The following is a 72,089-nucleotide window of genomic DNA, read 5'->3' on the forward strand; positions in this document are numbered from 1 at the left end:
TGGTTTGAGTGGTTAGTAAATGTGAAAGGCATAGACAAAGAGAGCTATTTCCATTTCCATTTGAATCAGATTTGCTATCTGTCATAACTGAGTAGCATAAAGAATTGGAGGTCTCCAGGGCCCATTTGTTCCCATAGAGATCCCCTACCCTGCAGTCCCCATGGCCAACTAGGGTAATTTATCCAGAGAGCCTAGAGAGCTTGAAGTGGAAAATTCTAGTTTGGTGATTAAGAACAAGAAGGCTGGAGCCAAACTATGCTGCCACTTAAGGAAAGTGGTGGCCCTTGGGCAAGATACCCTCAGTTTCCTTATCTGTCTAATGGAGATAATAACAGTGCCTACTTTTTTTTTTTAAGATTTTACTTATTTTATTTATTCATGAGAGACACACAGAGAGAGAGAGAGAGAGAGGCAGAGACACAGGCAGAGGGAGAAGTAGGCTACATGCAGGGCCCCCGACATGGGACTCCATCCCAGGACTCCAGGATCGGGCCCTGGGCGGAAGGTGGCACTAAACCACTGAGCCACCCAGCCTGCCCAACAGTGCCTACTTTTTAAAGTGTTCATGAGGGTGAAATAGATCACTGTGTATAAAACACCAGAACATTCCCAAGCACATGGTAAGTGCCATAAGTGTAGGCTCCAACTTTTACTCTCTTTCTGTGTAGCCTTGCATATAACATTGAACTTGATCCTCAGGTTTCTAATCTATAAAGTGCATCCAAAAACATCTACCTCTAAGGATTACTTGAAATAAAGATACTATCTGTATTGGACCTATCACAGTGACAGCCACATAGCAAGCATTTAAAACACTGAAACTGAATGGTAGTGCCAACAATGGGCATTTGGGGCACGTGATCTTCCTAATTAAAACTCTACCATTTGAGGGCCACCTAGGTGGTTCAGTTAGTTAAGCATCCAACTCTTGATTTTCACTCAGGTCATGATCTCAGGGTCCTGGGTTAGAGCCCCACGGTGGGTCCTGTGCTCAGTGGGAAGTTGTCTTGGGGATTTATCTCTCTCCTCGCCCTCTGCCCCTCCCCCTGCTCACATTCTCTTTCTCTCTCTGTCTCAAATAAATAAATGAATCTTGAAAAGAAAAAAGAGTCAAGAGGCTCCTGAGTGGCTCAGTTAGTTTAGTGTCTGCCTGGGGTCTTGGGGTGGCGTTCCACATCAGTTGCCCTGCTTATCCCTCTGCCTGTTACTCCCCCTGCTTGTTGTTCTCTCTCTCTCTGTCTCTCTCTCTCTCTCTCTGTCAAATAAATAAATAAAATCTTTAGAAAGGAAAAAAATCTACCATTTGGGCTCCATAGAAACTGAGGAAACTGGGAAAACTTTTCAATGTGTTTGATCAAAAGCAAAGCAAAGACCAAAAAAAAAAAAAAAAAAAAAAGCAAAGACCATTTCTGTGAGTGCTATAGATTGAAAATGTCCCTGCCAAATTCATGTGTTGAACCTAATCCCCCAAGTGCAGTATTTGAAGGAGGGGCCTTTGAGATGTGATGAGGTTGTAAAGGTGGAGCTCCCGTGAATGGGATTTGTGCCTGTATAAAGGAGAGCCCAGAGAAACTCCCTCACCTTCTCGCCTCACTTGAGAACACGGTAAAAAGATGGCCATCTGCAAACCAGAAGCAAGTGCTCACCAAACACCCAATAGGCCAGCAATCTTACCTTGGACTTTCCAGCCTCTGGAACTGTCAGAAATAAATTTGTTGTTTATAGGCCACCCTCTCTTTGATACCTATGTTACAGCAGCCTGAATGGTCTAAGACAGTGTGTATGATCAAAAGTGAAGACTCAATAATATATAAAGCTGTCCAAAAAAGGAGTATGGAACTACCTGCCTACTGTTCATCCTCCTAATTTCCTCCACCTGGGTCCTTGACCGCCACCTGCAGGCCCGGCCCCACCCTAAGCTCTGGGGTAACCACAACCTTAGTCAGTGTTCAGGTGACTCAACATCAAGTCAGCCCCACTCAGGGACCCACTTGTACCACATGTCTTACATTCAGAAACTGGGTGCCTGCCATATGCCTCAAATATTCACTTACCAAATACTTCTTTGAATGTCTCCTATGTGCTAAGCAGAGGGTTTCCTGAAGACAATAGAGCAGTGAGCAAGATAGACATAGTTCTTAAGAACAAGACCTCCCCTTACACTCCATTGAATCTGTCCTTTCCCTGAGTACCTGCCTTGCTAAAATACCAAATACTCCACTTCCTTCAAGACTGAGTCTCAGACTTGCTCTCCCCGGTTCTTTTGGAAGTGAGATTCTCTGATACCTAGTCCTGTCAGCATCTCCTTCTGATGCTGTACCTATGTGGGTCTCCTCCACATACCTCTGTCCCAGGCTTGCCCTGTTGTACTTCATCGATGCTGACCTTCCAAATGCCTGTCTCACTCACTGGTGGTTCCCAGGTCCCTCTACACTTCATCAGAGCCTCCTCTGTGACAAAGCATCCCTTTGGGTGCTTTAATGACAATCTCTTATTCCTTACCATGATAGGCCTCACCAGCCTTTGTGGAAACAAACTCAAGCTAAATGCATCAGTGGAAACTATAAAAGGAACTCTGCCTTTGTTCATTCACCTTTTTTGATCATGGGATAGTCCTTATGTTTTGTGACTCACACTGAAATGCCTTGAGTGTTTCTTCCCTGGGCAGTTTCCCCTGATTCATTGGCCACATGCTTTTTCCTCTGGGGAGTAAGTAATTCACTGGATCACCTTCTATATTTGCTGAAATATTTCTGAGTTTGGATAAGTTACCTGAGAAAGGCTAAATGGAGGTGTGACACAAATAAGTTTTCTGTCAAATGAAGGCATTAAAAAATTAAGACAAATAACTGAATAGAGTGTTCCTCTGGTATTGCTGCTATGGCATATTCAGATCACATGAAAATGTAAATCTTGTTCTCTGAAAGCAAATGCATCTGAAAAAGATAGTTAATTTCCCCAGGATTTTTTCTGTTTGATTTTCAAGAAGGACCAGGAACTGTAGCCCTTAGTGGAGGTATGATTTCAGTAACAGAAAGAATACTTATCTAATAATACCCAGTACAACAATGCTACCATTCCAGATGAAGGAGCATGTTCTGACATGCAGTCAAATAGTATTTTATCTTGTTTACAGTTGATATTATTTAACATGTTTAACATTTGCTAATTGAAGCACTGTGGTTACTATCACAGACTTCAGAGAGGAGCCAATCTTCACTAGATTTTTTTTTTGAAGATTTTATTTATTTATTCATGAGAGACAGAGAGAGAGACAGGGGCAGAGACACAGGCAGAGGGAGAAACAGGCTCCACGCAGGGAGCCTGACATGAGACTTGATCCCAGGTCTCCAGGATCCGGCCCTGGGCTTCAGGCGGCGCTAAACCGCTGTGCCACCAGGGCTGCCCCCAATCTTCACTAGAGATTTTGTCAATTTATAGATCTGTGACCTTAACCCTCAGTTATTTTATCTATAAAATGGGATAATTATACTTATTTGTGAAGATTGCATGTGAAAAAGCAAATAAAACATTTAATTCAATACTGAGCATACAGCAAGTGTGCTATAAGGTATATAAAATATATGGATATGGGGCCATGAGTGTCAGAAGATGATAATCCAGAATCTCCATTTGATTGACCACTGAATAATCTTTTTTTTTAAGACTATTTATTTATTCATAAGACACACACACAGAGAGACAGAGACACAGGCAGAGGGAGAAGCAGGCTCCATGCAGGGAACCCCATGTGGGACTCGATCCAGGACCCCGGGATCAGCCCTGGGCCGAAGGCAGGTGTTAAACCGCTGAGCCACCCAGGGATCCCCCAACGACTGAATAATCTTTTTTTTCCTTTTAAGATTTTATTTATTTATTCATGAAAGACACAGAGGGAGAGAGAGAGAGAGAGAGGCAGAGACACAGGCAGAGGGAGAAGCAGGCTCCATGCACCGGGAGCCCGACGTGGGACTCGATCCCGGGTCTCCAGGATCACGCCCGGGATGATGGCAGCGCTAAACCGCTGCACCACCGGGGCTGCCCCTGACTGAATAATCTTAATCAAACCTCCCACTGTCCTGTAGAGGGAGATTCTCTACCTTCAAAACAGAAATAAAATAGCTTTAAAATTTATAAAGTATCTGGCAATATTTTCCTCATTTTTCCATGGTTTTCAAGAGATGTAAATAGTAAGGTCCAAAAAAAAAAAAAAAAAAAAGAGTGAGGTCCATTCAGTTAACCTCTTCCTGGGCACTGCAGACAGCCTCCTTGGTTAGACAGGGCAGCCATAATCTGTTAAACTGTCACATCCAACAAGGATGCCATAGATGCCTCTGGTGGGATATCTGGTCTCCTTGTTACACCTTCCACAAAGATGAGTAGGGCATAGGGAAATGTGGCAAATATAGGTAAATACCTCCTCTTTCAGAGTAGAGCCAAGTATGAGTCACAATCATGGAAATTTTAGATTATTGAGAGACTTATTTATCTTCTTGGATTAGTCACATATACTCCAAGATACAGCAATAAAGTGCATTTGTCACACATTATACACATTACATTAAAAAATGGCCTAAAGCATGGCTAAAGGCCAGGTCCTAAACAGTATCTTCATTTAATTCTTACCATGACTCTTTGAGATAAGTACTGTTTTTATCTCTCTTCATAGTATCACTACTTTATTTTTTTTTTCAAGATTTATTTTAAAGAGAGAGAGAAAGCCCACACAGATGCATGAGTGAGGAGAGGGGCAGAGAGAGAGAGAGAGAGAATCTTCAAGCAGACTTTACACTGAGCATAGAACCAGAGGCAGGGCTTATGTCACAACCCATGAGCCCTGACCTGAGCCAAAACTAGGAGTCAGTTACTCAACCGACTGAGCCATCCAGGTGCCCTTTATCTCCATTTTATAATATCTGTATCTGCAAACTCTACTGAGGGACACAAAGATAGTTAAATGAAAATGAAGCATATCATATTCTCTTTTTTAAAAGATTTCTTTAAGAAAGAGAGCACACATAGGGGGAGGAGCAGAGGGAAAAGGAGAGAAAGAATCTTAAGCAAGCTCCATGCAAAAAGCATGGAGCCCAACTGGAGGCTCAGTCTCCCAAAGCTGAGATCATGACCTGAGCCAAAATCAAGATTCAGACACTTAACCAACTGTGCCACTCAGGCACCCTGAGGCATACCATATACTTGAATAAAAGTGTTGAACATCATAAATATATAGTCTTCCTTTAAAAGTTATAAACTTTACGCACTCTTCCCCCAAGTTTTGTGAGGGTGAAACTAGAAACGGGAATTTTTCATATGAAAAAGTAAACAAGCAAGATTAGCCAGGAAAAGCCTTTTTTTTTTTTAAGATTTTATTTATTTATTCATGAGAGACACACAGAGAGAGACAGAGACAGAGACAGAGGCAGAGGGAGAAGCAGGCTCCATGCAGGGAGCCTCATGTGGGACTTGATCCCAGGACTCCAGGATCATGCCCTGAGCCAAAGGCAGATGCTTAACCACTAAACCACCCAGGTGTCCCATAGCCAGGAAAAGTCGTGAAAAAATTAGGCAATAGATAATCTATTAGATATGAAAGTATACTTTAACACCTAAATTATTAAAACAATGTTTTCTTTGCATAAGAATAGATTTAAAAAATCAGTAGAACAGTGCAGAAAGCCTAACAATATATTAAAATATGCACAGAAATTCAGAATATTATAAATTCAGTGGGAGATGTGTTATTCAATAAATGCCATTGGAACAACTACGTGACCATCTGGAAAAAGAAAGAAAGGAAAAGAAAAAAGAAAAGAAGGAAGGAAGAGAAAAGAGAAGAGAATAGAAAAAGGAAAGGAAAGGACAGAAAGGAAAAGAAGAAAATTGAATGATTTTAACTTTTTTTATTTTAGAGTGAGAACTTTCCAAAGATAATAAATACCCAGAAGCCATAAAACAGTTCCTAAAAATTCTGCTTGAAAAACTAAACAAAGTTAAAAGACAAAAATACATATGTGCATATGTATTTGCAATTCATACAACAAATAAAGCTAACTTTTTTTTTCATTTTAGATAACTGATTTTATTTTGTTGAAAGTGTTTCTCTTGTAAAATGAACACCTATACGAGACTAGGCGGGGAGCGGGTTTGTGCCCCCACCGGTCAGAGGATGAGGTGGGAGAGAATTTCTTGCAGGCCAGCTTCCCACCACTTCATTGGCAAGAGAGAGGACGGCACAGAGTTCACTTCACTTGTGTTTTTGTGTTGATGTGCGTGTGTATTTGCAATTCATACAACAAATAAAGCTAACTTCCATGTATGTAAACAGTTCTTATACTTCGATAAGAAAAAAGCCAACACCCCAGGAAAAACTGCACACAAGATGTGAACTGCACACGAGATGTGAACAGTTACAGAAAAGAACATAAGAATACCTCTTTACAGCATAAAAGGATGCTCATCCTTCCTCAGGACAAGAGCGGCACTCAGTAAACCACAGCAAGATGCCCTTTCCAGTGAACATTCTCTCACTGCTGGCGAGAATATGAAGAGATAACCACAGTGCAGGGCCATTTGACACTATGTACCAACTTCCAAATACCAAGATTTTCTTTTACCCAGCAATCCTACTTCCAGGGGTCTATCTCACAGAGACATCTTCTCATGTGTGCAATGACCCACGCACACGACAGCATTGCCTCTTAGAGCAAAAGGCGGGATGCAGCCTAATGTCCATCAATAGTCGAATACACTATACACCTATATAGTGGAATGCTGTGGAGTGGTTAAAAAAATAATCAGGTAGATCACATGTGCTGATAGGGGACAGCTCCAAGGTATTTTACATGAAAAAAATATGTCAGCCTAGCGGAAAGAGGCTTTGAGAAGTTGAATAACTTACCTAAAATAACCTTGCTGTTAAGTAGGGTAGTTAGTGGTAGAACTCAGTGCTTTCTGAGGATAAAGCCCAGCTTGAATGGGCATTGGACGCTGCTGTTCTGCTCCTGTGGGAGAGTCATGGTGCTGACCCCATGTCTTCTGTGACTTGATGGACCCATTGTTTCTTTAGACAGTTTTTCAAGGAGTAAGAGACAGGGTGTGGGGTGGAGGGTGAATTATAAGACTTTGATCCAGTAAATTGTTTCCTGAGCAATGTATTAGAGCTTTCCCCCTTAGTATCTGTCACACATATCTGGAACTAGCAGGAAAGATATTTATCGATTCCCCTCTGAGTGTCTGGAGCAGACACATGTATTTTTGTCTTTTAACTGAAGCTAGGAGATCTAGTTCTGGGAAGCATAAAATTTTGCCCCCTAAGCCTTCTGCTCCTTGAGAAGCTTTTTGTACCCAAAAGAAAGTCAAGTGCTTGTGGCAAAACTTTTTTTTCATTTTGAAGGGAAAAGCATTCAGCAAACTAGGGCATTAACAGTTATTGAAAGACATGTGCCAACATCACAATTCAGTTCACAAGAGGAAGTGAAGGCAGAGTTCTTATCTAATTAAAACACCTTGGGGAAAGAAAGTGGGCAAAGGGTAATTACCTAACTTGGCATTTGGCCTAGAAAAGAAAGGTTAGTATTTCTTTTCTTGCAAAAACTGTCAGGAAACTTCAAATTATAATGCTTGCCTAGCAGCTGTAGGGGCTTTTTCATCCCTGAATCCTACAGTGCTTGACATATATGAGTTGTTTGTCCTTGGGTTGCTTCATTTAAAAAAGCAATTATTCATTTCTCTATAAAAAATCAAATTTAGGTGCTGAAGACCTTACAAAACAATCTAGAGGCCCAATCTCTGGCATCTTATTCAACTTCTAAATTCTAGTTTCCTGGGTTTAGTCTTCACTGCTTTCATCAAGTAGAATAAACCCCACTTGGCAAAAATACTTTGGTGTTTCCAAGAGATGTTCTGGGTTTTTTTGGTTGTTGCTGTTTGTGAGTTTGTTTGTTTTTACTTTAATCTATTTGAAAGTTTCCACGGTAACATGGTGTAGAATGTGGTCGATTGGGCAGTTAGAAATCTGGTTTTGATTTCTGGTCTGCTATTCACCTGCCATGTGTCCCTGGGCATACACAGTAATGCACTTCACTGAGGCTCGGTTTCTTCATCAGTAAAATGAAGAAATTGTATTAAATCAGAAAATTCTTACCAGGAATTGCAACTACATAAAGTAGTTGGAAGCAAAGCCATTCTGGTAGAATTAGATGAGAGATCACGGAGGCCCACCCTTCTGCACCCATTCTGCATGTCCTTAAGGGTGACCTTCATATCATTTTCAAGGAACTTAGGGATCCTTGGGTAGAGGGAGATCTCAGTCAAGGGCATTAGCTTTCAGTTATAAGGTTAATAAGTTCTGGGGATCTAATGATTAGCATGGTGACCTACTGGGCCCGGGAGGTAAAGAAAATGAGATTATTGTCAAAAAGTTCAAAGTTGCAGTTATACGAGATGAATAAACCCAGAGATCTAATGTACAACATGATGACTATATTTTATAATACTCTATCACATACTGGAAATTTGCTAAAAGGGTGGATTTCAAAAATGAAAACATTCAAAAATTCAAATGTTTTGTGAAAAATAATACTATATTGGATACTTGAAATTTGCTAAGAATGGATCCTAAGTGTTCTCCTTGCACACATACGACAATATGGTAACTATGTAAGATGATGGATGTGTTAATTAGATTGGTATGTTAATCATTTCACAATGTGTATATATCAAATCACCACATTGTATATCTTAAATGTATATCATTTTAATTTGTCAATTACACTTCAATAAAGCTGGGGAAAATGTTTATTTAAAGAAGTAAGATATTGTCAAAAAGAAAAAAGAAGAAAAAGAAAAGGATCATAGGTCTTGACAGTTTCTAAAGCTCCAGCACACACAGTAACATTTCACAGTTCTATAATTCTATATTTATTTTAAAAAGAAGTAAATGCATAAAGGAATTCTTGAACTCCCTTACAAAATAAAGGTAATTCTCTTAGCCAATAATATGAAAAACAACCATGGAACACCTTGTATGATTAATGCCAGGCAAACCTTGGGGAAAAAAAGGATTTGTTCTATCACTAAAATGAACAAATAATAATAATTCGCATTACCATGTGTCAATCACTGCTTGAAGCACATCAATTTATTTAATCCTCCTAATAACCCTAATTCCTATTATTATCTCCATTCTTTTTTTTTTTAAGATTTTATTTATTTAACAGAGAGAGAGACAAAGAGATAGCACAAGTAGGCAGAGCAGCAGGCAGAGGAAGACGGAGAAGTAGACTCCCCACTGAGCAAGGAGCCCTGATACAGACCTCAATCGCTGGACCCTGGGATCATGACCTGAGCCGAAGGCAGACACTTAATCGACAGAGCCTCCCAGGCAACCCTATCATCACCATTTTTCAAACACAGACCTAAAAGCAGAGAACTGAAATAACTTGTCCAAGGCCAGTTAGCTAGTAAGTGGCAGAGCTGAGCTATGAACCTAGCAAGGTGATTTAGAGTCTGTACTCAGATTTCTGTATTAAATGTAGCTCACTGGAGTATTAATCCATATACAATTTTCTTGATAGAAGGACAGAAGGATAAAATGACTCTGAGGGACCAGAGTATTCCAAATCTTTCATTTGATAAATAAAACCAATTTGAAGAGGAAAATATAATATCTTGGCTCAGCTGAAAGTTCTACCAATTTCCCTAACACTTCTCAAAACAATTTCTATCAGAATTTTCAACTTAAAGACCTAACATTGATTTTAAAAAAGTAAAACAAGTATTAACTGAGAAAACATTGGAAAAATAGAAGCTTTAAAACTTATAGTAAATGACCATTAACTTAGGAGATTGTTTATATTTTGTCATGGTAAGTTTTCCATTCAAATCATCTGATTTAGCTCTTGAAAGTCACTTTGAAAACAGAGCCCTGCATGGATAGTTCAGTTATCAACCTACACCCAACACACACACACACACACACACACACACACACAAACAAAACAGAAAACCTTACCATAGTTAGGGAATAAGACATAACAGGTTGTACATTTCTGAGTGATTATTGTTAAAATGCCCAGGGCCAAGAATTTTTCCACCACCCAAGCAGTACAGTAATTTTCCTAAAGTTCAAAGCCAGGAGTGTACATATGAATTAAGTTCTTTCATTTAAAAAAATTATGTTTAATCTCTCATTTGTTCAAGTTTGGGTGTCTGACATCATTGAGACCCAACCAAAGAATGAGTGTTCGGTTCAGCCCAAGAAGCCAAGAACCCACCATGAGAGCCTGAAGAATCAAGGCATTTCTTCTAAAGCATTTATTTCATAGCTGAGATGTTAATGAGTTAAGTTTTGGGGAGTACTTCTCTAAGGTACCATGAGGTCACCTGTTTCAGTAAAGAAGATGAAACACAATGCCTAATTGTTTCCTCTAGAAAGCTGAGCACGTCTCAAGACAGGTTCAGTAGATTTATTTCAAGTGTGAAAAACCCAGGCAACCCCAGGCAATTGTTTTTCCAAGTGCTTCAGCTCAAAATAATCAATAGTACAAAGTGCGTATTTTAGGATTGACATGCCTTGAATTCCTTCAACTGTCACCAATCATGTTTGGATCTCAGGCTTCTTGGAGTTTTAGGATTCTTAGGGAGCTAAGTTGTGCCCTTGACGGTTGTGCATTAAGGTACTAAGACAGGCTGCTTCCAGTAACCTGGTTCCTCTTCTGGCCTCTTTAGAACTTTAGCAATGACCATGAAATAATATTCTTTAAAACTTCTCTTGAAGGTAAGCTAGAAACTGTTAGTCCTTTAAGACATTCTGTTCAGTGACGGGTACCTTTTCTAACTTTGGGAAGGAATTTGTCACTGTCTAAGCCTGCTGTATCTCCATTTCACATTTAAACAGCTTTATCTCTATTTGGGGACCTTTCCTGCAAGGTCCCAAAAGGCCACTGGTTTCTGCTTTACCAGAAACAACCAATGAGCAATCAATCATCTCTCTTATGATGAGCACTTGCTTGTCTTCATGTGCTTTTGTTCTGTGTTTTTCTCTTTTAGCCTCAATATGGTATCATAATATATTTTCTAAAGATATTTTATTTAAATACACAGGGGTGAGTTTTGCTGGTGTTGTTGATGATGTTCAGAATATGCACTTTGGTGTACTGAATTTTTTGAGCTAAAGGTACTTGAAAAACAGAAACTTCAGAAACAGGCTTTCCCTGAACTTCTCTTAACTACCTAAGGACAGATCCTCCAAAGTGAACTCAAGTGTCATGAATCCCCTTCCTGGGAGCTTCATCAACCAGACAGGATTGATTCCGATCACAGGAGAAGAGACTAGACATTGACACCACACCCAGGCAAACTTGGTCATAAACTGTCACATCTCTTATCTGTTCTTATAAAGTCTCATTCATCTTCCCTAAATACTATTTACTCTCTCCTAAATTGCCTACATCCATCCCTCCCTCTCCCTATATAAGCTGTCAAATCTCACCACTGTTTAAGGTATACAGTTTCCCCATGTACATATTAAAAATTAACAAACTTGTGTACATTTTCTTCTGTTAATCGGCCTGCTGTCAGATTATTTCATAGACCCAGCTATCGAATGTAGGAGAGAAGAGGAAAAAAGTCTTTTCTTCCCCACACAAAGAAGAAAGAGGAACGTGATGACATCAATGAATGTAGCCCGTTGTCAGTGAGTAAAAGAAGGGACATGTGTACTTTTAAAATTATGAGGTTGATTCCCCCACATTATTAAGTCTATGGGATGTCTTACAGCTATGGATTCTCACATGGAAATATAATAGCTTCTCCAGCCTGCTAAGATGCTCGGAATTTCCATCATCAAAGCTCTAGGAAGTTGCGGGTTCAGTAGGAATGTTTCTCAAGAAATATAGCACAATAACACATTGCAATCTTTTTTTGAAAATGAAAATGATTTACCTTACTAGATCAGCCCATTCCGGAAAACAGGCCCCTGACAAAGTGAAAGCTAAAATCCTTTTTTATGGAGATAGGGAGGTGGTGGTGGTTGTGGAGGGGTGGGATGGGAGAGGAGACTCTCCTCTGGCAAGGAGACAAAAAATTAGGGGGACCCCAAACTGAGCTGAGGGAGTTCAGGCATAAATGAAAAGAAAAGGGGAGTATCAAAGATCAATTTTCACAATGGTCGCACTCCTCCAAATAAAAACTGATTTATTTCAGTTAACAGCCTGTTTACTGCTAAACCCAACACTGCATACCGTTTGATTGCTAATTGCACTCATTTCAGATCTGTCATTGTTCATATTTGGTTGTCAATAGCAGCTTCTATAGAAACAAATGAAACCAAGAATTGAATATTTATTCATAATGTAAAATAAAATTATTTTGCCCAGTGTTTCAGCCAAGCGTTGACAGGAAATCCAACCAGAGTTTGAAGGGAAATGAATTTTCTGACAAGTTTTAAATTTCAGCATCCCATATTTTCAGGCAAAATGGAATAAGAGGAGCTGTTCTTGGCAGGAAACCAACTCCCTCCCTTCCACTGGAAGGGCTCTGTTCCTGTTACTAGTGACTCACTAGATTACCTCAGTTAAGTCCCTTTACCACGGTGGGTCTTTGTTTCTCCACAACCCCAGATAATACCTACAAAGGATCTGAGGCTCCTAGATAAGAAGTAGTATTTAGGGAGAAGTTGGCATTTGTGTGGTGATGAAGTCTATGACATCATTTATCGCAGTTCTCCTTGTAATTAGAACCCAAGGAGAGCTTCCAGTATCTTCTCAGCACCAGCCTTGGAGAGCCTGCATATTGCTAGTCTCAAAACCCAGTCAAGGGTTATTAAAATTTGAGGCAGGCTTCAAAGCTACCCTGCAATAACTAAATATGGTACCTGCCTCTCTGTAATCTGGTTTCTCCTACCCCCTGCCCCTCCCTAACCCACTGTCTTGAGACTCATATCTTTTTCATTATGCGGTATAGGGATACAGGCTACAGACACAGTCCTACGGACTAACTCGGAGAGCTCAAGTATACTCACTGTATGTGGTTTGTGTCACGGGAACGTTAGCATGTTTCACCACAGTGAAAATGGCACATAATCCAGGAATTCTCCGAAAACACTCCATATAATCAGAATTCAATTTTCCTCTAGTAAGGAAACAGGTGTTTTCCTCCTATGTGTCCACTAGATGTTAATAAGCACACGTTTCTCTTTGCAGAGCTCTGTTCATCTTGCTAGAGACTATCACAGAAATTAAAGTGCCTTGCAAGACTTCGGGGGCACTCTATATCTCTCCAAATTTGATATTTCCTTTCCTGTATGCCCATATGGAGTCTCTCTGTTCCTCTTCCACTCTTCCTTCTGATTTACCACCGAGAAAATCCTTATTGGTTTGGCCCACGTGTTGTTAGAAAGGGAAACGTGTATGGCCAGAGCTCTGACTTAAAAGACAGAGAGGACAGTAAACTCTAGGAATGGGCAGGATTGAGGATGCTTCCTCAACAGAGAGTCAGTCCAGCAGAAGAACTGGGGAAAAGGGGAGAGAGCAAAACTGAGAGTTACAGACCACTCCTGCATCTGACTGCTATGAACTCATCACAAATCCCAGCAGGCAAGACGGTATAGTGGCTACTATGGGACACCTGAAGTGGCAGATTCGGTCATGGTCTTTCAGGCTTGTTACTCCTGCTATTGCATCCCCACTCATCAAACCAAGCAGCAGATGTAAACCTAGAGGGGCAATGGAAGCTACAGGGGAGGTTGCAGGGCCGGAGCCAGACAGGAGAGAGAGCAGGCAAATTCTTTTCCCAAAGGAGCACAAGGGGACAGTGGTCTGAGGGTGTTCTTTCATGTATACCATCTTTTATCATCTCAGCTAGCCCAGAATATTTCCTGAGGATGGAACGAAGGCCCACCTGGCTCCCAAGCTCACCTTCTGCTGCTGCCCAGCACCCACCTTTGACTTAGTGACTGCTGTGTGTTTGTGAGGCTGGGGGCCAGGGTAGAAACAATGGCCTTGAGATTTTAAGTCTTGGAGGATCTTTTCTGAGAGTAATATTTAAGACCCAACAGCGTTTACCTTGGAGTAAACAGGCCCAGTTCCAATCACGGCTCTGCCACTGACCGACGGTGTAGACTTGGGGTAAATGGCTTAAGCTTCTTACACTTTAATTTCATAGCTTCAAAGTGGAGTTGTTTTGAGGCTTAAGTGGCAGAGTGCCTTTCAAACACTTAGCCTAGAGAGCGGCATATAGTAAGGACTTAATAAACATTATTATTATCATATTCCCTATGCGTTGTTTGAGAGTTGGTAGCTAAAAACATTTGTGAATGAACAGCTTATACCAGCAGGTATAAGAAGAAATGCCAGGAGGTTTGGAGTTGTCAAAAGTCCCAGCCATTGGTTTCAAATGGCCAGCACCAGCCTTGGAAGCTTGGCCACTTCTGACTCTCCGCTCTGAGTGTCTCTTTGCCAAAAATGTGCCACCTGGTCCTCATCCAGTCCTCCATCCAGTCTCTGCAGGTCCTTACTGGAGAGGAAAGCATATTTTTCTAATTCCAAAACTGGGATACGAGGCCCAACTAGTATAAGTAAGTCTAGAAGGGGACAATGCACAGAATATTTCAATCTGGTTCTAGTTTAGCTATTCTAAGAAATGCGCCAAGGGGGACTCTTAGCCAGTCAAAGTGCCTGCCTCTCCCTCTGCAATTCAGGCACCTCCACTGTCCAAGTGGCTGACACCTATTTCCACAGGACGTCCTTTGGGTAAAGACTGCGGGTTACCACACTATTTAATAAGGGGTGGGGGTCGTGGGTGGGTAAAATGTATTATCAGCCCTTGACACCTTGGCCTGAACTAATTGTCAGGTCATGAAAAAGAGCTCCTAATAGGGCCTTAGGGGGGCCACGCAAGGACAGTAATAATGGACTAGAAATGATTTCTAAACCGAAATGTTCCTGCGTGCCGAGCCCCCTGGGCACCTGGTGTGCAGGAAGGGAGAAAGGGAAATCAGTAAAGTGCAGAACAGGGCTGATAGTTGCTCTGATTCCCAACTTCACCTAAGATAGGTTTTGCTCCTGCAAATTTCAAGGCTGTGGGGCCTCAGGAGGTCACCCCCAACAGGCCGCCGTCTGGGCGGCAGAACGCTGGGATGGGGACGCACGGAGGGTTGTGAAATCCCCACCGGGGCCCAGAGTAGGGCGCTCCCCGACGAGCTCATCACGTGCACAGCCCTAGCTTTTCCAACCCAGCCCCGAAGGCTGCGGTCCCGGACGCCCGGGTGGTTTTTAGGGTTTTCTTTCTTTATTATTTCCCTTATTGTTCTCCACGGTTGGTGATTTTCTGCAGAAAAACGGCTGAGAAAAAAGAACCTATTTCATTTCCAGTTCCCATCACCGCGATTTCCACATGGATGTGACGTTGGGCCAGCTTCCGAAATGCCCAGGTGACTCACGCGGGGACACCCGGGGGCGGGGCTCAGGAGTTTCTCGCGCGGGGGGGCGGGGCGGGGCGGGGCGGGGCGGGGCGCCGCCGGCCTCCTGCGCCGCCCGCGCCCCCTGCGCCCCCTGCGCCCCCTGGCGGCCGGCGACCGCGGGGCTCGGCGCCGGCCCGGGCGTCACGTGACTGGAAAGTCCCCGGGTGGAAATCCCCGTTCTCCGCCGGCGGTAAAACAGAAAGGGAAAAAGAGAACTGGCAGTCTGCAGTCCTCGCAGCGGGCCGGTGCAGCGCGCTCGGAGCCCGCGGGGGCGGAGCGGTGACAGCAGCCGCCGGGACAAGTGCGGCGGCGGCGGCGGCGGCGGCGGCGGCGGGCGCGAGCCACACAGCCCCGCGGCGAGCGAGCGCCGAGCCCCGGCGTCCATGGGGCGCCTCCTCCGCGCGGCCCGGACCTGACCCGGACTTGGGACTCTGGAAGAGGATCGCGCGGCCGGACAGGTAACCGCCGCGTGCCCGTGCCTCTGCCAGCGGCGTCGCGGGGCCCGGGCTGCGCGGGTGCGTCACCGGCAGCTCCTCGCGGGCGGGAGCTTGTCGGCCCGGGCCCGGCCCGGAGCTCGTCGGCCGTCGGCGCTCACTGCGGGATGTGAAGTGCTGGGAGTCGAGGCGGCCGCGCACGACGCTGGGGTGACAGCTCGGGAGCCCTCCGGCCAGCTGTTCCTTGTAGATGCTGCCAGGAACGTAAGCTGCAGCAGGCGGCTGGAGAGGAGCCCCCGGACGGCCAGGTCGCGTGGTCCTCGGTGCTTTGCCCCTTTGCGTGCCTTTTTTATTTTTCGATCAAGCTCTGGATGCTCGCGGACACGGAGACCTTGCAGAGCCGACCCGCCGTGGCTTCTTCCCGGCGGGTGCAGAGCCAGGCCACCCGCCGGGCGGGGGGGGCGTGGGGGCCCGGGCCAGCCAGCCTGCCCTGGGTCGGCTTGCAGACCCCGCAGCCCAGTGCAGGGAGGCGGGTGGGCGGAGGGCCGGTGCTGAGCTGCTGCAGGCGCCGCAGTGCGCGAGGAGTGTGCATGCTCAAGCGGGACGTTGGCCGGCTTTTCGGGTGCTCCAGTGGACGGCGACCTGGAGGCCCCTGCCCCAGCCCCTACCCCACAGTCAGACGGTCGTTGTCAGCCCGGGTCGTCCCACATCCTGCCACCTGGCCTCTCAGGAAAGCAGTGGTATTAAGTAAGGAAGGAGCTCAGCGCTTTTGAGACCGCTTTGTTTTCAGTTCTCCCCGCCTCTGATCTTCTTTCCTTGGAAAGCTGGTCTGGTCAAGTGTCTCAGGGCAGCCTTTGGGGAGGACCGTGGTTCATCAGTCCCCTGGACCTTAGCACTAGTGTCTGCAGTTGTTACGCAGCCGGTTATAGCTCCATTCCCATCGTCTAAGGTGCTTCTTTGTTTTTTGTTTTTTTTTTTTCTCTTTTTAACAATTCTGTGTACAAGTTTTGGAGTTTAGGAGTGAGAGTTACCAAAAATTCGATGAGGCATTTATTGATTTAAAAAAAAAAAAAAAAAGTCAGTGAGGTGACAAATGTAAAAGAAATGGTAAGGGTGATAGCATATGTCTTTACCTGTAAGGACGTTACAGTTATAGGTCAGGAAAATTTATTCTTTCATCTTAAACGTGGAGAAGTCCGAGAACTGGGAACTTGGCTGGTGGGTTCTAATTCTTTTCAGGAGGCGATCGATTCCACAGTGTGTGCAAGGCTAAAACTATGAATGAGATGACCCAGGGCTATACAGTACTGACATTTGCATGTCTTACATATGGCAAAGAGCGCTTGTGCTATTTGAGGTCTTTGCTGAAAGATCTTTAAATTAGAAGAGATTAAGAGAAGATTCGGAAAACTCAAAAGGCAACACCTAGCTTGTTTCAAATCTTTTTGCTTCCGGCCTCTTCCCGTCTGGCAGCAGCAGGCACAGGGATGGTGTTGTGGGAACTGCAAGGGGCAGGTGTTGGAAGATCTGGCTTCCAGGCAAAGCTGTCTGCCTTGGGTGGTGTGGAACCTGAGCAGGACCCGTGCTTGTGTTGCCATGGCTGTGGACAGGGAATAAGGGCACCTGTGATTTTTAGTCCCAGCATCCAGCATGGCTCTCAGCAGGTGAGCAGGCAGTGCTTTTTAAGCAATGGACAGATGAATGAGTGATTGTGAGACTGGCCATGCCACAAAGTGGAAATGGGTGTAATGTTTTTATTGCTTCATTATGCTTGTGCCCTGCAATAATTTTGCCCAGTTCCACCTTCAGGGAACTGAAGGAAAGATTACCAACTGGCCCAGAGAATAACTTCTCCCAGGCCTCATTGACAATCAGATTTGGAATCCTGGTCCAAAACTATCACCAGAAAACTCCTCAGAAGCAACCTTGGGTCATCTACTTTAACCTCTCTATTTTGGACCACAAGTTTTAAATCACTTCATCAATGGCTTTAAGAGAGCCTAGACCCACCTAGGAATGGCTTCCCTAAAATCTAGGTTTCTTCTCACTCTTACACAGGTTTCAAGTCTTCCTCAACTAGAAGCTTGCCCTGGCAAATAGTATGGTGCAGGAGTGAGATTAGCAATCTCCATGAAACTTCCTAGGGAATGTCTTCATGCTCCAAAACCATCTTTGCCTTCATCTTGGAAACCAAGATGTATGTTGGGGCACCCTGCTAAGGCTTGTGGCTTTCCACACAGCTCCACACTGCAGAGATCCCACGTTGCATCAATTCACAACATCCTACGCTATTGGCATGGGTTGTAGATGCTGGGTTTTGCACCACCCCCCTCCCCCCGCTTCCTTCATTTATCATGAGCATCCCCCTGGCTGAAACATCTTTCCTTGCCCATTTCCAGACTTTTATTTCCTTCTACCAGCAGATTATGTTTCAGGATTCCAGGGTGAAGACAGGGTGGGAAATGCATTTGAGTGTTGGTACCTGGACAATGATAATAAATGTAGTTAAGTTGAAATAATTGAAATCTAATGCCTGCTCTCGGAAGTGTAAAATTTATTCTTGTATTATTATTATTATTATTATTATAATTCTATGTCCTATTCTGATGTTGTGAAGTTCAGTGGAGAGGTTCTGAAAGACTTTATCATTGACCGTTAAAATTGCAAAGCTTCTTACTGGAAATAGGCTTTTTCATTGGTTCTAAGATATTCAGTTTTAACTTTTATAAATATTATAATACATTTTTATAAATAAGCTCTTGATAAATATTTCTCTTCGGGGCTAAAGAGGAAACTCTAATCAGCAGCCTACGTGACAACATAAAATTGTGAGATTTTCCACAAAACATTTATTCTGCAGTGTAGGGTGGGAGGGCTTAAAAGAGATAAATTAAGGCTTTGCCTAAAAGCCAGGGCTGCTCAGCAGTGGTCTTAAGGGAGAAGCTAAGGACTTGTCAGGGCCACCTTGTGCCCGTCACTGGCATTCAGAGCTCCGAAGACCCAGTGGCTGTGTCAGAGTGGCATGCGAATGAGAGGGGAGCTTGTTGGTTATGAGGTGCAGTACCTGTTGCCGACGGATGGGCTTGGCTCCCTGACAGACGTTACTGAAAACACGGGTTATTCCCCTCCTCCTCAATACCCACTCCCCGCCTTCCTTCTCTTGTTTAGACTAATCTTTAAAAGTGATGTAACTTAAAACAGTCCAGTGTGAGTTAATCTCGGGGGCCAGCTAGTATCCTGGAGTAGAGGTGACTAAGATCTTTTGCCTACAGATGAGGCTAATGACAAGATCAAACACTGGGGTTTCCTGCAGGCAGGTATATAGGAGTGGTATCGAAGTCGGGCTAACGGAATGGGTTTTTCTTCCCTCCTCTTCAGGTGTTGCAGAGCACGATGGCTGAACAGCTCCTTCCCCAGGCTTTGTATTTGAGCAACATGCGGAAAGCTGTAAAGATACGAGAGAGAACTCCAGAAGACATATTTAAGCCAACCAATGGGATCATTCATCATTTTAAATCCATGCACCGATACACACTAGAAATGTTTAGAACTTGCCAGTTTTGTCCACAATTTCGGGAGATCATCCACAAAGCCCTCATTGACAGAAGCATCCAGGCCTCCCTGGAAAGCCAGAAGAAGCTCAACTGGTGTCGGGAAGTCAGGAAGCTGGTGGCACTGAAAACGAATGGTAAGAAGCTTTTGTCTAGGGGTTGGCTCCCACAGTACTGGATCCCCATTCATCAAAGTCTAATAGCACTGGTCCAAACTCAAGCCTTTTGAGAGCATAACCACCTTAGTATAGAATACTCAATAAAAAGCATGTGATAAAAGCAAGCTTGTATACAGGTGTTTTTATTAAGGATATTTTGTAGTTGTGCATATTAGAGAGCAGAACCACTCAGGCTTGAGGAATGCATCTCTAAACACGGTGCCTCCCATTAGGGGACTTAGGTATCTTAATTTTTGTGGCTATTTGTGTAATCATTTGTAAAATACCCTTTCCTGGCCAGTCATGGAAACCTTAAAAGACTTTAAGTTCAAAAGGAAAGCATGGTGTGAAAATTAGTATTACTATTGTCTCCCACAATCATTAGAAAATGTTCATAATGATGACCTTACATATTTTGAATTGATGACATGTTATGGCTTAACCAGTGAATGGCTGCTGTCTGCCTCTCCCTTACCTAGGTTCTGTTGGTTTTGGTCCCAAGATACAAAGTAGAAAGATACTTGAGATTTTTAGCCCAGATTTAGAGGTCTCTAGGTCTTTACTGCACTATTTTTAGGGATTCCTAGTTCTGAATTTCTTGTGTCTCTCTGTGTGTATCTACCTATTGGCCCTTTACTACTGGTAGTTGTTTCCTGTTCTAAACTTCACTGTTTTGTTTTTTGATTATTACCCTTGAGCAAGAGTATGTGTATCATGGCAACATCCGAGCCTACGAGATACAAAATCCTACGTTATAACATCACTGATTATTACAGCATCAAGTAGACTGTTCACCATCAATTAAATGCTTATAGTCTAGGTGAGGGCAGAAATCAGGTACTTATATAAGTAACAGTCCTTCTTTAAGACCACCTCGATCAAAATAATAGCCCTAAGCATAGGAAATCCTTGTCAGTGAGAGGATAATTAAGTTAGTTGATACCTTAACTTTGGACATTTTTGAGTTGGGTCATGTGGAGTGATTGGAGATACGTATTCTGGTGGGGGGGTCTTGTGTATAATTACTACAATATCTTGCATCTTGTACTTTTGAAGTACAGATTCTTAGAAACAAAAGTAGAATGAAAACTGGGGAGAGCTAGTGTTTACATTGTTCTTGGCCTTAAATCAAGTGATGCGTAGAAGTGGGTAATTATGTTAAGTCATCATCAAGGGGTTTATATTCCTGACAGCTTGTGGTTTTAACTCTCTTCCATTTTGTTACCAAAAAGACAGAGTGAACGTTGGGAAAGTTGGAAACAGATTAGAGATGTGGTAGGAAAAGGAAAACCTTCCGATCTTTAACAGAATTAACTGACATTTTAGGTTGAACTTCTGCCTTAAGAAGAAATGAATGTAAATAGTCAACACTTGTCTTGCCAAGATAAGTCATTAAAGTCAACAAGGATTCATGCTACAAATCAAGCTACAGAAGCAAGTGTTTTATAACAATTTCTGGGAAATAGGAATTTGGGGGCTCAGACCCTTTTATTTTCCCAGTTTGAAGAAAATTTCTTAAAATTCTGGAAAAGGGAGAAAAGATATTTAGAGGAGGGGGGATAGACAAAGTGACTTTTACTCTGGCTTTTATGAAGCACCTTTTTTTTTTTTTAAAAAAAAAAAAAAAAAAAAACCTTTCTCCACTAGGAGGGTTCTACAAAATCAATGGTCTGTTTGGGGAGGGGGTGATTCACAAGTTTGCATTTGAGGATATGAGACTGCGGTGAATGAGGAAGGGAGTAGGTGGCATAAAATTGAAACTTCATGTGAAAAATTCCAGCGTCTATTGGCTGTGGCGATTTCACTTGTATAATGAGTAGCCCTATTCCAGCTCACCCTGGCCACACCCACTTGGAAAGTCCAGGGCGCCCTTCGCAGTTTAAATGTCTACACACCAGAACAAAAAGTACAATAGCTGTTGCTCAATTGCTAGTCAAATCACTTAGCACTGGGGAATTCCAGATGTTACTTAGGGAATTTTGTACTGGTGCATCTCAATAAAGAACTGAAAGTAAGCACAAGAAGAAGAAAAAAAAGCCTTATCTTTGCTCTAGATTTTGCAAAGGGGAAATTTCAACAGAATGCAATCGTTGCCACACTTCTGCCAAGACAAAAGGCTGAGCGATCTTTTTTGTTCGCTTGTGTGAATCCTTACTTAGCTTAGCTTGTCTTTCTGTGTCTATGAATTGCAGGGATGCCTGCTGCGGATGTATATGCTTGAGGGGCCTTCATTGTTGTTTTGTTTTTGTTTTTTACAGTTTGGCTACAATTAAGATTTGATAAAAATTTCAAAAAGCTTTTATAGCCCTGCTTGTAGAGTAATGTAAGAAAACAGTTGAACTCTTCTTTCTGAAAACGGTGGTGCATTTGCCCACAAGATAGTAAGGAGTTAACTTGTTTGGTATTAAACATTCTCCCCAAATGTTTATTGTTTGAGGTTGGGAAAAAAAAGGCAGTCTCTTGAATTGTGGGTTTTAGCCTGTGAAAGGAACAGGTTAATGGAGTAAATTTAGACCTATCTTTTTCTCACATGCTCAAAAGGCAGGCTGAGGAGGTAACTCGGGGTTCTTGATCCCACTTCACAAACCAGGAGAGGAAACTCCCAGGCCCCAGAGGCCTCAGTGGAATGGTCAAGTCATTTACCACTGAGTCATAGCCAGACTGTCCTTGTCTAGTGAACGGAGCCAAGCCAGCTTCCTGGTTTGTGCATATCACCTTGTGTGTTCTCTGTAGAGCCAGAGAGTAACCGTGCCTTTGTCTTAGCCAAAACATCAAGGAATGCTAGAACGAAATGAACTGTAGAGATCTTAATCCAATACCCTTATTTCACAAAGAGAAGAAATACACAGAAGTTGACAAATTTCCCCCAAAGGTGACACCTAAACCAGTTAGGGCAAGCCGGGCTAGACCCAAGGTCCCCCAATAATCATTCCCTGGTTCCTTTGCTCTGTTGGTGTCAGGCATTAAAAATAAGAGCGAAAAGAATTTTTGTTTTTTCCCTTAAAGCTGTCATCACCGTGTGCAATGATCTCATTAGCCCTTGGACTAAGAAATTAAACCACTGCCATTTCTCACATGCCCTCTTGGGTCCCCTCTGATAGCAGCAGGGCTCATGCATCTTAAAAACCTTTTCAGGCCTTTGATGTGTATGGATTCTGTCCTCAGGCGATGGAAACTGCCTCATGCATGCTGCCTCTCAGTACATGTGGGGTGTTCAGGACACAGATTTGGTTCTGAGGAAGGCGCTCTTCAGCACTCTCAAGGAGACGGATACACGCAACTTTAAATTCCGCTGGCAGCTGGAGTCTCTTAAATCTCAGGAGTTTGTGGAAACGGGACTTTGCTACGACACTCGGGTATGTTCCCCCATGAAGTATCTATCGATAGAGCTCCAAGGTGAGCAAAGGGTCCCTCAGGCCAGCCCCTGCTCTCAAGGAGCATATGATTTACTAGGTCATGTGCACTTGGCGAAGCAAAGCGTAGTCAATGGAAAACACCCGAAACCTCTGATGGGATGACCCTGAGGCTTTTGTCACTGCTGGGAGGTTTCCAGGCAACAGATTCCCAGCTGTGCGTCTCTTCCTTTTAGAAGGACATCTGCTCACAGCCTTTCCTGTGGTGTTTTGGTTGCTTTCCAACCTGCCTGCCCTTTGCACACTTTGCTGAGCCCGCCAATCAAAATCAGACATGGGGCTCCCCATTCTCAGTCACAGGCTTGGAATTTTTGTGTACATTTGGATAAGGGGCTTTGGTGTTATGCCTCATCAGGGATTTTTTTGAAGGCAGGTGCTGTCCCCATCCTCCCCCGCTTGTTAGTTTGCCTTAGAGTGGAAAAAAGTAAAGGAAAAAAAACCAAAAGGGGGAAAAAGGGTGATCATTTGAACGATGATTTCCAAAAAGGGGAAAAGTAAGCTGAGTTATATAAGTGAATGATTCTATCACGAAGTCAGACTGAGTTTTTAATGCATAGTACATTCAATCATGATTTTTCCCTTTACCTGCTTCTCTTTAGAATTGGACCGATGAATGGGACAGCCTCGTCAAAATGGCATCCACGGAGACACCTGTGGCCCGAGGTGGACTTCAGTATAACTCCCTGGAAGAAATACACATATTTGTCCTTTGCAACATCCTTAGAAGGCCAATCATTGTGATTTCAGGTGAGAGGCCACGGGTCGCTTATTTGTATTCGAGTGCTGTTGAGCTTTAATGCTTTAGTTCTTGGGAAAAACCCAGACTTCCCAGGGGCAATAGTAGCTGAAGGGAATTTGATGAAAATCACCTGAGAGCCTTATTTCTTTTGCTCCTTCTCTAAACAGACAAAATGCTGAGAAGTTTGGAATCGGGTTCTAATTTCGCTCCTTTGAAGGTGGGCGGGATTTACTTGCCTCTCCACTGGCCAGCGCAGGAGTGCTACCGATACCCCATCATTCTCGGCTATGACAGCCAGCATTTTGTACCCCTGGTGACCCTGAAAGACAGCGGACCTGGTAAGAAAACCAAGCATGAGTTCACATTTGTAACTGCTGGTAGATACTGGGATGCCCTGTTCCCACTGAACATGAGGCCCCTTAGGGCTCTCTGGCAATAGCCTCATTTATGTTTATTAGCTATTTTTTATATGAATACAGTGTTGTTTCATGTGCCTGATTAGCAACAGTAATGCAGTGGCAATATTCCCAATACCCACTATCTTTGTGTATGGCTTGGAAAGCACTTTCCATAGCTTAATTGCAAGTAGGAGATACATATACACCCATGACTACTGCCATTTGATCCATTTGATCCATAACTGAATGAGGCACACAGAGCCCTGGCATGGAGCAGATAAATGTCTGTCAGGTTAGCTGCTATTATGATGGCTTCCAGTGGAAGAGTGTGTGTGCTAAGTGCTTTAGAGACAGCATTTCATTTCATTTCATCTCATCCTCATAGCGTTCCTATGGGCTATAAGCCCTGGGAGCCTTATCTTACAGATGAGACCCTTGAAACTCAGAGAGATTCAATAACTTGCCTGATGCCACAGAGCTTGATAATGGCAAAGTGAGGATTCAATCTCAGATCAGTCTGGTTCCGAAGTGTGGCAGTTTAACCAATGAGATCCACTGCCTCCAGGCTGCCTGATATTCTCTAACCTTCCAGAACAAAGCATTTTATGTTAGAGTTTAATGTAGTTTGTTTCTTCATCTGAGTGCGACTGGGACTAGGTGATACTTTTCTACTCTTTCCTTGTATCCTTTTTATGTTTTCAAAATGTGATCATTATATATGTGGCCTCACACATAATTTCATTTAGTAGAACCATGTGTCGCTTACGTGTTATTTTTTTCCCCTCAGAAATCCGAGCTGTTCCACTCGTTAACAGAGAGCGAGGAAGGTTTGAAGACTTAAAAGTTCACTTTTTGACAGATCCTGAAAACGAGATGAAGGAAAAGCTCTTGAAAGAGTACTTGATGGTGATCGAAATTCCTGTCCAAGGCTGGGACCATGGCACCACCCATTTGATCAATGCTGCAAAGTAAGAGTTTATCCTTAGCTCTACCCTTTGTCATCTTCAGTTGCTTTTACTTCCACCACATAAGGCAGTGCCACCCCAGCTCAAATAACCATAAAGTTATTTGAAGCCAATCTTCTCCAATGTGAAACAAATTCAGAGTGGTGTACATGAGTCAGAGAGGATGACCGGAGGCCATGCTAATTTGGGTTTCACATGGGAAAAAGTAATTTATTCATGGAGATTTTCCTGCATATCTGGATGCTGACGGAATTGTGGCTTTTAAGTATATTGTATTAAACCAAGGATAGTTTTGTTTTGTTTTAATTGCTCTAGGACTAAGCTAGCAAACGAAAATTCTTGGAGATGAAAGCCTTTTTTTTTTGGCTTCTTGGTAAAGACAGACACATCAGACACAGACTGGGCTGTAGATCATGTTTCTGTGGCAGCCATACGATTTTGGCCACATGAAAGTGACAGAGACCCAGAGTGCTTGTTGTACAGGTATCCATATATTAAACACTGGCTTCCTGTTAGATGCCTGTTTGTTAGGACTTGAAATACACAAGAGGGGACGATGGAGGGATAGGAGAATCCGTTTCTCAAAGCGGAGGCGGGCCCATTACAGAAGATCAGAAGTCCATGGACAGCACCTGTGAGCGTGGCGGCTACTTAGTCACTGTGCGGGGTGGTTAATGCTGATACAGACCAGGCACAAGTTTAAGATCAATAAGATCAATAACAGCAAAATAGAGGCAACGAGCTCTCAAAGTAGACTATGAAGTAGCCTCATCCCAAATGAATACCCTATGTAATATTTTCATAGAAGTTTGAGAGAAGTTAAAAGGTAAAAGTGACTTTTGAGAAGAGGAATAGAGTAATCAAGTGTGGAGGCATCCCCAGAATAGCCCTTTCTTTAGAATTATCTGTAATTTGGGTTGGACCAAGATTGATTAAGTAAGATTTTGATTCTCGAAATAACGAAATCTTCTTAGATGGACTGTGCTACATTGGAAGCGCAGACTCTTAATCATGAGCCTGCATTTCAGTGAATGCTTGTGAAGTTAATGCCATAATCCACATTCTAAAAGTTTGCCCTATGAACTAATGATATGAAATCGTGTGTGTGTAGTGTGTATCTGTGTTTGTGTGTAGCCTCATATTTTTCCTTTTGGTCTTTAGGCTGGATGAAGCCAACTTACCCAAAGAAATAAATCTGGTAGATGATTACTTTGAGCTCGTCCAGCACGAGTACAAGAAGTGGCAGGAGAACAATGAGCAGGAGCGGAGAGAGATGCATGCTCAGAATCCTTTGGAACCTTCCGTTCCCCAGCTTTCTCTCATGGACGTAAAATGTGAAACACCCAACTGTCCTTTCTTCATGTCAGTGAACACCCAGCCTTTGTGCCACGAATGCTCAGAGAGGCGGCAAAAGAACCAAAGCAAATCCTCCAGGCTGCACTCCAAGCCAGGCCCTGAGGTGCTCCCGGGCATAGTGCTTGGGCCCTCCCGGGGAGAGGCCTATGAGCCCATGGGCTGGAGCCCCGAAGAGCCAGCTGGGGGACCTCATTCGGCCCCTCCGACAGCCCCCAGCCTTTTCCTATTCAGCGAGACCACCGCGATGAAGTGCAGGAGTCCCGGCTGCCCCTTCACACTGAACGTGCAGCACAACGGATTTTGCGAGCGCTGCCACAACGCCCGGCAGCTTACTGCAGGCCACAGCCCGGACAGCATGAGGCACTTAGACCCTGGGAAGTGCCGAGCCTGCTTACAGGATGTCACCCGGACATTTAACGGCATCTGCAGTACGTGCTTCAAAAGGACTACAGCGGAGCCCTCCTCGGGCCTCAGCTCCAGCGTCCCTCCTTCCTGTCACCAGCGGTCCAAGTCAGACCCCTCGCAGCTCATCCAGAGTCTCTCCCCACATGCTTGCCGCAGAGCCGGGACCGAGGCTCCCTCCGGCTGCCTCTCTCAGGCCACACGGACTCCAGGGGACAGGACGGGGACCAGCAAATGCAGAAAAGCCGGCTGCATGTATTTTGGGACTCCAGAAAACAAAGGCTTCTGCACGCTGTGTTTCATCGAGTACAGAGAAAACAAACGTGAGTGACATGATTAGTTTCCTAACCCCGTTTCAAACCCCTGGTCTAGAAGCTGCAAGAAAGCAGCCCCTCTGGGTGGTGGGCACAGTGGGACAGTTGCCTGGAGACGTAAGCCACAGAAATCCACCTTCCAAAACCCTATAGCACCTCGTAGATAGAGTTCAGAGGATTTGTGTCATGAGGTCATGCAGCATCTGGCATTTATAAGGTAGAGTTTAAACAGGACTTCTTTGGAAACGTAGGTGTGATAGAGAACATTCAAGATCCAAAGAGCAGTAGCTGGACTGAAGGAAGCCTCTGCCAACATTGTAAGAAAACCTGGGTAGTTTTAGCAATCTCTAGCTTGAAAGAGGGATGGGAAGTTGACGTCTTTGCATGTTCTGTTACTGTACCTGGCCAGTGCAGCACATTCAAAAGTGAGACATCTGTAAAGTTATAGATGTTTTGATGATGACATTATTACCATTTTTTATTTGGCTGAATTTATAAAAGGCTGTGTTCATGGATGCATGGCATAGGCTGCCCTAAGCTGCATCCAGAACCTGTCTTTTTCTTTAACAGCAAGGTCTCTCCCTGCTTGGAGACCACATGTGACACTGATGGGCCCCAAACTCTCTTTTAGATTTTGTCACTGCCTCAACAAAAGCCAGTCCCACGGCCCCCAGGTTCCAGAACGCTGTTCCGTGTTTGGGGAGGGAATGTGGCACCGTTGGCAGCACCGTGTTTGAAGGATACTGTCAGAAGTGTTTCATTGAAGCTCAGAGTCAGAGATTTCATGAAGCGAAAAGGACCGAAGAGCAACTGGTGAGACATTTTGAGGTACTTTCCCTGCCCCGCCAGGATGCCCTCCTGGCTGGAGCCCCTGCTTCTGACCAGACCATCAGACTCTCCTCCCAGCCAAGTTCCAGGGAAGAATTGCAGGGGTGGAGAGAAGTCATGTGGCCCCCAGGGTTGGAAGTGCAGTAGCTACTCTTGATTTTCATGGCTTAAGTGTACTTTAGAACTCATTTAAAAATTAAATGGAGGGACGCCTGGGTGGCTCAGTGGTTGAGCGGCTGCCTTCAGCTCAGGGCATGATCCCAGGGTCCTGGGATCATGTCCTGTATCAGGTTCCCCGCAGGCAGCCTGCTTCTCCCTCTGCCTCTGTCTCTCATGAATAAATAAATAAAATCTTAAAAAAAAAAAAAAGATGACTTAAAAACTAAGTCGAGTTATCCATAGAATAAAACCTCTTAAAGTCCACAGAAAGCCAGACATTGAACAGAGACTGCTTGAGCTTTAGTAGCAGCAAAGGCATCTGAGTGGCCAGCAGGCTTTCTGAAGTAATCCTTTGTCACGAGACAGGAGGAGGAGACAGAGCAACCCCAGTGCCTCCACACAGTGGCACATAAGAAAAGCAAACTTTGGCTCATGGGCGCCTGTCCCTTTGTTCACAAGAAGGGCAGCATATTACTAATCCAAGCAGAGGCCGCTGGGCCAGGCTTCGCAGGCCACTGGGCCAGGCCTGGTACTCGGCCTCCCGGGGGCCAGGCCTGCTTTCATGGTCCTGGGCGGGGAGGCGTCCTTGGAGAGCTCCCATTCTCAGACTGTGTGTGCCGCTCCGGTTTCCCTGGGTCAGGCAGATGCTCTCCATCCCATCGAGTTCTCTGTAGCTCCCTTCCTGGCTAATGGGATTGCCTGGTGTTCTCCCTGAGAAAATGGGACCAACAGCTCTCTCTGCCCTTTCCACTCAGCGATCCAGCCAGCGCAGAGACGCTCCTCGAAGCACCCCGAGTGCCTCCAGGCCCAAGTGTGCCCGGGCCTCCTGCAAGAACATCCTGGCCTGCCGCAGCGAGGAGCTCTGCATGGAGTGCCAGCACCTCAGCCAGCGAGTGGGCGCCGGGGTCCACCGGGGCGAGCCGGTTCCCGAGGAACCCCCCAAGCAGCGCTGCCGGGCCCCCGCCTGTGATCACTTCGGCAACGCCAAGTGTAGTGGCTACTGCAACGAGTGCTTCCAGTTCAAGCAGCTGTACGGCTGAGGGATGCGGCGGGCTGGCCCAGCCACGGGGCGCCTCGAGCCTTAGCCAGCATGGTGCTAGCCCCCGAACACTCCTGTGCCGCAGCGGGGAGCTCCAGGGCGGCTTTGAGCCGGGGAGCAAAGAGAAGCTCCGGTCGCTGTCGTCGCCGCCAGCGTTCCCACGTGGCCTTTGAGCAAGAGCAAGGCTAGTGACTGGTGGCAGATGGGTCTGGTCCTGCCCAGCCGGGGGCTGCTGCTGCTCCTCCTCCTTCTCCTCTCCTCCTCCTCCTCCTCCTCCTCCTCCTCCTCCTTTTCCTCCTCTTCCTCCTCCTCACCTGCCACTTGGAAAGCCAGGAATTTCATGGACTTGGGTGCCAGGACGGCTTCATCATCTCGGGAAGAAAGGGAGAAGATGCTCAGGCAGGCGGGCTGGGAAACCCAGAGCCATTCCACCCGCCCAGCCGCACGTGGGCCTGGCCCAGAGCTGAAGCTCCACGGGCCGCAGCCTTTGGCCGGGAGTCCAGGAAGCTCAGGGAGACCCGACATGTCCAGAGTGCCACTCGGTGGTGAGTGGCCTTTTCCTCCCCGCCTTGTCTCTTTCCCACGGACATGGCAGACACAGCCATCCACAGACTGTGGTTCTGAGGCTGCTGAGACTGAATAAGTTCACACTGAAAAGCAAACCAGCTGCTCTTTACCGTATGCACCTTTGAAGAAACAGAATATTCTAGTGGGAAGATGTGTGACTCTTTGATTATCACTGTCTTCACTTCTAAAGAAGTTAGCTTGAACTGAGGTGTGCATAAAAATGTGTACATATATAATGTACCCTTATATTATGTATGAGGGAATTTTTTTATTACATTGAAATGCTGCCCTAGAGATTTAAGTAGGAAAACTGAATAATAACCTATTTTCTGGTTGTTGTTGGGGCGCCATCTGTATAGAGCTTGCATGAATTCAACCAGCTGTCTTGTTAAAGTGAGCTCCCTATTGTGTCTATGTAATTCACTTTATTTATTTTATTTCAAACTTCAAGGTTATTTAAATGAAGACGTTTCTTCTGCTCTGGGTAAAGCGCTTGCTGTAATGTCTTCTTGAAGTAACATATTCGTATTGTCGTCTTTTAGGCGAGTTCCTTAGTACCTTGGGGATTTGGTCTCTTTGATGTACCATGGTTGTCTTCCCTAAGAAAGAAGGAATTGCATCAAAGGTGTAGTCATTAAAAGCTCATGCTTCTTAATGAAACTTGGGTCAGAGCCACCTCCTAGCCACCTGCTTTCTGCAGTAGACAGATGCCTTTGAGTATCCTACCTCCTTAAAGATGAGATTGGGAAGGAATAGGGATGAAATTGGAGGAGGTCACGGGAAGATGTGACCTTTAATGATGGTTTTATTTGCTGTTTAACACTGTGTCCTGGGGTGCTGGCAGTAACCTCACATCCAGTGGCACTTTAGCGCCAGGACAGCAAAACCCTGTGACCATGAGCATAAGGAAATTTCTTTTTGTCCTTGGCCTGCAGTTTCTCTATTTGCTTTATGTTACCGTCATACTTGTTCTAGAAAAAGGGGGAAACAAATTGTCCCTAGAGGTAAAGGCTGCCTTTTTTTTTTTTTTTTTTTTTTGGTCCAGATCTTATGACCTAAAAATATTAGCAACCTATAACTCTACACAGCCTTTACTTGTGCTACCTGACATGTTTGCCACTTGGAGTGCCATAAGTCTATTTCCTCAACATAAATCTTAATAATTTTTTTCTAAAGATTTCAAATACTTCAGTGTTCATCCAGTTCTTCTGAAGTCAATATTTTAATATTTTGTGTGTATCGATATTTTCATTCTTAATGTGAAAAAATGGAATTATTTATACTTATTATAGAAAGCATTTGAAATTTGCACATTTAGTTGTCCCTAATAGAGAGCTATTTACTGTTGGATTCCTTCAAGTTTTCATAAATAAGTGTAACTTTTCACAAAAGTCAATATTAAAAAATAAATTATTTAAGAATAAATTTTGATGTTTTCTGTTTACAAATGATGATAAAGAGACTGTAATATTAAAGCCATATTTCCCAAACAGCTTCATTTTGAGGTACACCTGGACAGTGACACATGTCCCACCCCTGTTTAGTAAGAGAACTTTGTGAACATTATAATGACATGAGGGTAGGGCATCGTTCAACAGCAAGGACACTTGAGACCCAGACAAGAGTGGGAAAGGTTCACCTATGCCCATTCCCAGGGGCCATTAGGTCGCTGTGCCCCTCCAAAGGTTCCTGCCCCTGGTCTTAATGCAGTGCTGAAAAGGAAAAGAGGACAGAGGAGCAGAGAAAGGCTTGGAAAGACAGAAATAGGAAGGAGGAGGAAAGCCTGGTGTAAGACTTCCTGGGTCAGATTTAGAATAGGTGACATCTGGCTGTGGTGTCTGGGAGGACCAGCAGTACCAAAGACCTGGGAAATTGCAAAATGACACATTCTTCTGTCCAGTGCAAACATACCCACAGAAGATTGATTCTGGAGGACTGCAGCTCCCAGAATCTGTTTTTTTTAAAACTCCCTAGGAGATTCTGATCATCAGTGAGATTTTAGAACCATGCTTTAACAAATTATTCATGATCCTTTTTTAACTTACTGTGGGAAATGTTAACACAAGAAATGAGAGTATAACGAACCCCTATGTATCCATTATCTGGTTTTGACAGCTATCACATTTTACCAACTTTGTTTCATCTGTGACCCCCCCCCTCTTTTTTTCTGGATGATTTCAAAGCAAATCCTTACACCCACAAATATATCAGTCCACCTCTCTAACTGATCTTTGTTCTTTCTATACAACCAGCATTTTTACACCTAGCTAAATAATTTTTCGTGTCATCCAATGCTAAATATGAATTCTAACTTCTCAGGTTGTCCAGACATAGTCCTATTGCTTTGGGTTGCTAGCAGTAAAAGAACTTAAGGCTCTTTTATTCTGTAACATTCTCTTAATTTTTCATCCTATTAATTTGTTGGGGCAATTGGGTCATTTGTTCTGTAGAAGAGCCTACATTCTGAATTTGGCGAACTGCTTTCTTATGGTGCCATTTAACTTGTTCTTCTCTTCAGTACTTTGTATTCAATTCTAGTTCAATGAGGCAAGAACCATCCACAGGTGGTGCTGCGTGTCCCATAGAGTCCTGTCCTGTGTGAGCTCTATGAATGCCAACCTGGAAGAATCATAAAGCCTCAAATTCACCTTTTCTCTTTTTTTGTCCATTCTTCCTCCCATCTCTCACTCAGCATTAAAAATTATAATTCTTCAATCAGCATGATGAACATAAGCATCTGACCATAAGTCATCAGGATTTCTAAAATAGGAAGTGAGTTATAATCAGCAAATTATCTCTGACTCAGAAGAATGGCACATAGACAAGGACATAGGGCAGGTTGGAAGACAGCAAGAGAGCCACCCAGTCAGGGCAGGACCCAGTCTGGAGTCGTGGCTGGGCCTCTGCTGATTAGGGGGCCTATAAAGTATATGCACAATTTTATGTTAGGGTGTGTACATTATTTTTCTGTAGTGCAGCCAATCAGTGGCTTTCTTCAGAGACTCAAAGAAATGGAGGATTTTTCTAAAAAGGCAAAGAACCTAAGCATAAAAAGGGCTACGAAATGAGGCTTGGGAAGAACTGGCTTTGCTTCAGCTTGCCCAGATCTTTGCTTCCAGCGCTGGAAATGTCACCTTCATACCACACAAGCATGGACATTCACATTATCCAAAATTGAACTCAATATTCTATCCCTGCCTCCCTTGTTCCCATGCTCAGGGAAGGGCATTATCTTCCCAGCCACTCTAGACTTTTTCTCCCTTCTCCCACATCCAAACTTCATGAAGTGTATCTCCAATGTGTATCTCAAATCCACACCTCACCTCTGCCCTTCTGTCACTCTGGCCGGGGCCCTAGCCTCCTTCCTACTTTTTGCCTCCACTCTCCCCCTTTCTAGCCCACTCTCTCGCTAAAACTTTACTCGTCACCTATGCTTCTAAACCAGAGACCTGATAAGGCTTCTCCTCTAATTAAAACTCTGTGATGGCTTTCTACTGCTCCCAAAGCTGGGTGCATGCAGCAGGAAATGCAGGAAGAAAATAAGAAAACTCTGAGTTCATTCTGCAAATATTTGATACATGAATTACTACTGGTGATCTCCTTTTCTCAATATTAGAGGCCCTGTCACCTGCGAGTTGTCCAGCTAAGAGAGGGTAGTAGTGGCACCTCCATTCATTTGCTTCTTGCATGTTGAGACAAATTACATTTGAATTATCCCATGTTACATGATTTTTTGGTTAAAACTGATGGAGCTGTGCCACCTATAAACTTTTCTATCTGCAACCTAAACTTAGAAACCACAATTTTTAGTCTGCTTAAAAATTATCCAAATGAAGAGCTTTAGGGAATTTTGAACCCATTTATTAGAAATACCAACGTAGGGACGCCTGGGTGGCTCAGCAGTCGAGCATCTGCCTTAGGCTCAGGGTATAATCCTGGGGTCCTAGGATCAAGTCCCCCCATCGGGCTCCCTGCAGGGAGCCTGCCTCTCCCTCTGCCTGTGTCTGTGCCTTTCTCTCTGCCTATCCTCTCATGAATAAATAAATAAAATCCTTTTTAAAAAAAATAAAGAGCATGTGCTGAAAAAAATACCAACATAGTTTTACATCTTTTCAACTAATTGGCATAAAAAATTAGAATTACTGGCATAAAAATTAGAATTTCAACAAAGAACATTGCATAGTTGATAGCTAGAATGAAACAGTTAATATGAATAAGGAGGCACAGTAATTTTTTTTCTTTCCATTCTGTTTTCTATTACTCTTCTTTGTAGAAGAAGAGCTTTCCAGCTCTGAAGGTCATTAACATCAAAGATCACAACAAAGAGAACTTAGACTTTGGAATGGCTTTATCCAAAAGTGATAGATAATGATTTTTTTTTAAATAAGGAAGTGTATTTACTGATTTCATTATTTCTTATTGAGAACAAAAGGTGTTTTTACCATTAATAAAAAATAATTGTTTTTAGAATATTACTTCATATTTATCTCAGTGTTTTGAAATCCTTACATTCTGTGATTTTTAATGTTTTATATAAAATAGTAACACATTTTCATTGATTTAAAATAACACATACGGGGGTAGCCCCGGTGGCTTAGCAGTTTAGTGCCGCCTTTAGCCCAGGGCTTGATCCTGGAGATCCCAGATCGAGTCCCACGTCGGGCTCCCTGCATGGAGCCTGCTTCTCTCTGTGCCTGTGTCTCTGCCTCTCTCTCTCTCTCTTTCTCAATCTCAATCTCTCTCTCTCTCTCTGTCATGAATAAATAAATAAAATCTTAAAAAGATAAATAAATAAAATAATACATACGGAACACCTGGGTGGCTCAGCGGTTGGGTGCCTGCCTTCAGCTGAGGTCATGATCCTGGAAGTCGGGATCAAGTCCCACATTGGGCTCCCTGCAGGGAGCCTGCTTCTCCCTCTCCCTGTGTCTCTGCCTCTCTCCCTCATGAATAAATAGATAGATTTAAAAAAAAATAAAGAAAAAGAAAATATATAATACATATATTGTGAATGTACTCTCAAAAATATTTTTTAAAGATTTAAATCATTATATGAGATGAGATCAAAAGCCTTTGGAATTGAATTTCCAACATGTTATACAGTGCTGTTGACAATTTGAAAAAATTTAAGTATTTATTTTTGCCTTCTGCCACTATTATAGCTATCTCATGACCTTCTATACTCTCTTCTGTACTCTCTAGAAAAGAAAACCTTTTGGTCTCAGGACCCCTTTATTTTCTTAAAAATTATTAAAGACTCCAGAGAGCTTGTGTTTATGTGTGTTATATCTATTTATATTTAGCCCTTAGAAATTAAAACTAAAAAATGCCAAACCGCAGAATATCCAAGCAAACATTCCATTAGCTTCCAAAATGATGATATTGTTACATGTCACAGAGCAGTAAGGAGTCATAAGGATCCCTAGAGGTCTCCAGACATGACTTTAAGAACCTCTGCTCTAGAATGATGATTCTTAACCCATGCTTGCCATCGCCATACCAGGAACACTGCAGAATGTTTTGATAATGCCTTGTGTCTATGGCCTGCCTGCGGCCAGGGATTCAGTGCCTATTGCAGGACAGAGGCGCGGATGCAGCCCTCATGGCGAAGATTGTCTCTAAGCAATGGACCCTAGGCTTTTTGGACTGTGTGTCCCTACCAGTAAACATGTACTGAGCATGTACTCCCACTATGTGTGTATTTATTTCTTTATAAATTATATACATATGTTACCTTATCAGCGGATCCCACACCTTGTAAAACATGCAAAAAAAATAGGAGATAAAAACCAAATCAAAAATAATTCTACCACCTTCCTCCCATGCCCCAGTGAGTCTTGTGCACACACTTTGAAGGCAGCTGTAGACATAATTTTGCAGATTTCTCTACCTCTTTGCCTTTCCTGGGTTGTCTTCCTGGATGCTCTCGCTGCCTTCCTCCCGCATCTCCCTGCTCCCTTCACCGGAACCTGGCCCAGCTCCTTCCTTATGCTCTGCATTCTCCCAGCTATCATCGGAAGAACTTGAAATTTTGTAAAAGGAATTTTAGGCTCAAACCCTGGTTCTGTTTCCTGTTAGTTATTCAGATTTGAGCAAGTTGTCTCCTGTCTCTGAGTCTCAGCTTCCTCAACTATAAAATGCTCCCGAAATGTTTTATAAGATACGTTAAGGAACTTTTCCTCACTCATCCCACTGGAAACATCCTTCTCTATCAGTAACTGAGCGATAGGTCCTTATCCTGAGGACATATTAGAATCACCCAGAGGGCTTTTAAACCAGCCAACGTCCAGAGATTTCCACCTTTAATTGGCCTGAGATGACACTCTTGGGTATTGGATTTTTTTTTTTTTTTTAAAGTTTGGCTGAATCTACAATGTAGCCAGGATTTGGAATCAGTGGTAGCCAAAAGAGCACTATTTTCACAGAGGCAATGAAGGGGGAAAAAACCACAATTACATCATGTACCAGGGGCATTTGAAGAAGGCAAGTGTCTTCTTTCAGATGATGCCTTCTGCAAGTGACCAGCCTGTCATCTGCAACCCTACTAGGGGGAATTGATTCTCACCATGTGCCTTTTGTGCATAAAAGCTCCATCTTCCAGAAGCAATATTACATTAACCAAGATCAGAGATATACTCATGTATTGGTAATTTACATAAGAATAATTTACTACCAAAGAGGGACAAACACTTGCACCTTCTGATCAGTGCACCCCCTCCTCAGAGGCCCACACCATGAAAATCCTTATTATCAGGACACCTGCTGAGCCTGGAATCAGATCAGGGAAAGCTGGGTTCATGGGACAGATGTCCCTTCCATACACTGGAATATGCCATCTCTAGTCCCATTGGTCAAGTCTCCTTTCCTTACACTGCAGGAGTCCAGGATGCTGTCTCCTGCACATGGTCCTTAGATGGACCATGTCTGCCTTCAAGACCCTTTCTGTTCTTTGTGTCACTCCCCCACCTTCTGATTAGCCCACTTTCCTCTAATCATGTCAACACCTTCAGTGAAGCCACAGTCCATCTGTTCCGCTGACTTTGCACACTTTTGAACTGGTTTGTTATATATTTTTAAAGATTTTATATATTCATAAAAGACACAGAGAGAGAGGCAGAGACACAGAGGGAGAAGCAGGCTCCCTGTGGGGAGTCCGATGTAGGACTCGATCCTAGGATCCCGGGATCATGCTTTGAGCCGAAGGCAGATGCTCAACCGCTGAGCCACCCAGGCATCCCTGAACTGGTTTGTTGTTTAACTTGTAGAGGAAAATCCAATTTCCAAACCGCACCCCTATCCAGTTATTACCTAAGAATCTTGAGTTACAGGTAGTAACTTGGGAAACCCTTAGAGTTCGTTAGAGTAAGATTCAACATGATATTTTCAAATATTACTATAATAATACCTTATATTTAAAATGGCATCTAGCTGTCAGTCTTATGGGAATCAAAGTAAGAGAAGCCATTATTTACAGCATGAGGAATGATAGCAAACACAGCCATGAATTAGCTACTATTAAGAAAGTGAGGGGATACCTGGTGGCTAAGCGGTTGAGGTTGAGTGTCTGCCTTTAGCTCAGGTGGTGATCCCAGGATCCGGGGAACAAGTCCTGCATCGGGCTCCCTACAGGGAGCCTGCTTCTCCTGCTGCCTGTGTCTCTGCCTCTCTATCTGTGTCTCTCATGAATAAATAAATAAAATATTTAGAAAAAGAAACGTGGAGTCCTGAAATAATTAAGAGAGAAGTGGAATAAATCCTTCTCTTGCTGTCCTCACCCACTCCTGCCCCTCACCTACCTACCCCCTGCCTTTAAAACAATACCAATCTATTTATCTTCCAGTCCTATCACTCAGTGCAATTCTACTAAGGGCTTCGGGACCCAGACTTCATTCTAGTCCTTGCTTCCCAGGACCTCCAGGCTCAGGGTGTGCTGTGTCCTCTCTGGGCAGGCTTTGTGAAGGTAAAATCAACTAACATGTTGGTTGACCATTGAACATGTTTCACAAGCATATAATGCTTCTCTGTGAATTCCAGTTTTACAGTTAGATTTTCCAGTAGAAGAATGAGTCAGAAAATAGGAAGTAGCTAGCCAGCACTTCACACTTTTCGTGCTCATCTTCAGAAAATCTTAAACAGAAAATGACTTAAACTCAAGTTTTAGAAAATTTAAAATGACTAGATAGAAGCCTGGTTTTTGTTTTATATTTTCCTCAGGATTTAAACACATGGGGTTTGTAGGTTTGAAAGCGGGCACATGAAAGTAAAAGTAATTGTCATGTTACTAGCTGTTTCTCACTTTTCAAAGTATTATGTTTTCTAACTCATGTCTGAAATTATACTATGTTTCAGACACCATACTCAAAGTGGAGAATATTTCAAATATTCAACATTTAAATATTGAAAATGGCAACTGACCTTGTCTTATTTGAAGCTGAGACCTCCAGCTTTACAATAGCCAAAACAGGCTAGAAGGAAAGTGTGCTAAAATTACTGCTGGAAAAAAAGAAAAAAAAAAAAAAAGGATTTAATAAGTGGATTTTTTTTTTTTTTACAGGGAAAAAAAGTCCAGGAGTGGTTTCACAGAATGGAAAGGAAATTATTTCCACAGAAGCTTCTAGATCCACAAAAGAAACAGCCCTGTTGGCCTAGCACAAGCTACACAGGAACCTGAGGGGCAGCAGAAAAGTTTTTGGCCTGTGGAAAATGTACCACAATTATTTTTAACCACAGACTTTAAAAACATATTGCTTAAACTGACTTTATGCTTCTTTTGTTGTCCATATAGGATTTTGGATTTTTGAGAAAGAACAACCTGGTATTTTAGGTCAAAGTAAATCCATTAATGTCTCTTCTATCCCCAGCACACATTCCAGATCATACTTGATTATCAGAAAATTTGCAGGCAGATGTCATCATAATATAGTAGGCATATGTTCCAAACCATCAGGTAATTCAAGAATTAAACTATAAAATATTACTTAATACAAATGGAAATGAAATAAAAGGAGCCAGAAAATTTTTAAATGAAAAATAATTTTTTTTTTTAAAGAAGAGAGAAGAAGGGTCAAAATCTATTCATTTGGAATCCACTGATTATCTCTTTCAGGCTTCCATATCATCAACCAGATTCCATATCATCAACTATCCTCTACAGGGCAGCCCTAGCACTGGAGGATTTCAGGGGCAAGGATTTGAATGAAGCTGGAGGTCCTTGAATGCAGCAGAATTTCACTGAAACACAGGATCTATTTTTAATGGCCCTCCACGGACTTTCAGCTAAATCCACGCCCCTAAGCATGGCCCACAAGGCTCTTCTGTGATGTCGGCCTGTGTCTCCCTGCATACATGCACATCCACACAGAATCCAGGCATGCCGTGAACCCACAGCACAAAGCCTGCCTCTGCCATTCCCATTTTTACTTTGCACCACCTTTGTTCATTAGCCGACTCCTACATAGCCCTCAGGATTCAAGTGCAGAGTCCCCTAATCTAAGAAATGCCTCCTGTCTCACTCTTCAGTCTGAGTTAGCTGCTTTTCCTACATGCTCCCATTAAATTGTACAGTATCTGTTACTATTTTATAATTATTGGTTAACCTGTTTATCATTGATGTTAATTTCTTAAAATAGAAAAACTTACTTGTTCTGTGTCCCAAATGCTTAACCCAATGTCTGACACAGTTTAGACTTTGTCTGGAAGCAAATGTTGAGGCAGTATTTGAGGTATAATATGTTTATTAAGGATCAGAATTTCATGTTTTGCTCAAGGGCAACCCTCTTTACTTCCAACCATGGGCCAAAACTGGACAATAAATATGCAGTTTCTCTTATAGTGATCACCACTAATGAAATTCAGTGAGAAGGCATGTCACCACTGAATTTAACTCTAATAAGAATATCAATGCTAATTTGCACAATGTACAAATACATTATTTTTGTGATTTCTTAACAGACCCAACTTGGCTATAAAGAGACTTTATTTGCATAGAATTTCTTAATCAAGATTAGTGCTGATTGAATCAACAAGTTGACCAACTAAAACAAGTCTGGATTTAAAGATGAACACTGAAGATTTTGTTTTCCCTACTGAGGATATACATTTCTTGGCTTGCTCCAATACACCTCACTCTGTCCTTACTCAAATTTATTTGTTGTGTACTCTTTCAACAACTATTGAGTACCTTTTATTTGCAAGCACTGGAATACAAAGATGGGTAAGACACATCCATGTCTTTGAGAGACCAGAGAACAAAATATCCAGAGAAAGAAACAAATATGAATACCCAAATCACGATACCAAGGGTAAAGTGCTATAACTGGTCAAAATTAGGTCAAGAAATAAAAGACACCACTCTGGATATTCTAAGCAGGAAGGGATTTAATATAAGAAATGCAATGTGAGGGAAATCCCTGGGTGGCTCAGCGGTTCAGCGCCTGCCTTCCGCCCAGGGTGTAATCCTGGAGTCCAGAGATCGAGTCCCATATCAGGCTCCCTTCATGGAGCCTGCTTCTGCCTGTGTCTCTGCCTCTCTCTCTGTGTGTCTTTCATGAATAAATAAATAAAATCTAAAAAAAAAAAGAAAGAAAGAAAGAAAGAAATGCAATGCTAATAAAACAGAATTGTTGGTGTAGAGAAGCTCAGAAAAAAATGCTGTAGATTTTCAAAAAGTAGGGAATGGAGGAACTGTATTTCCATTCTGCCTATATCTGCTACCTATCGTGGTCACCACAGCAATGGTTTCTTTTTCTTTTCAAACTCTAGTGAGTTCCTCTCAGAGGGCCACTATAAACAAGAAACTTGCTAACAAGATAGCCTGGGAAATTCATCTCCAGCCCTTCAGCCCCAACATATAAAGGGGAGTCTGGAAGGTCTGGCAAAGAAGGTAACAACTCACATTGCCTATACACTAAATATAATAGGATAACTCCTCTATTCTGGAGATAACCAAGTCAGCTTGGATCTGTAGAAATCCTGTACAGAGCTTTCACTCTGATAGGTCTATGCCAATAAAAGCCATATTCTCACATAGGAGCTAGCCCTATATTCAAAAGACCAGGAGAAGTTTAAGGGATATTTTTCTTTCTTTCTTTCTTTTTTTTTTAAGGGATGTTTTTCAAGGGTCCTTAACATCGACTGGTTTTTATCCTACTAACTATACAGTATCTGAAATTGATACCTCTGGAGTAACTATTTGGGGATTAAAGCATCCTGGGAGGTCTGATACATTAATCTTTCATGCTGGAAAGTTGGCTGCCTTCTGAAATGAACTGTAAGGTCAATTGAAAGTGGACGTTAGTCATCTCTGGCCCCCATCAGATGGAAAAACCACTGAAATAAGAGACAAAAGGTCTGTGTTCAAGACCAACAGAGGCCAATTATTAACTATGTAAATATCAATAAGTCATTTGACTTCTTAAAGTTAATTTCCTCTTCAGTGAAACAGATATGTAGCAAGCCTTCCCTCCTACCTCTATAGTTACTTTAAGATTTAAAAGTAGGATGAGGGATCCCTGGGTGACGCAGCGGTTTAGCGCCTGCCTTTGGCCAAGGGCGCGATCCTGGACTCCCGGGATCGAGTCCCACGTCGGGTTCCTGGTGCATGGAGCCTGCTTCTCCCTCTGCCTATGTCTCTGCCTCTCTCTCTCTCTCTCTCTCTCTCTGTGTGACTATCATAAATAAATAAATAAATAAATAAATAAATAAATAAATAGTAGGATGAGAAAATGCATGTGAAAATATTTTTGTAAACTGTAAATGTTGTGAAGATCAAAATCCAGAAAGCTTACATGAAATGCCTGCCAGAACCTTGGCAAAGGGGACATGAAGATTGAAGGGGAAGCCAGAATCGATGGGAGACTAGCCTCGCTACACAACAGGATCCAAAAATGGGCAGCTAGATTTTCAAGTTATAGTGTCCAAAGGGTATAGTAAACTCCATATGGTATCAATATTTAAGAGATCCAATCTGGAGCAAAACAGGACTATCCAGTCAGCAGTGATTTTCAGAATCAGGCACTTAGCAGGTTGACTGAGGATATTAAATATAAAATATAAAATGATATTTTATCATTCATTTAGCAGCAGATTAAAGCCCAGGCAGGAGTATCTCCCACCTATTACCTTGGCATGGAGAAAGCAATCAATATATTTTTCTTGACTTGACTAACCGACTAACAAAATAAATTAATAAACATCTGGTGATAAGAAAGTACGCTATCAAGGCTCCAGAAAAGCTGAGTACGGTTTTATAATCTGGCTCCAGGCACATATGGGGAATTTTAGTGTTAATCAGGATTAGCTGCCCAGTGACATGGGCTGAGCAAGCTCAATGCAGATCAGAAAGAAGAGAAAGGATGCAGCTCAGTGGGCTAAAGATGTAAGAGACTACCCTATGCCCAGTGGCAGGGCTCCAACACAAATTAAGGATTGCATCTATAGTGAGGGTTGGGGCACTTGGTATACTTCCAGGCTTGATAAGGCCAACTAAGTCAAGACTAGATGAGAGATAAGAATGAACATAGCAGGTGCTGAAAACTTAAGAAGTGAAAATATAATTAATGAATTATTGTAATGAGTTTTTAAACAATTATTCACCAAAAAAAAATGAAAATTTTGCTTTAGGATCCAGAGAGAGTATAATTTGGATTCACTTTAATAATTAGCTTAATATGAGCAACTAAAATTCCTGTTTTTGAAGGAAAATATGAGGAAATGCTAATGAAGTAGAAAAAGAGATAGGTAAAATACTATATACTGCTATAATCATAATTCTGTGTATATGCATATGTGTGTATCTAAGAATATGCAAAAATATATGAAGAATAAATTGGACATATTCTGCACAAATTGACAAAAAGTTCCAGAAGACTATATACCAAAATATATTTAGTTGTAAATTAGCAGTACTTCCTAAATACTAACAGTATTTACTAAACTAACATACTAAATACTAATATTAAAAATTATTTTTATTTCTAATTTATAATTTTGGGTATTTTAACAATTTCTGAAAATGCACATGTATTCCTTTTATAACCATTTTTTAAAAAGTGTTCTTGGGAGCAGTTCAAGATGATAGTTCAGGAAGACTCTGAATTCACCTCCTGCCATGGACACAGAAGAATTCACTATGAAAAAGACCTGAAAACTAGCTGAATACCTCATCCACAACAAAGGATTAACAGTCTACAATAAGACACAGTCTCACCAAAAACTTCCTTCCTCATCCCCTACACAAGTAGGAGGAATCTCAAAAATATGGAGTGTAACCCTGAAGAGTAAGAGACTTGAGCCCCATGTCAAATACATCTGCACTGGAGAAAGGGCATTAATTAGTAGTAAGAAAACATATGAAAGCAAAAATCTTGCTGACAAAGGTAAATATATAGTAAAGCTAGTGGACTAATCACTTATATTGCTAGTATGAAAGTTTAATACAAAAGTAGTAAAAATAACTGTAATTACAACAATTAAGTGATACACAAAATTTAAAAATGTAAAATGTGATCTCAAAACATAAAATGTAGAGGAGGGGGAGTAAAAATGGAGTTTTAGAATGCATTCAGACTTAACTTGCTAACAATTTAGAATATACTGGTATATTCTGGTATAGAATGGTATATCTGGTATAGATACAGGCTGCTATATGTAAGTCTCATGGGAATCACAGAGCAAAAACCTATAGTAGATATACAAAAGATAATGAGAATGGAAGCTAAACATAACAGTAAAGAAAGATATCAAACTGCAAAGGAAGAGAGCAAGAAAAGAAGAAACAAAGAGAAGCTAGAAAACAATTAACAATGTGCCGATAAATGTATACTTATCTATAATTACTTTAAATGTAAATTGACTTAACTTTCCAATCAAAAGACAGATGGCTGAATGGATAAATGAACAAACAAACAAAAACAATCATCTACATGCTTTTAAAAAGACTCATCTCAGATGTAAGGACACACTAAAAGTGAAGGGACGGAAAAAGATATTTCACACAAATGGAAATCAAAAGAAAGCTGGAGTAATGACACTTGTAACAGAATAAAATAGACTTTAAAATGAATACTGTAATAAGAGACAAAGATTACAATATGTAATGATAAAGAGACCTATCCAACAAGAACATATAACATTTATAAATATTTATATACCCAAAATAGAAGTAGCTAAATATTTAGAGGAAATATTAATAGACCTAAAGAAAGAAATTGACAGCAATATAATAAATAATAGAGGATTTTAATATACCACTTACATCAATGGGTGGATCATCCAGACAGAAAATCAGTAAGAAAAGATAGGCTTTAAACAATATGTTAGACCAGATGGACTTAATAGATATATACAAAACAATCTATTCAAAAGCATTGGAATACATATTCTTCTCAAGCACACATGGAACATTCTGCAGGAACAGTCATATTTTCAGCCACAAAACAAGTCTCAATAAATTTAAGAAGACTGAAATCATATCAAGCATCTTTTCAGATCACATTGTCATAAAACTAAAAATCAATCACAAAAATAAAACTAGAAAATCACAAATGTGTGGAGATTTAAAAACATGCTGCTGAAAAACCAAAGGGTCTATGAAGAAATCAGAGCAGAAATTTTAAAAAATACCCTGAGAAAAATGGAAATGAAAATACAATATACCAAAATCTGTGGGATGCAGCAAAAGCAGTACTACAGTTCACAGCAGAAAAGGCTTACCTCACAAACAAGAAAAATCTCAAGTATATCACACTTTACACTTAGACTAGAAAAAGAGGGACAAATGAAGCCCAAAGTCAGTAGAAGGAGGGAAATAATAAAAATAAGGGTAGAAATAAATAAGAGACTAAAAAGACAATAGAAAAGATAACTGAAACTAAGAACTAACTCTTTCAAAAGATAAAGTTGATAAGCCTTTAGCTAGACTCACTAAGAGGAAGAGAGAGCCCAAACAAATAAAATCAAAAATGAAAGAGGGAAAGGTACAATTGATAACTAAGAAACACAAAGTTTCATAAGAGACTACTATGGACAATTATATGCCATCAAATTGGACAACCTAGAAAAAAATAGATAAATTCCTAGAAATACACAATCTTCCAAGACTGAATCATGAAGAAATAGAAAATCAGACTAGACCAATTACTAGAAAGGAGAGTAAATCAGTAATAAAAATCTCCAACAAACAAAAAAGTCCAGAACCAGATGGATTTGCAGGTTAATTCTACCAAAGATTCAAAGACAATTTAATATCTATCCTTCTTAAACTCTTGCAAAAAACTGAAGAGGGAATGCTTCCTAATTCATTTTACAAGGCCAGCATTACCCTGATACCAAAGCCAGATGACAAAGGCATTATGAAAGAAAGAGAGAAAGAAAGAAGAAATAGAAAGAAAGAAAGAAAGAAAGAAAGAAAGAAAGAAAGAAAGAAAGAAAGAAGAAAGTTAAGGTCAATAACCTTTATGAGCAAAAATCCTCAACAAAATATGAGCAAATCAAATTTAAAGCACTCTAAAAAATCATATACCATGATTGAGATTTATTCCAGAGATATGAAGATGATGGTTTAAAGCCTGAAAATTAATCAACAATATACACCACATTAACAATATGAAAGATTAAAATCATATGATCATCCCAATAGATGTAGAAAAAGCATCTGACAAAATTCAGTATTCATTTGTGATAAAAAGCTTCAACAAAGTAAGTATAGAGGAAATGTACCTCAACATAATAAAGGCTATATATGATAGGTCCACAGTTAACATCACATTCAACAGTGAAAAGCTGGAAGCTTTTCCTCTAAGGTCAGGAATAAGACAAAGATACTCACTCTTGTCTTTTTATTCAGTATAAGATTAGAAGTTCTAGCCGGAGTAATTAGGCAAGAAAAAGTAAGAAAAGACATCCAAACTGGAGAGGAAGGAGTAAAACTGTTACCATTTGTGGATGACATAGTTTTATAAACAGAAAACCATAAAAGCTCAATCAAAAAACTGTTAGAACTAACAAATTCAGCAAAGTTGTAGAATATAAAATCAATATACAAAAGTCTGTTACATTTTTATACTCTAACAATGAACTACCAAAAAAAGAAATTAAGAAAACAACCCCATGTACATGTGCATCCAAAAAGAAGGAGAAAGAAGAAGAAGAAGAAGAAGAAGAAGAAGAAGAAGAAGAAGAAGAAGAAGAAAGAAAGAAAGAAAGAAAGAAAGAAAGAAAGAAAGAAAGAAAGAAAGAAAGAAAGAAATTTAACCAAGGAGGTAAAAGACTCATATGTTGGAAACCATAAGATATTGATGAAAGAAACTGAAGGAAATACAAATAAGTGGAATTATATTCCCTATCAAAATTCCAGCAGTGTTTTTCACACAAATTGAACAAATAATCCTAAAAGTTGTATGGAACTACAAAGGATTCTGAGTAGCCAAGACAATTTTGAGAAAGAAAAACAAAGAAAAACATATTCCATGATTTCAACCTGTATTACAAAGCTATAGTATTTTTTTAAAGTGCGGTATTGGCATAAAAACAGATACATATACAAATGGAAAAAGAATAGAGCATCTAAAAATAAACCCACGCCTATATACTCAATTAATTTATAAAAAGGAGAAAAAATATACAATGATGAAAGGGGCAGTCTCTTCAATAAATGGTGCTAAGAAACCTGGACAGCCACATGCAAAAAGATGAAAGGAAACACTATCTTACACCGCATATCAAAATTAACTGAAAATGATTTCAAGACTTGTACATGAGACCAGAAACCATAAAACTCTAGAATAAAACATGGACAGTAAGCTCCTTGACACTGGTCTTGGCAGTGCTTTTTGGATCTAGCTCCAAAGACAATGGCAACAAAAGCAAAAGTAAACAAATGGGACATCAAACTAAAAAACTACTGCACAAAAAGTAAACAAGCAACAAAGAGAAAAGGCAATTCATTGAACAGGGAAAGATACTTGGAATCATATACCTGATAAAAGGTTAATGTCCAAAAAATATAAAGAACTCCTACAACTCAGTAACCAAAAAGCAAACAATCCAACTTAAAAACCAGCAGAGAATCTGACTAGGCATTTTTCCAAAGAAGACATACAGATGACCAACAGGTCCATGAAAAAGATGCTCAACTTCGCTAATCAGCAGGGAAAGTCAAATCTACAATGAGATATTCCATCACACCTGTTAGAATAATGATTATCAAAAAGACAAGAAATAATAAGTGTTGATGAGGATATGGAAAAAAGGAGACCCTTGTTCACTGTTGGTAGGAATGTATATGGGTGCAACCACTATGACAAATGGCATAGAGTTTCCTCAGAAAACTAAAAGTAGAACTACCATATCATCTAGCAATTCTACTTCTGACTATTTATCAGAAGAAAATGAAAGCACTAATTTGAAAAGATATGTGGACTATGTTCACCCCACCATTATTCACAAAAGCCATGATATGGAAACAGACAAAGTGTCTATAAATGGATAAATGGATAAAGAAGATGTGGTATACAATGGATGTGTATACAATGGAATACTACTCAGTCATAAAAAAAGAATGAAATCTTGCCATTTGCAACATTATTGATGGAACTTGAGAGTGCTATGTTAAGAAAATAAGTCAGACAGGGAAAACAAATACCGTAGGACATCAGCTATATGTGGAATCTAAAAGCAAAACAAATGAACAATGAAAAAAAACCCGAAAACTCATAAATACAGAGAACAGCTTGGTGGTTTCCAGAGGTAAGGGGGGACTAGAGGGTGGGTGTATTGAAGAAAGAGGGTCAAGAGAGGTACAAACTTCCAGTCATTAAATAAATAGTGGGCACATAATATAAAGCATGATGTCTATAGTCAAAAATATTGTATTGTGTTTTATGTAGCTTTACACGGTGACAGGAAGAAACTAGACTTACAGTGGTCATCATTTTGCAATGTATATAAACATCAAATCATTATGTTGGACACTTGAAATTAATATGTCACATATTAATTTTACCTCAGTTAAAAAAAAGCTTTTTAAAAACATCCCTCCTACTAGCCCTACAGAGAGAAAGAATATCCCACAGCCCATCCTATGAATGCACTATGAACTTACTACCAAAATTAGACAAGAATAGAATGAGAAAGAGAAATTATGGGCCTCTCTAGCCATCAATACAGGTAACACTAGTGTAAAACAAACTATTATTAAATCAAATCTAACCATGTACAGAAAGATAACACATCATGAAAGGTTGGATTTGTCTTAGAAGGACAATTTATAGAAAATAAGACATCCTGACTTTGACATTGGCACAGGGTCAAAAAAATTTTCAGTAGACTAGAAAAGAGATGTCACTTGAACATGTGTGAAATGACATCTTAACAGTCCTGATTTTGAAAAAAAAAAAAAAAAAACAGTCCTGATTTACATTTCCTTGATCATTAGGCAGGTTAAGCATCACTTCATAACACTCATGGATACATGGAAATTTGTTACTTAGGGATGACATGGCAGAGCAATAGGGAAAGGAAGGAATCTTTAATAAATTCAGTTGGAAAACTGGTTAAAATTATGGACCAAATTGAAGTTGGAAGTCCTAGTTCACATCACACACAAAAATCAATTCTAGATAAAGCAAGGATGTAGAAGTCAAAAAGCAAAAGTTTAAATCTCTGGGAAGAAAATACAGGTGAATATTTTTCTGATCTGAGGATAGAAAAAAATTTCTTAAACAAAGCTGAATATGCTATCCTAAAAGAAAACAGTAATAGATTTGATAAACAATTACATTCTGATAGAGCTTCTCCTTTTAAATTTTTTCACCCAGACCTCATCATGTTGTTCAACAAAATAAAAATCCTTCTGTTACCAGACTTATTCTTCATAAAAGACGTTTGAGTCATAAAAAAACAATAAATTCTCATACAGTACCTATTTTTTATTTTATTTTATTTTATTTTATTTTATTTTATTTTATTTTATTTTTCATGAGAGACAGAGAGAGAGAGAGAGAGAGAGAAGCAGAGACACAGGCAGAGGCAGAAGCAGGCTCATCTCAAGGAGCCCGATGAGGGACTCGATCCCGGCACTCCAGGATCACATCCGAAGGGAGACGCCGAACCGCTGAGCCCACCCAGGCATCCCTAGAGTGCCTATTTTAAAACGCAATTTTATTTTATTTTATTTTTTAATGCAATTTTAAATCATAAGAATTTTTTGTTCATTTACTCCAGTTCAGGAAAAGCTGTAGGAAGAGAATCTCAGTTTTCTTCTTTAAGCAAATGTTAACATTGTTAAGAAAAGTTGAGACCAATTTTCTAACAGTGGGAACATACTTATAACTGGAAAATAGAGTCTTTATTAAGGTATTTTACATGTAGCTTTTGTGAAATGCATTTAATGGATAGGATCATATTGATTTTTTGAGGCCAAAATCCAATGCAGAATTTTCCCATAGGAGGGGGAGAGGAGATGAGATTCAAGGGACCCTACTGCTCTGGGCCCCAAGGCCTGGCTGGGGTCTCCTTCTCAGAGGATGGTAATTGTTCAAACTACCTATCAGCCTCAAGTTGTATCTGGGGTTCTTTATTCCTTTGTGAGTGTGAGCAGGCTTTGGGCTCTCTCTAGAATGTTCAATCATGTGCTGGAGAAAAAGAATAGTGAATTTTGAATGTTCCCAAAGAGTTGCCTTTTGAGGATTATCTCAGGCTCTCTTGGACTGACAATCATCTCACACAATTATGGGTATAGCTATATTCTGAATATAATAATCCACCCTCCCCAGGTGAGGGAGTCCTGTGAAGCTTTAGCATAAAACGTTGATTTTCAACGTTTGGAGAAGCATATCTCCAACAGAGGTCATTCCAAGATTGTCAATGGAAGATTGAAAAACCGAAGCAGTGGGGGCATCTCTGAGTCCTCAAGCCAGAGGAGCCTTGGTGGCTCAGTGGTTAAGCATCTGCCTTCAGCTCGGATCATGATCCCAGGGTCCTGGGATCCAGCCAGATGGGGCTCCCTGCTCAGCGAGGAGTCTGCTTCTCCTTTTGCCCCTACCCTTGCTTGTGTCCTCTCTCTCTCTCTTTCTGTCTCTGTCTCTCTCTCTCTGACTTTCTCTCTCTCAAATAAATAAAATGAAATTTTGAAAAAAAAAAAAGTTTAAAAAAGAGAAAAAAAAAATGGGTCCTCAATCCCACTACAGGTGAATAGGATCTCCTCTGGACCAATATATTATTGTAGGTAAGTCTTTGCAGTTTTGAAAACCCAGAAAGGAGAGAAAAGAACTGGAAATTAAATGTATTATTAGATCTTTATCTTAGAAACATGCCTGGCAACAAAGTCAGCAGAGTGCCCTGGAGTTCCCATGTGGTCTGTGGATTGTGGGGGGAGGGAGGGGACATGTCCCAGGGGGTTCAGGTGCCACAGATACCCCTGTAGGGCCACAGTGGAAAAACTCTTGTTGCTATTCTTATGCCCAAGGGGCAGTGCTGTCAGTGTGAGGGCACCTTGATCACACAGGGTTGCTCATTCCAGACCTAGATAAGGCAGTTACATTGAAACTACTGCATCACCTTGCTGCAGTCATGCATGATTAAGTAGATATGCTGGAAAGAGAGAGGAAGGAGGCTGATTACAGAATTGAAGGAGTGTCATTTATGGTAAAACAGATTTTTCCTTTAGCATGTAGTAAAATCAATCATGGGTGGTGATGATGGCCACAACGCGCTCTTAGTACTGGTTTGATTTCTACGTTTCTAGATAGTGTTTCCCATTTGTTTGGGGGGTTTTGTTTGTTTTGTTTTCAAATGGCCCCAAAGCAGCAGAAAATTAAGTTTGGACCGAGGGCGGGTGAAAGGGACATGAAGTGTGATAGTCACTTTTGTTCCAGTGTTAATTTTCAAAAACTCCGGATGTCTAATACTGAAAGCCAGTCCAGAGCGTGCAGAGTTAAAGAACTCGCTAGCTACCCCTCCTCCGGGCCGCAGGGCTGAATCACACCGGGGAAGGAAAGTCTGTCTCACAGAATTATTAATTCACTACTGTGATTTCTTTCTCTGTTGCTAAAGGGGAGCCGGGGGAGGGGGTGTGGTAAGTCGAGTGGGCAGCCAGGAAATGTGATGTTTGTCTTGGTTCCTTGTGATTGGAGGAAATTCTGTCTTCTTTTGGTTCAGAAACTTTAGCAATGTAACTTTTTTTTTTTTAAGTAGTTTGACTTTTGTCAATGGAAGCTACCCCAAACCCACCTCTCTGGGGGCTGTAAAACCAATTGGCTTTGATGTAAATTAATCAAATGATGTCATGTCCATGGAGTGCACACATAAGACCAAACTCCTGAGGGGGCTCCCTACCTGCCTCTCAATCCTGGTGTAATCTAAAGACACACTTCTGGGATCCCTGGGTGGCGCAGCCGTTTGGCGCCTGCCTTTGGCCCAGGGCGCGATCCTGGAGACCCGGGATCGAATCCCACGTCGGGCTCCCGGTGCATGGAGCCTGCTTCTCCCTCTGCCTGTGTCTCTGCCTCCCTCTCTCTCTCTCTGTGTGACTATCATAAATAAATAAAAATTAAAAAAAAATAAATAAAGACACACTTCTCAGCCAATACTGCTGGGACCTGTCGCCTTCAGCTTCCTCTTTGAAATTCATGTCACTTTTTTCCTTTATCTTCTTTGGAAGAGAATTGAACTTTAGTATGAATAATCTTCAGTGCTGGCTGTCTGAGGACCCATAGTAGCTAAGAAGTCATCAAGCCTAATGTTATGGACAAAATGCAAGTGACCTGTAAGTGTCCTGTGTGAAATGGGGTATGACAAAGTGTAAATGGTGTGCAGCAATTATTTTGAGTTCCTCTGATAAAACATATTCCTCAGATTTGGGAGCAATATTATAAATAACGCAGCACTGTTTAATATGACCTCAGTATATTTCATTTCAAAAGACTCTAATTCCTATTTCTGTTTGTTTTGAAAGAACTCTTCACTATTGTAGTATAACATTTTAATAATAGTTTTAAAATTACATATATTGCTTATTAATTATAGCGGTCAGTGAGCTAGGTTTAATAAAAAATCTTATTCAATCATAATATACATTATGAGTTAAGTATTATGCCCATTTGATAGATGAGGATACTGAGGCTCAGAAATAGACAGCCAAGATTAAAAACGCTGCTTGTCTAAAAAGGCCCATGCAACTCTAAAGAGGAATGTTTAAACTATTCAAACTGGCTCTAATAAAGTTTTCTCTTATTTTCAATGTTTTTATTCTTTAACAACAAAAAAACTGTAAGTAAATAATACAAAAAAGCATATTTTTAGCATATGTGTTAGGTGTAAAGAATGATTATGGGCTGGATACTTATAGACTAACCACTGAGCTTAAGAATGTAGACAACACTTTTGAAGACCTGTGTATCTTTTTCCAATCCTATTCATCATTCCAGAAACTTGTGATTTAGTTCATGGGGAAAGTGATCTCTCCAATGAGATAGTAGCCTTCTTGATAAAATGACTGTTTTTTGTTAGAGATTTATGATTGTTTTGTTTTTCTCCCTAGTTTTATCACATGGGCATTTATCCCTAAACAGTTTATTGCTTTATTTTGCTCAGGTTTGAACTTAGGATGATTTTTTTGTGTGACTTGTTCTTTTCATTCAAAATGATCTACACTGATGAGAAAAGTGTGTGGCTCTTCATTTGCACCCCTATATAGTATTCAGCAGTATGAATATATCATACTTATTTATCCATTCTCTTATATATCTGCATCCATGTCATTTCTGAGTTTTGCTGTTGCAAAGAAATGAACATTCTCCTCCAGGTCTCCTGGTACACATATGCTAAAATTTACCTTGGGTATATCTCCATGAGTAAAATTGGCAGATCAAAGGGCATGTGAATGTTCAACCTTCCAGAATGCTACTAATTACTTTATAAAAATATAGTGGAAAAAAAAGTTTTACATTTCTACTTAGAGTGTTTTAGATGTTTCATTGTTTCACATTCTCACCGACACTTGATGTTGTTCAAATAACTTTTGATTTTCACCAATCTGGTAGATATGAAACAGAATCTCATTCTGAGTTTGGTATAAACTTCCCTGATTACTAATGAGCTTGAAATTCTTTTTCATATGTCTATTGATCATTTGGGCTTGTTCTTCTATGCCAAGTCTGCTCTTATTTTTTGTTCATTTTCCATTGTTTTCTATTGTCGTTGGCCATCTTTAAAATTAATTTGTAGGCTGCCTTTCTATATTCTTATTACATTTTTTTCATTAGACATGAATGTTGCAAATATCTTCTCCAAATTTTTGCCTGAATTTTCAGAGAAAGTCTTAGTTTTAATGTTGTCAAACTTAACTTTTTTCCCTTATAAGGAAAAATCTTATTTAAGAAAACTTTTCTTCTCAGAGATCATAAAAATGCTATCCTATATGCTCATTTAAACCTTTTTAAAAGGGATTCCTGGGTGGCTCCGCAGTTAAGTATCTTCCTTCAGCTTAGGGAGTGGTCCTGGAGTCCCAGGATTGAGTCTCACTTTGGGCTCCCTGCAGGGAGCCTGCTTCTCCTTCTGCCTGTGTCTCTGTCTCTCTGTGTCTCTCATAAATAAATAAATAAAATCTTTTAAAAAAGTTTTAAAAACAAACCTTTTTTAAGTTTTGTTCTTTATATTTAAATCTTCAATATCTCTGAAATTGATTTGGGGATCTGATATGGTAGAGAATATTGAGGCATTTGGCTTCATTCTTTTCTGTGAATACAGGAGAGGCACATAATCTGAAGCCAAATAACCTGTGTTCAATAATTAAAATGTTACCAGATTCTATAACACTCTTGTTCCCCTATTGAAAGGAGTATTTCTATATACCTCATTTTTTTACTGCTTTTGTGACTACTCTCTTTTTAAAAAAAAACTTTGGTTATTTTTTCTTTTTTTAAGATTTTATTTACTTATTCATGAGAGACACAGAGAGGCAGAGACATAGGCAGAGGGAGAAGCAGGCTCCCCGCAAGGACCCTGATGTGGGACTGGATCCCCAGACCCAGGGATCACGCCCTGAACCAAAAGCAGACATTCAATCACTGAGCCACCAGGTGTCCCAAAATTTTGGTTATTTTTTCTAACTCATTTGCTGTTATATAAAAATACAATTGACTTTTGTGTATAGAATTTGTTTTAATAAACTATAGATTTTTCATGTTCTCTGTGAACACAGTTGTATCATGGGAAGTGTGATTTTCAAGTTTTGTGTCTGTGAATGTACACGTATATAAAGATACATTAAAGACTAAAAAGGTATCCATTTCATTATTTTATCACTTAACAAAAATTAATTTCATTTTTGTGTATTTATTTCATTCTTTGTCCGTATACATAAATTCTCTATACTGTAAATTTGATGTGTTTTCTCATTTTTAAGTAATATTTATTAGTTGTGGAAAACTTACAAAAAGGTATAACGAGAAAATCAAAGTCACACATAATTTAATCACACAATTTAATAAAATTTACCAACATTTTTAAATAATTTACTGTGTACCTGAATTCAGCTCTTTATTCCGTTTTCAAGGATTTTGTTTTCTAGTGAATAACTACTTTTTGATGTCATACTCATTTGGTCTTTTATTTGAATAAACACATTGTTAGCACAAATGAGGCAATAATGTGTATTCAATTATGTAACCTGATATTTTTCATAAACAAATATGTGCAACCATTTTTTCCTCTACTGGAAATTCTTCTGCAACGTTATTTTTGATGAATGCATAGTATATTCCACTGTATGCCTAATTATATATGAATGTATATTATAATCATTATTTTATTTTGTTACATGCACACAGTATTCAATTTTTTGTTACTATTGATAGTTATAACTTTCTACCATTCCATAATGATTTACTCAGGAAAAAATTTCTAGAGTACAAATTTTAAGTTAAAAAAATAGTATGCCAAACTGGCTTCCAGTGATTTTGTTTCTAATATGAAATTCCACCAACTATGTGTCTGATCTAACCTGTAATCCTCTCCTCTCTGTCTCTGTCTCTGTCTCTCTCTCTCTCTCTCACACACACACACACACACACACATACCCCAGGACTCTAAACTTGAATCATTAAATGGAACAAAAAAAACTTCCTAAAAGTTTCACTAAAACTACCTGGGAAAACTTTCTGCAAAATTACCCACCCTAGAAATTGGTGTACTTGCTCCCATGGACTTTAAAAAAAAAAAAAAAATGCTTTCTCTGGGTACTTTTCAACAAGATGGCTAGAGTATAAAAATTTATGTTTCTTTCTAAGGTGGAAAGAAGGTTTTTATTTTAATTTGATTGTGTCTGATGGAATCCCTTCATGCATTTATTGCTTTGTTTCTAAATATAAGTATGACAAGCTCAGTGGTGTCTGTGGTCACACAGGGGTTTTTGGAAACAATTTTAACTTCGGGCATACCCCTGAACGTGGGCAGCGCCTACACATTGTCATCTCAGCCTCCTCTTACCCTTTTGGGAAGTCCTGATACCTTCCAGAGGAGATTTTCTTTTTTCTGCTTTATTTTACCCTTCTCAACTCAATGGGGGGTTTCCTTATATCCCCTGCCCAACTTAAACTTACACAATTTTAATAGGCAGTACTAAATTGAGAATGCAAATTCTAGAATATTGTTTCTCACCTTTGGCTACATGTTAAAGTCACTTAGGGAAATTTTTTTTTCAATGCTCATATCTGAGCCCCATCCTGAGATTCAGGTCTAATTTGTCTGAGGTGCTAACCCAGTCACTGGTGCTCTGATTTGTGTTCTGTCTTCCACCTTTTCTGAATGAAGTTAGAAAAAGTTAAAACTGAGCAGGAGAAAAGATACTCATGAAACAGGAGTGGAAGTCTTTCTGTTTTTCTAGTAAAACAAGATTTTAAAGTAGAAGAAGGTTAAATCCCATTGTTTAGGAAAATTAGATAATATAAGAATTTTATCCTTACATGTTGTGTTTGGAACATCCATTTCAATCCAGCAATCTGCTTCATAAATCATGAGTATCTTCAAAAGGCATAATTTCATGGTTAATTACTTCTCATTTCCCTTCAAGAAAGGAAGCCAGGAGGGAAGAATAGAAATGGGTGAGGGGAGGGGCAAGGGAAGGAGAGAGGACACAGAGATAGGTGAAGGGCAAAAGTAAGAAAAAGGAGAGAGAGCATGAAAAAGTTAGGGAAGAGGGCAGGTGAGCACACACGAAGGAATAGCGGATCAATTGCGAGAGGGGATGCCCTGGAGAAGCAGGTGGGGCACTCAGTAAACTCTTATCCAGTAAAAAAAAAAAAAAAAAAAAAGATAGAAAATAAAGAAGTCATAGTAGAGGAAGATTGATAGAAAAGGAGGAAAAAGCACATAGAACAGCAATGCCTGGGATTCACCTCCACCAGAAAGCTGAGGCAAAATGTAGACTATAGTCTCCTATAGTCGTCCTACGGTCGTCCCATTTGTTCATATGCTCCAACTCTTGTAGTGTAAGTGGCTCTCAAAGAGTAGGCCATTCAACTCCCAACTCAACTCCCAACTCTCCAACAAGATTGCAATTACTTACAATATCATACATGGAAATGTTGTAAATATCTTCAGCGATCTGTATATCCTGTAACTGAATTTTCCTCAATCTTCTCTTCTTGAATAATATCTATGCATTCACAAGTCAGAAACAAATATATATATATATATATATATATATATATATATATGATAAAAGGGATTCCATCAGACACAATAAAATAAAAATTATATATATATATATATATCATATAACTTTCTTCTATCTTAATTCAAGTGGTAAAAGAAAAGGCAGCTGTGTTAGAGACAGGGTTAAGGTGAGAAAATCTTGCTTCTACCTGCTTCTAATCTGGCATCATCTTTAATCATTCTACAAGAATTAAGAATGCTGGTAGTGGCATATACTCAGGTTTTTTACAAGAGGCGTGAAAGTAGGCACTTCCAAGGATCAGTAGGTGGTTCAACAGCTGTTATGTTTCCAAACCATGTGTCTTTCTGCCCAGTCAACCTCAATGTGTATTTGTCCTTGTGGTTTGCTTCATGGTTGTATAAGGTTTTGTCCTTAGTTCAGCATCTCAAGTAGGAATCGGGGGCAAGGGAAAGTTTCTGTCCTTTTAATCAGAAAGTAAAATATTTTTCTCAAAAGTCCCCTTGCAAATCTACTTAATGCCTTCTTCACCAGAAATCAGTCAAATGGTCCAAGGAAGATAGAGACTCTGTGGCTGTTCAGGTTTCATAACGGGAAGAGAAACAGGAGAATGGGGCTGAGATTGGCCTTGGGAAAGCCAAATCACAGAGACTTCCTTACCTTCATCCCTCTCTCCACTGGGATCCCTTTCTGTGCTCTTCTTCATACTTTCAAACACAATTTCCAAAGTATATTCTTTTCATGGAAACAGAAGCCTAGGGAATTTCCACCAATTAAAATTAAGCCCAGCACCTCTGTATGTATTTTTGAAGTATTGGTTTTTATAATAACCATATTTTTCCCCTGGGGGCATTACTTAGCTAATAGATTTTCTAGGTGCCTTGACTCTTCCTTGGCATCTGCCATCTTTGTAAGTTCTGACTTCAAGTATAACATAGCTCTTCTAGCAGCTATGATTAAGTTGAAGGATTATTTATTGCTTTCACCAGTTCAGCTACATATCCACTGTTGAAAAAGAAAAAAGAAAGAAACAGGTCCAAAATAGAGTTACTTGCCCCCACAACAGCAAACCAAGACTTAACTGAAGACATGTGACCTTTCACTGCTGATCTGGAATTTCCTGATTAACACTAGTGAGGTCATCTGCAAGATAAACCCTTGCCCTTCACCCAAAGGAAGGTGACCTTGACTAAAACAATCCTTTCTTTTCTTTTGCTAATAATTTGTAAAGCTTCATTTCTGCCTTAAAAAGTTTTCAATTGTATATAGCTCCATGAAGCTCCTATCTGTTTGCTAAAGAGATACTGTCCAGTTCACTTTGAACAAAGCCAATTACATCTTCAAAACTACTCAGTTAATTTTTTTTTTTTTTTTTAAGATTTGGTGGCAGTAGTGGGATTGATGCAAACTTCTGATGGTACTTGGGGACAATAAATATGCATGTTCCCTAAGAACTCTTTTGAGTTTACTTGTCTTTATCGTTGTTTCCAAGGATAAATTCCTCTCAGTTCTTAGCTCCCCTCTGCCTTGAGCTCCCAATCTAACCGGTTTTCCACTTTTCACTATTTGGTTGGAAACTTCAGCCCTTTTTTCCCCAGATCCCCAGAGTCCATGCTGGGAGCTGCAATTCCCTATTTGTTTGTAATCAGTCCATGGTCACCATTCTTTGAGGTGTACTGTTTCACTGTTTCATTCTTTTCCCTAGTCCCCAGATTTCATGTTGGGAATAGTTGGTAGTTATTAGCTGGAGTTGGACTGGGTCTAACTTAAGCTGGACTGGATGCAATAAGTAAGTAAAAGCTAATGCTAACGGTAATCTCAAAAGCAAAAAAAAAAAAAAAAAAAAGCCACAAAATTGATGGGCATGGGTTGAGCATTTAAAAGATGTTAGAGTGTTACCAGTCCATCTATCATAGCCACTAATGCAGGAAACAAACAGGTAAGCCCTGGTGTACTGTTGTGGCCAACTGTTCCATTCTGGGGAATCCTAAAGGGGCTGGACAAATCAAAAGCATAGCTCCTGGCTGGGTTTGCCAAAACCATCGTCAAACAAACGCAGATAAACTTGTTGCAAGAGAAGTCAATAACTTAAGAGAAGAGAGTTAAGAGAAAAGGAGAAATTTATTTCAGGTGCCAGGAGCTGGGCGAGGTAGAAGGCTCAAATCTTAACAACCGACTTCTCCACCTGCAAGATGGACATGTAGAGTTTTATAGAGAGATGTTCAAGGGGGCACATGCAGCAGAGCAGTCAGGGAGCATGTGATCATGGATGGTGGTTAGTATGTGTTCAGCCAATGATCCCAGGCAGGGAAGGGGATGTGTGTGGGATGTGGTCTTCTGTGCATTCTATTGCTATCAGGGCTTTTCTGGCCTGGCAGTTGGACTGTTCTAGTCATTTTAAAACATTTTCATCAGTGTATCAAGAAAGTGCAATAAGAAATAACTGTTGAGGTCTGTAGTTGAGCAAGAATGTTCACTGACATAAGGACTTACCACCTAACTGAAAGACTCCCCTGCTACGATAATTTGGTCATGAAATAGGTTAGATCAACTCTAAGTCACCTACCAACCTCAAGAAAATCTCCATGCAATGGGTTACACTGTAAAATAATGCACAATCCCCAAACCTGCAGCACCTCCCTTCAGGTATTAATCCACCTTCGAGAGACCCAAAAAGGATTAGCTAAAAGAAATAGGATCTTGTAATCTAAAGAATTAAGTGTATTCTTTCTAGCATGCTTGCTTATTTCATGTCTAAAAACTATAATTCCAGAAGCTATCGCTATCTACAAAAGTGGCAAAATCTTACTATAATTATTCTTCTGAATTAAACAAATAGAATGGAACACGACACCTATTTTAATTGGTATGCAGAAGTTCTAAAAGGGTTTTGAGCTGCCTAAATAGCTTCATTAAAAAATTTGTTACAAAAATCTAATGAAAAATTAAAGATACAGAAGTATCAAAAAAAAAGACAGTAAGATTGGTGTGATTCCTACTGCCCCCCCTCACCCCCCCCCGCCCCCCCCCCCCCACCGCCATACCCTTCTTTACCTGAGTATTCATGATTTCCTAACTCTCTGTCTGAACTGTCTCTCCACACTAGAGAGACTTTTAAACAGTTAACTTTTAAGAAAAAGTATCCCAAGTTTGCTGGAGGTCCTTCTCAGACATCTTTTACTTCTTGGTCAAAGGTCAAACAGTGCCAGATGTAAAGAACTTTCTAAACCTACTTAGGACCCCCAAAAGTTTCTTGAAGAACTTAGTCATTATTGGGAACTATGACCATGGGCTACCAGATCTTTCTCAGCTTATGTACATCGTGAAACCCAAAATTAGATGCAGGAAGCGAAATGGCAACCCTCTGAGGATGTTAATTGAGATTTTTGTCTTCAACATGATCTCTTCGTGTACCAGAAAAAGGTTGCAAAATAGCAACTGATCCTTTAAAGTCATTCCTGAAATCTTCCCTGCCTGAACCAATTGGTTTGCTATCTAGACATGCAAATAAAAGAGAGATAACTGTGTGGCAGATTTTAAAGCCTATTTGAAAGCTCTCTCCTACAGTGCTCAGGGTTCTGCACAGTAAATAAGGCTACTCAACCTGCTGTAGCTGTCCTATTTGTAAATGCATGATCTTCTAAGACCAGTGGACTGAAAAAGGCAGAAAATAGGATAGAAGGCCACTAGACTGATTCATGATCATAGTTGAGCACTTTGAAAAGACTTTAGAACAAAACCATAGACAAGGGTTTGCCAGGCTATGACTTTATAGCTACATCAGCTCCCAAGCCAAGCACCTTAAATAATACCTGGGCCTTCCACATTGCACCCTTCCATTACCCAATGCAGGCACAAGGACAGATGTCTCAATTATAGTCAACTGAGACTCTAAAAAAGAGATTGTCCTCAAATGCCTTATGTAAATTCTGTAGCATCAATTGGAATGCCCCAATATCTACACTCGAAGGAGGGCCCCACGGAAGGAGGCGACTCTCAGGGATTCTCTGATAAAATGCAATGTTATTCCCTTAAACAGCCAAGGGACAACTAAAATTAAAATTAATGGCGTTGTTCAATACTGCCAAAAGTGTTTACTCTATGTCCCAGCTGAAACCTGACAAGATATTTGAAAAGATTTAATAGCTCTAGGACCAGAAATTTGGCCAAATTGGAAGCTGATATTTAGAGCTTGGTAGGAATTTGGTTTTTAGGTCTTTTCCCAGAGCTAAATGTACCCAGAGGGAAAGAAAAACACTCTAACCTAGATGTCTGGATATATCAATTCTTGATATCATTTGAGTGGCAGCCCAATCCTTTGAGGGATTAAAAATAGCTGTCCTCATTTTACAAATCTAGTCTTTACAGAACCAGAGATGCAGATCCTAAAACAATTCCAAGTCCATCTATCCTTTTTTACCAATCCCCAAATCTCCCAAGTTTATCTCAAAAGGGGTGTAGGAATTTGCATTTTTCCCTTGTGCCCTTGAAATGTAAATGTTCTGCTAGGGTCTTCAGCTCAATTCTTACCTAGTGCATGCAAACTTGATGTGAAAACTTCAGAGAAGTAATTTTTATCAAAAGAAAAACAAAAGAAGGAAGTCATTTGGAACTCAGCTTGTCAAGGACAAATACAAATCTTAAGTGTCTTCTCCACAAATATAAATACAAAAAACTTTAGTCATCCAAGCAGGTAAACGTAATTCATTTCATCTACCAGAAAAACAATTTAGATCTAACTTTTCTTATAATCAGTGAGTTTTGTATTATTGTACCTAATTCATGGCAATAAGTTTAAAATGAAAGCTATAATGTCTCAGTTTATACCTGTATGTTTGTATGTGTGTGTTTTACGTATGTGGTTATTTCTAAATCCAGATGGTATTGCCAAAAATAATTTGTAAAAGAGTTCCATTTAATGGTCTTAAAGAGGCACCTAGGTTGTTTAGTTGGTTAAGCATCTGCCTTCAGCTCAGGTCATGATCCCAGGGTCCTGGGATCAAGCCCTTTTGGGCTCCCTACTTGGTGGGGAGTCTGCTTCTCTCTCTGCCTCCCCCACTCTGCTCATGCTGTCTCTCTCTCTCTCTCTCTCTCAATAAATAAATAAATAAAATATTTAATAAAAAATAATAAGCTTAAAGAAGATTAAGTACCTATATAAATGGAATTCTCAGAAATATAATAGAAACTAACTCAAATGAATTTCAAGTTCATGTGCCCTGGGAAAATATTTGGTATCAAAGTTATTTTAAGTTTGTCGGCTTAAGTAAAACAGTCCTGTCTTAAGCCTACCCAGGCTCACTAAAGGTCAAATGAGTTCATGTTACCTCTTACAAAATTTGTTAGCAAGAAAAATAGTATGGGATGATGGCTCACTTGGTCTAAAGTCTCATGAAGTCTTGTGGGCCATCTAAACATAATTGCTAAAAACAAGTAAATCAAATAGATGGGAAGTAGGATAAAAAGTTTTTTGGTGAACCTTTTAAGTAGTTTCCGTAAATCTTAGGGTCATTAAGTATCCAGATCATTTCCAAATAAGGAAAAATATTAAAATACAAATTACTGAACATGCGCTCATCTCTGTTTTGCTTTCTTTTACAGAGGAATTACAGACATTTAGTCTGGTAGTAAACATGTTTTGTGTCATGCTGAGAAATTCATCATAAGAAATTATAAAAAGAATGTCAAAACAATTCACAACTGCTTAGTTCTAAGTCTTCACCAGAAATTAAAGGCTTCTAAGGGTTAAAAATTCTAATGTATGATTAAACCTACTAGAAATAATTAAGAAAATGAATATTTATATCACAAGTTAAGCTAGTACACAATTAGAATTTGATTTTCTTTCAGCTAAAAGGACAAAATTTTCTTGAACTACATGCCTGTTCTAGATCATAAGAAAGGTTTGTTTTTGTTTTGTTTTGTTTTTTTAGTCATTAATTAATCAGCTTGGAAAAAACAAAGATCTGGGGATCCCTGGGTGGCTCAGCGGTTTGGCGCCTGCCTTTGGCCCAGGGCGAGATCCTGGAGACCCAGGATCGAATCCCACATCGGGCTCCCGGTGCATGGAGCCTGCTTCTCCCTCTGCCTGTGTCTCTGCCTCTCTCTCTCTCTCTGTGTGACTATCATAAATAAAAAAAATAAAAAAAAGAAAAAGAAAAAAGAAAAAGAAAAAACAAAGATCTTGTGTTTTGTCAAAATAATCACCTAAGTTCCATGTTTTCCTTATCAGATCTTTGATAACTTAAGCAAACCTAGTCCTCTCCATAATAAAGGAGCTAAGTTTTACTTGGAACTATGTAACCTATATTTGCCTGTGAGATCTTTGGTTGTTGTAAATGGATAACTAAGAATCCTTGCAGTGACCTAAGTTTTAAAACTTCTGTTATTTTTTACAAACTCCAAAATTGAATTCTAAATGACATCTTTCTGACCTTGAAATAACTTTGGGTTGTTTCCCTGAACATCTCAAAAACTTTGTTTTCCCTCCTGATAAAAAGGAAGGTGCTAAACTGATGGGTATATTTGATATGTGAAATCATTTGGGAAGTATTGTCAAATGAGAAGTAATATTTAGCCTTCTTTATGTTGTATTTGTATAAGTATGTAAGTGTTGTAGAAATTGTAGGAAATTCCTAAAGTCGGATATATCCTAGTAAAATGTTATTGGTTATAATTCCAGTTAATACCTTAAAATGAATGTTATAGAAATAACCACATTTTTTATCAATTCCATTATGATGGAGTCTCCAGATCTCTAACAATGAACTTTTTTTTTTTGTCTTTTGTAATTTACAGTTATTGTTTTACTCTGAGCCTTTGCAAAGTTGTTCCTGCAAAATTATTTAATTTTCAAGGAGATTCAAGGAAAGGACTTCTGACAACTACACGTTTCTGGTAACTTCAAGATCACAAAACTAACTGGATAAGAATTTCCAGAACTAACAGGAAAACTGAATTCAAGTGCAACAATATCAGTTACATGGGACTGAATGAACTGAGGAAGTTGATTATAATTTTTGCAACTTCTTGTTTAAAACATTGCCACCTCTTTAATATTTTGTTTTTCCAGATTTTAGAAAACCTTTTTCTCTTTTCTCTTATGCTAGCAACAGTTTGGTAAAGCATACATTTGTGAACAAAGGTGAAATATTTACTTTTTCTCCCTACCCGAGCCCTCCAGAATTCAGAATCTCTTGAATATTCTTCTCATGGAAATACAGTTATACCTACATAAGTTCAATAAGAATCTGTTCCTATAAGAGCAGACTATTGGAAATATTGATTATGTCATCAAGACTTTGACTATAATGTCATATTTGAGAGACATGTGCATAGACTCTGGTATGACCAGGCAGTTTTAAGAAGCTAAGGTTGAGTTTATGGAAGCAATAAAACCCCTTGGAAAAATTGGCCTGTTAACTTGCTTAAAAAACAATCTTAAAAAGAGCTTATAGGGTCAATCAAAATTTTACTGCATTTGTGTAAATGATTAGGCCAAGTCCGATGCAAACAAATTAGTTCTACTGCAATTATCTTTGGGGAGAAAGGAGGGTAATTATATAGAAAAAAAATTATATTTGCACCTTTGTCTATCTGAGATCCTAATCCTGTTAGTTGTCTTTGAGGTTGTGTTATAAACCTGTAAACTTGACTAGATCCTGATTCCTTCTAGTTTCCTCAAATATCCAGCTGCAACTCAGTAAACTAATGTTTCCAATCCCACTCTTCTGATTTGGAATCACTAAGAATTCAAGATTGCTCCTGAATCTTCTTTGAAGGGACTATCCCTGGTCCTTCTCACTACTTAAGGGACTTGAAGCTTGAGAGCACATATCACAGCTAAAGAAGGCTCCACCTGACACCTGGTCCTGGGCAAATGCTGGATACCTCCAACTCAAATTGGCTTGTGAGAAAAGTAGCTGCCATAGAGATAGACAACTCCCAAGACACCAGAACAAAAACTTCACACTTTAATCATAAAACCTCTTCTTCTTCCTTTTCTTTCCTTTACTCTGGCATTGGCCTGGAAAAATTTTCATCATCAATTATCTCCCTGGTCATTGGGTAACCTTTGAAATTTAGATTTTTTTTTTTTTTTTAATTTCAGGCCAGGAGAAAACCTAACTGCCCCTTGTCTTAAATAGGCAAATGCAACAATCTCAAAGTGAATTTATTAACGGTACCACCTTAGCAAGAATAGTTGGTGCCTCAACAGACTTTATTTTTGTCTGTGGTGGTCATCATTCTTTTCCATACTTGGCACATAGCTGGACAATGCCCCTTAGCTTACCTATCTAACTTTGCCCCTGACTTTTCACAAAGACACGTTGTTGATCAACTCCCCTGAATTTACATCAACAACTTAGATAGGTTCCTTAGAAAGGACCTATCAGGAGTCTTTCATGATTCATGGTCTACTTCTTTCGGCAAATCTCTGTTTCCCTGGACAAGAGTAAGTGCAAATGAGGCTATGAGCAGGAGTCTCTCCTGAACTCTCAAAAATATTGCAGAATCTTCTGGAAACCTGTTAGCTGCCCAGAAAAAATCCTCAGACTCTCTGGCCATCGTTGTCGTTGATAGTAGAATAACTCTTGATTATCTGGTAACTGAGCAAGGTGCTGTCTATGCTATGGCCAGCACCACCAGCTGAGCCTGGCTTACCACTTCTGGGGAAGTTGAAAGTCAGTTACAAAAAATCACGTGCAAACCACTTGGCTTAAAAAGGTAATCCTTCCATGGGGTCTTTTCTGTGACTTGTTTTTGGTTGGTTTGGGCCTTGGGGACCATAGCTCTGAAGTCCACTATAAACATTGTGCATTATCCTGCTAATAGTAATCACAGTAATTTTGCAGGGGCATTATATTCTCTCAAGGGCTTTAAATGAATGTTTGCAACCACTAGCCACCCAGTAAATGACCTCCTTGAGACTGGAACACCAGAAAAGGAATAAAGAAAATGACTGACTGAAAAACTGTGAACTGGAAATCACGACCTATGAATGTCATAGAGATTCAGCAAGATATATCATGACCTGTAAATACCACACAGAGGATCAGGAAAAGCCATGACAACTACAGAATGGGAGCTTAGAGGGGTGCAAATGACTTACAGTTTGATCACATCTCTAAGGCTGACAGTCTGATCAAAAGTGGAGAATTGTTAAAACAAAGGAACAAACCATGGGTTCAAAACAGAATAACTTGCTTCCATGATTAACTGAAGAAATGTGACCTTTTGCCAATCTGGAGTTTCCTGATCAGCCCCAGGGAGGTCATCTGCCTGATAGACCTGCCCCCAGAGGAAAGTGACCTTGCCTGGAACAGTTCTCTTTTCCCTGGATATTAACTTTTGACCCACCCCTTTTCTGCCTATAGAAGTCTTCTATTTTGTACAGCTCCTCAGAGCTATCTATGTTCTCTCTGCTAGATGGGATGCTGTCTGACTCATGAATTGTTGAATAAAGCCAAGTAGATCTTCAGATTTATTCAATTGAATTTTGGTTAACACCACAAATTCTCTAACTTCTTCAAAATTTCCCTCAACTTCATTAGTCGTATTCTTTTCAGTAACAGGGAATTATCTATTTCTAGTTTATTTTCCTGTAGATAAACAAGAAGCTCAGCTGTTTTCATTATTGGAGTGCCCTTTATGGACACTTACGATTACTGTCCACCAAGAAGTCCTCCCTCAAGCATTGGAAGGGTTGGAAGCTGAGTTATGTGCCCACATTGGGTTCCTAGGCCCAATTCCAATGGAAAGAGGGAGCTTCCCACACAACACCAAGAAATTCTTGGACGCAGGCAGGGTATCCAAGAATTCAACTCAATTCTGACACTATGTACCCAGAGATAACATCAGATTCCACAGGTTAAGGGTTCAGTTCTAAAAGATTGCTCTCCCCTCCATTTCAGATGCCAGTCCCAAATCTAGGGAGTCACCTGTGCTTCTGACTGAAGGGTTATAGATTGGACGTTAAGTCCCTCCTTGGACTTAAACACAAGTTCAGATTGCTGCCTAGAGTTCTGACCCACTGGCTATAGATCAGAGGTTCTCACGACCCTCTTCTCAATTCAATTCATAGAACTCAAAGAAACTTTTTACTTACTAGATTACTGGTTTATTATAAAAGGATGTAACTCAAGAACAGCAAGATGAAAGAGATACATTGGGCAAGGAATGGGGAAGGGCCACAGAGCTTCCATGCCCACTTTGCAGGCATGTCACTTTGTCCAAATCTCCACATGTTCATCAACCTGGAAGCTCTCTGAACCCTGTTCTTTTGGGGTTTTATGGAGGCCACATTACAGAGGCATGGTTGATTAAATCATTGGCTGTTCATGATTGAACTTAAACTTCAGGCCTTCCGCTCTCCTGGAGGTTCGAAGGTAGGATTGAGTTTCAACCCTCTAATCATGTGGTTGTTTCCACTGGCAACCAGACCTCATCCTGAGAAACTGTCCAAAACTCACCTCATTCACATAACAAAAGTTCTCTAGGAAATTCCAAGGGTTTGGGAGCTATGAACCAGGAATCATAGATGAATCAAAATGGGCAAATACATATTTTGTGTAAATCACAATATCGTAGTACCCCTCACTGTGTTCTCATAGTTCCCATGCTCCCATTCTTCGTTCGCATACACTACAGATTCCACCACCAAGCCCACAGTGCAAGCATGCTGTACTCACCTCATCATCCCCTGAGCCCAGTGTAACCTCCAGATTAGGGTGGACCTTCAGCATAAACACTGGAAAAATGCTGGTTGGATTGAAATGAAGCTAATGTATCTGAAATGTCCTGTCTGGCCATAGGACTTTCAGCTGGTTGCAGCAGATGTGCCCAGACTGGATGCTGATCTGTAGAGTCTCTACCTTCTGTCTGCCACAGTCTCTCAGCAGGCCATTCTTCACCCAAAAATTTCCCTCTGATCAAGTTAAGCAGAAAAATCAGCAGATATAAGAAATTAATGAAAGCAAGTATTGATGGCTAAAGCTGTACTCTTTTTTTTTTTTTTTTGGCAACTTTGCTGCTCATTTGTGCTGGGGAAACACCTTTATGCTACAAAACAGGTCCATTGGCTCTGCAACAGGCAGGGAATATGTTAGGGAAACAACAGAATCCTGGAGCCAAGTTGTCTCTCTCTTGCCCCTTAAGCTCTTCTTCTTTGGTGGCCATTCTTTTCATTTTAATTAATTTCGTATTTAGAGATTCTTCATGGGCAGGCCCTAGGGGCATCCTAACGAATTTGTCCAGCAAGCGCAATTGCTTCCTTTTTTCTCAGCCTAACATCCTCAACATTTTTAACTCTCTTTTAATCGAACTCTTTGAAATCAAATTGAACTCCATCCAAAAGCAGTCTTTTCATTTATCAGGACAATTGAAAAATATACCTCTTGCTGAAAGACATATGATTAATCCCACCTGACTTTGTAATCACCCCTCAAAGTATTTTAGCATTCATACTCCTAGCATCCCATTTAACTTGTCATATAGTATAAATGAGTCATCTCCCCAGTTAGAAATCAAGCTTTTTAAGAATAGGACTGTGATATGTTTTATAACTTAAATAAAAATCCTACTTGACAGTATTGTTTTCCCACTAATGTGCTCACCATTCTACTGGTGTATGCAAGTGATGATCTTGCACTGGATTCAATCTGACCCTGTTATAAGAGCAATTAGTTCAATGTAAAGTCATTTCTGTTCTTAGTAGAATCATATAATGATCTACATGTTGTAAACACTGAGTTCTGCCTATTAGAATATAAAATGGTATATGTGTATATCAGGTTAGATGATTGTGAAATGCATTTCTCAAATGTATTCTATTGGATATTAAGGATGACCACAGAGGAATTGAAAGTTCTACCTGATAATAATGGAGAAGATCTAGGTGACCTTGAGTTTGGCAATGACTTTTAAGGCATAATACCAATAGCATTATTCATGAAAGAAAGCATTGGTCAATTGGATTTTGTTAAAATTTAAGACTTTAAAAAAAATTTAAAACTTTTTCTCTGTGAAAGACTCTGTTAAGAGAATGAAAAAAGACAATCCACAGACTAGGACAAAATATTTGCAAAACACATATCCATTAAGAAACTGGCATCCAAAAAATACAAAGCACTACTAAAATTCAACAATAAGAAAACAAACAATCCAACTTTAAAATGGGAAAAACGTCTGGACACCTCACCAAAGAAGATGTACAGATAGCAAATAAGCATAAGAAAAAATGTTCAACATCGTAAGTCATCAGGGAATTGCAAATTAAACAAGATACTACTATATATCTCCTAGAATGGCAGAACCGCCCCCACCCTGGTCCCCGAAAACCTGATGACACCAAATGCTGGCTAAGATTTAGAGCAATCAGCACTCTCATTCATTGCTGGTAGGAATGCAAAATAATACAGCCACTCTGGAAGTTAGTTTGGAAGTTTCTTGCAAAATTAAACATTCTCTTACCACACAATCTAACAATCATGGTCCTTGGTATTTATCCAAATGAGTTGAAGAGTTATATCCACACAAAAACCTGTGTAATGAGTGTTTGCAGCAGCTTTATTTATAATTGCCAAAACATGGAAGCCACCAAGATGTCCTTTAGTAGGAGAATGGATCAAACAAACTATGGTCCATCCGGACAACAGACTATTACTTAGTGCTAAAAATAAATGTTATCAAGCCATGAAAAGACATGGAGGAAACTTAAATGCATGTGGCTAAGTGAAAGAAGCCAATCTGAAAAGCCTACATATCATATGACTCCAAATATATGACATTCTAGAAAAGACAAAACTATAGAGATGGTAAAAAGATCAGTGATTGCCAGAGGTTTAGGGGGAGGAAGGTAAAGATGCCTAGGCAGAGGACAGAGGATGTTTAGGGCAGCGAAACTATTCTGTTGGATACTATAATGGTGGAGACAGGTCATTATATTTGTCAATCCCATAGAACATACAATGCAAAGAGTGAACTCTAATGTAAACTATAGCCTTCAGTTTATAATAATGTATTGGCCTATCAACGGTTACAAATACGCCACACATATGCAAGATGCTAATAATACAGGAAACAAAGGGACAGATGAGGAAGCATATGGGAACTCTCTAATTTCTGCCCAAGTTTGCTGTAAATAAATGTAAAACCAGTTTAAAAAATAAAGTCTAATTAAAAAATTAATGTGTGTGGCGTCTGGAACACAGGCAACACTCAATAAATAAGAGCAATTGTTATTTGCTATTTCCCTGGAGATTTCTGTTCTGAGCAATGTAGGATTTTAGTAGCCTGCTCTCTCCCTGCCGGAGAGAACCCGCTTCCTACCCCCACTCCCACCTCCTGATCCCCATTCTAGGACAATCAAAAATGCTTCCAGACTTTGCCAAAGGCCCCCTGAGGGGAACAAAATCACCCGCAGTTGAGAACCACTGCATTACGAGCTTTTGAAGAAAAATAAAAGGGCTCCAAAGATCTTACTCTGTACCTCTGTCACATTAGATGAGAGTTTCCAAACTGAGTATAAAATGTATGCCACTAGAAATAAATTATATCTGCTGGGGATTTTTCAGTTCACGATTTTGGCTTTGGGACCAAAATAGACTGGGGACAGATTCTCATTTGGCATTATTTAAAAGCTGGGAAGTTGATCAGTCTCTGCTTTTGGAAGTTTCTGTCCAAACTTATCCAAATAAAACTAAAACCATATGGCCAGGGCAGGGATATGACACCCACCTTTTCCTCCTCTTGCTTTTTGAAATAAGCCCGGGAGCCAAGAGTGGTAAATCCCTTTGCCAAAGATCATTTTCAGCCTAGTTTTTTTTGTTTTGTTTTGCTTTAGGGTGTTTTGATACATCATGGCATTTTATTCCCCCCAGAAAGTTTTCAGATTAGTAATATTTTTCTCCACTAATCCCATTCTTAGCCACTAAACCTCAATCAAAGGGTCTGGAGAAAAGCAAAAGACCTTGTTGTTTGTTATTTGTGACAATAAGCGGGAATTTTATGTGTATACCTTAATTGGGTCGAATACTCTATGACTATCTTATTGAAGTTTGAAAGCTGGGAGTTTCCAAGATATGTGCTAAACTTGATTTGCCTGTATGAGTTTTTATTAGGTACCAGCCAAAAGATTTTATTTATTTGTTTATTTATGTAAAGAATGAGGGATTTCAGCACTAGGCCTGAGTCCAGGGGAATTCATGGTTCAATAAAGACTAAACAGCCCAGACAGGGTGAGTGCTTCCCCCACTTGGTTTCTCTGGGATTCATTATCAAAGGAAAACAGGCCTTCTAAGAATGAACTTCAAATGAATCATTCCTTTTCACTAAAACTTCTTAGCACTGCCAAAAGATACTCTAGCTAGTTCAGGGAAGGAGAAAGGAGAGGGTGGGCAGAGGGTGAAAAGAAACACATACCAGATGGGGGCTCAGTTGGATTCATTCTCAGAGAAAACCCCAGGTTACTGGTTGTCCAGTGGGCCCACTGCTACCACTGCAGAGCTTCTCTGGGGTTTGGATGGCGTTAGCTGTTAAGAAACCAAAAGAAACTCTTAATCATAGGAAACAAACTGAAAGTGGCTGGAGGGGAAAGAGGGTGGGGGAATGGGGTAACTGGGGGATGGGCATTAAGGAAGACATGGGATGGAATGAGCACTGGGTGTTTATATAAGACTGATAAATCACTGACCTCTACCTCTGAAACCAATAATACATTATATGTTAACAAATAGAATTTAAATAAAAATTTTAAAAAATAGAATATTAAAGAAAAAAGAATGTTTAGAGTTATGGGTTGAATACTAGGTCAGCCCTGGATGTCAGATCCCAAGCCATAGAGCTACCCATGTGTTCTTCAATAGATTTATTTTGTGTATGTTTGTGAAACATTGGACCCTTTAAAGTCGGGGCCTAGATTACTCTCACTAAATAAATACATAACATTGTCACCTAAATCACCAAAAGACTTCTACTCTGAGGTTTTAATGAAGGTGGCAAGCAGTCAACTCTGGCCAAATCACCTGTGGAACTTTTTCAGACACCAACTTCTGCTCTAGCTCTTCTTAATCAGATTAAGGGGTTAAGTTCAAGCAACAACATCAGTCTGAGGTTGGAAGCCAAGGTTACTCAAGCTAGGTGAAAACAGTAGTTGCAGTTGCAGCACGTCACCCAGTCATGTGTTCCATTTGGACACCTGATGAGTAATAGAAGCATATGTCATGCCGGGTCTTGGAGAAGATACCAAACAGAGAACAAAAGGTGCCTTTTTCCCTAGCTCACCTTGGATGGCCATTGCCTCAAACTTTCCAAGTCATGTATCCTACTCTTTATACAACTATGCTCATAGTCAGCTTCCTCTCTATGCTTAATAAATTAACCAATTAAGGCAGTAGATGCCTCATTCCATATTCTTGGTCCATATTTCAGTCTTCCTGATCAGGACCTACATAAATACTAAAAGAAGCAACACAAGTTTGTGATTTCTGAGGGATCTAAAATACTCTCCCATGGGGGAAAAAAACTACTTCTCATAAGAGGTCATATGTATAAAACCCGGAGAAGTCCCGCAGAAAGTGATCTTTTTAGGAAAAAGTGGAGAACGTTCAGAATTTAAGAAGTCCTATGTAAACAAA

General features: G+C 40.4%; 1 protein-coding gene across 3 annotated transcripts; it reads left to right on the forward strand.

Annotated features, from left to right (window-relative positions):
• The first annotated feature begins 15,782 nt into the window (after positions 1-15,782).
• TNFAIP3 (TNF alpha induced protein 3) lies at positions 15,783-31,208 on the forward strand. Of its 3 annotated transcripts, XM_038526134.1 has the most exons (9): positions 15,783-15,918; positions 19,273-19,582; positions 22,769-22,959; positions 23,616-23,763; positions 23,923-24,093; positions 24,941-25,121; positions 26,280-27,199; positions 27,822-28,018; positions 28,933-31,208. In XM_038526134.1, exons 2-9 carry the CDS (start codon positions 19,288-19,290, stop codon positions 29,215-29,217), a joined length of 2,388 nt encoding a protein of 795 aa, XP_038382062.1. In that variant the 5' UTR covers positions 15,783-15,918; positions 19,273-19,287; the 3' UTR covers positions 29,218-31,208. The 3 variants fall into 3 exon arrangements, with proteins under 3 accessions (XP_038382062.1, XP_038382063.1, XP_038382061.1); XM_038526135.1 differs by lacking the exon at positions 15,783-15,918 and having other exon boundaries at positions 16,880-19,582; XM_038526133.1 differs by lacking the exon at positions 15,783-15,918 and having other exon boundaries at positions 19,263-19,582; positions 27,822-28,003.
• The last annotated feature ends 40,881 nt before the right edge of the window (positions 31,209-72,089 follow it).

The sequence above is a fragment of the Canis lupus genome, chromosome 1, assembly GCF_011100685.1.
Source record: "Canis lupus familiaris isolate Mischka breed German Shepherd chromosome 1, alternate assembly UU_Cfam_GSD_1.0, whole genome shotgun sequence".
NCBI lineage: Eukaryota > Metazoa > Chordata > Mammalia > Carnivora > Canidae > Canis > Canis lupus.

Bases quoted from the DNA above. Each gene is read 5' to 3' on its own strand.
- TNFAIP3 (XM_038526134.1), top strand. From the start codon at position 19,288: ATGGCTGAACAGCTCCTTCCCCAGGCTTTGTATTTGAGCAACATGCGG. The intron at 23,764-23,922 runs GTGAGAGGCCAC...TTCTCTAAACAG, and splicing joins GCCAATCATTGTGATTTCAG to ACAAAATGCTGAGAAGTTTG. The intron at 27,200-27,821 runs GTGAGTGACATG...ACTCTCTTTTAG, and splicing joins CGAGTACAGAGAAAACAAAC to ATTTTGTCACTGCCTCAACA.